Here is a 62,996-nt window from a genome sequence, read left to right as displayed (position 1 = left end):
TAGAAATGCACAGACCGATTGCTCATTTATAATGAAGGGACATTACAGCGGGGTGCGCGAGAGGCGGAGCATTTCTTATGCAAAGCAGGAGGCCGGGAATGCAGAGGCCCCATGGTTGTGAGGTCAGGGAAGCTGCAGTATACTTATGCTGTGCCCGGGAATATGTAATTCAGTAATCCTTGAAAGGGTCCAGCACTTCCAAAGATGCAAAGGGTACAATAAATTCATACATTATTTATTTATTTATTTATAGCAGGGATGGGAAACCTTTGACCCTTCAGCTCTTGAACTGCACATCCCAGCATGCCCTGCAACAGTTTTAGCATGGCCAAATAACAAAACTGTAGCAAGACATGATGGGATGTGTAGTTCAACAACAGCTGCAGAGCCAAAGGTTCCCCATCCCTGCTTTAGGACAATATATTTGAATAAGTATAACCGATAACTGCCCTGAGGATATACTCCGGAGCAAATCTACAATAAGCCACCAAACTGAAGTGTTCATGTAAATATATAGGTCCTGATTTTCTTAGACTTTGACAGCATGCTCACAGACATGTAGTGTCAGCTGTGCCGCACATCCAATGCACAATATATCATAGCATACAGTGTATCTGTGCATCTAGCTGTCCAGCGGACGAATTAAGAAAAACACCACCTCCTACTAAGGAGCTGCTGCACAGACTGCACTGTTTCGGGTAGAGAAGCACCACCACCCTACTGTGGCATCCTGCTGCACTGGCTCGTGTTGAGTAGCACCACCCTCCTAGTGTGGCAGCCTGCTGCACAGACTGTACTGTTTTGGATAGACAAGCCCCACCCCCCTACTGTGGCAGCCTTCTGCGCTGGCTCTGGTAGAGAAGCACCACCCTTCTACTATGGCAACCTGCTGCACTGGCTCTGATAGAGAAGCACCACCCTTCTACTATGGCAACCTGCTGCACTGGCTCTGATAGAGAAGCACCACCCTTCTACTATGGCAACCTGCTGCACTGGCTCTGATAGAGAAGCACCACCCTTCTACTATGGCAACCTGCTGCACTGGCTCTGGTAGAGAAGCACCACCCTTCTACTGTGGCAGCATGCTAAACAGATTGTACTGGTTCAGATAGAGAAGCACCACCCTTCTATTTAATAACTGTATATAAATGGGAAGAATGTTCTACAATAGAGTGCCCCCTATTCACATGTTACGCTAAACTCATCTAGTGTAAGTGCCATGCAGTAGGATTGCAGTCAGGAAGTGCGGCATGCACAGGAGGACATAGTAACCTACCGTCACATACATTCCATACAGAGATCCCATACTGTGACCCCCTATGTGGATGACTAGAATGATTCTACAGTAAAGTCTGTGCATTTCTACCAGTCTCACATAAATGCGTAATCCCAGTGTTTGTGCAGCTGCTTTCTATGTCTTCCATAAGTACTTTCCTGTGCTCTTTTTAATGCGTTATTTGTATTGTATCCAGGTGACAAATATGGTAAGTTCCTGACTCCAGCTCACGGCTTGTGACTCTAGTTTGGCTTGGCACAGTGTTTGGCGCTTTGAATTGTATTTCCAGCTTGTGTTACCATACCCCTACACATACATGTCCAGTAGCACATGGGAGGAAGTCACGGCTCAGTCCCTGACCAGCCTTGTTGAGCAGTGAATTGGCCTGTAAAAGCATGAACGCCTTGCTGCCGGCATGTGTACGGCCTGCCTGAAAGCTGCTAAGGGCTGCTTTATGTACCAGTGCTAGAGACCGGCCTCATTGGCTGAATGCCCTTCTGTGCAGTGCAGGGTAGTGAGGAGCAGATTTGCTCATTCTGGAACACCCTTTGGGTTCGGTCTGGGGGTCTTCATTCTGTCGCCCTGTCGGAGAAGCTGCAATGTGGGGCAACTATAGTGTCTCCTAAACACTGATTGATTGGGTTTTCATTTCATTATTCCCAGTTGCCAATGATACAAAATGTGTCACTAATTCTTCTGACATGTTCCTGAATTCCTATATAGGGATATTGGGTACCCAACTCTTTTAGCTGGAGCTGCCTTTTTAATTTGTACCTGTTGCCTCTTTGTATCCAGCCAGCAGACTAGTGGGATGAGCCAGATCATTTAGCCAATGAAATCGCCATAAACTATTGAATGTCACTGGGGCCTGAGGCACTAAGGCTGCATACAATGGCTGCTTGCATTGTGAACAGGCGATAAGAACACTTGTACTGTATGTATTGTACATGTACAGCCATGTAGATGTCTGTAGCATAGCCTATGGGATTGGGGGGGGGGGGGGGAGGGAGTGACTGCTCTGGCCCAGCCCATTAAGCAGAGAGCAGGATCGGTCCCGCATAGCTGCATGTCCGTAGTACAACATCTGTAATGCTTCTTATGTTTAATATACACGCTTGTAGCTGCATATAACCTGACTGTCTGCACAGAGTACAATAACCGCATGCAAACTGTTATATTAAAGGATCAAAACGCCAAGGACAAAGCACTGCAACACATGGCAGCCATGTCCTCTGCCCAGATTGTGTCCGCTACCGCCATTCACAACAAGCTGGGCCTCCCAGGGATTCCGCGCCCAGCCTTTCCTGCTGCACCCGGGGTAAGTGTCTGCTGTGTACTCGCCTTAGCTATGCTTACCATATAGGGGATCGCAAGTCACACCGCGCAGTGCTGTAGAGGTGAGGGGGGGGGGGGGGGGGGGGACCACCAGGGCTATTTTTCAGCAGGCTCCAGCAGGAACTGAGGCCCTTATTCTAGTTCACTCTTTCTGACAAAATATTTCTTAAATGGACAAAACCATGTGCACTGCAGGTGAGGCAGGTATTACCTGTGCAGAGATAATTAGATTTGGGTGGGGTTTTTCACCTGCCTTACCTGCAGTGCACATGGTTTTGTCCATCTAAGAAATATTTTGCCAGAGTGAACTAGAATAAGGGCCTCAGATCCTGCTGGAGCCTGCAGAAAAATAGCCCTGTGGGGGCCAAGGTCGACATGGGGAAGGCCTGCAGTCAAAAGGTTGGCATGGGTTTTTCTTTTCTTTGGGGTGGGGGGGGGGGCTGACAAGTGGTATTTCATGCCCTACCATCCACTAGGGCATAGTGGGAGAATAAAATAGTGTGCCCAAAGCCATGCGAGGGGACGTGGTGCTACGTTTCATTGTCCATGTCGACTGTGTCGATATTCGGGACAAAGAGTGAAAAACCCCATGTCGACATTTTGACGGTCGATCTTCCCCATGTCCACCTAATGCTTGTGTCAACCTAATGACCTGTCGGCCTAGCCCATGTCGACCTCCCTGCATGTCGACCTTGAGTCATGTCTACCTTAATACATGTCGACCTAGTGGTCTCAACCTAATGCTTGTCGACCTAGTTGCTGTCTATCCAATAATCCATAACCCACACAAGTGGGATTAATCCTTATAAAATAGTTTAACCTTTGTACAATATACAAAATAGACATAAACCCTATACATTGTGCTCGCCCATGCACCAGAAAGGGCGTTGTGTGGAGGACATGGGTATAGCAATTTCCAATTCCCTTTACCAAGTACTTTTATACAGTGATTTATATCTGCCCATCACACAGTGCACCTTGTACAGATGGCACATGATATCAATTAGCACCAAACCCAATAATCAGGCAACAGTTTATGGTTAAATGAGGCAAGTACCTGATTTTCTGGTAGTCAGAACAATTACAGTATAATAACAAGGACTGATTCCACTGTTCTCCTGTCTCCGCTACCCTATATTATAACTAGCACTACCTATAACATGGCTGCGTTTGTGTGATTAATATTGTTACGATTAGTCTGTCACTTATTTTTTGTAATGCTGTTGTAGAGAAGCTGTGCTGTATAACTGATGCAGAGAAGGGGCGCTGTACTACAAATGCTGATGTAGAGAAGCTTTGCTGTATAACAGATGCAGAGAAGGGGCGCTGTATAACAGATGCTGATGCAGAGAAGGGGCGCTGTGTAACAGATGCTGATGCAGAGAAGGGGCGCTGTGTAACAGATGCTGATGCAGAGAAGGGGCGCTGTATAACAGATGCTGATGTAGAGAAGGGGCGCTGTGTAACAGAAGCTGATGCAGAGAAGGGGCGCTGTGTAACAGATGCTGATGCAGAGAAGGGGCGCTGTGTAACAGATGCTGATGTAGAGAAGGGGCGCTGTGTAACAGATGCTGATGCAGAGAAGGGGCGCTGTGTAACAGATGCTGATGCAGAGAAGGGGCGCTGTGTAACAGATGCTGATGCAGAGAAGGGGCGCTGTATAACAGATGCTGATGCAGAGAAGGGGCGCTGTGTAACAGATGCTGATGCAGAGAAGGGGCGCTGTATAACAGATGCTGATGTAGAGAAGGGGCGCTGTGTAACAGATGCTGATTATTATTATTATTATTATTATTATTATTTTATTTATAAGGCGCCACAAGTGTTTCGCAGCGCCGTACAAAGGAACAATACAGGGAGACAAAACTTGGCATAACATTGAATAAATAACAAAAATACAGTACAAATAAAAGAGCACCACAGTTCAATACATATTACAGCTTAAATGTAAGTAGTGAGGACCCAATCAACATACAACTAGAGGCTTGAGGCCAATGATGGAGATGAGTATGAAGATGGTCACTGGGTGTTGGAGTAAAGGAGAGCAGTGAGTGAAATGTGAAGAGAAGTGGGCTTTGACAACAGGAGGGAAGAGGGCCCTACTCGGAGGAGCTTACAATCTAGTAGGAAGGGGAGACAGACAGATTACAAGAGGTGCAAGCGAGGGGGTGGTGGTTATATAGCAGGATGTAAACAGGCAAGGGGTCGGAGAACCAGCTGGTTTATGCAGTGGAAGGGTACGCTTTGATGAAAAGGTGAGTTTTCAGTGCTCGTTTGAAGCTTTGCAAGGTCGGGGAGAGTCTAATGGAGCGAGGGAGTGCGTTCCACTGAAGGGGTGCAGCACGGGCAAAGTCCTGTACTCTAGCATGGGAAGCAGTGATCAGGGTGGAGGAGAGACGACAGTCGTCAGCTGACCGTAGAGGGCGGGAGGGTGTATGAATGGAGATGAGGTTAGAGATATATGGAGCAATGGAATTAGAGATGGCCCTGTATGTGAGTGTGAGGTGTTTGAAGAGGATTCTGTAGGGGAATGGAAGCCAGTGCAGATTTTGTTGAAGGGGAGTAGCAGAATTAGAGCGGCGGGAGAGGAAGATAAGCCTGGCTGCAGCATTGAGGACAGATTGGAGAGGAGCTAGTTGGGATTGAGCGAGGCCGGTGAGAAGAGCATTACAGTAGTCAAGCCGTGAGATGACTAATGAGTGGATGATCAGCTTAGTTGCACTCTGTGAGAGAAAGGGCCTGATGCGAGCAATGTTGCGTAACTGGAACCGGCAAGAATGGGCCAGGGCTTGGATGTGGGGTGCAAAGGAGAGGGAGGAGTCAAGAGTGACACCCAGGCAGCGGAGTTGGGGAACAGGGGAGATGATGGTGGTGTTAACAGTGATAGAGATATTAGTAGGGGGCATAGCTTTGGGTGGGGGAAAGATAATAAGTTCGGTTTTGTCCATATTCAGCTTCAGAAATCGCTCTGACATCCAGGTAGAGATGGCAGCGAGGCAGTTGGAAACTTGAGAGAAAACAGTGGGGGACAGATCAGGAGAGGAGAGGTAGATTTGGGTGTCATCTGCATAGAGGTGATATTGGAAGCCAAATGCTGATGCTGATGCAGAGAAGGGGCGCTGTGTAACAGAAGCTGATGCAGAGAAGGGGCGCTGTGTAACAGATGCTGATGCAGAGAAGGGGCGCTGTGTAACAGATGCTGATGCAGAGAAGGGGCGCTGTATAACAGATGCTGATGCAGAGAAGGGGCGCTGTGTAACAGATGCTGATGCAGAGAAGGGGCGCTGTGTAACAGATGCTGATGCAGAGAAGGAGCGCTGTGTAACAGATGCTGATGCAGAGAAGGAGCGCTGTGTAACAGATGCTGATGCAGAGAAGGGGCGCTGTATAGCTGATGCAGAGAAGGGGCACTGTATAACAGATGCTGATGCAGAGAAGGGGCGCTGTATAACAGATGCTGTAGATTGTCAGCTCTTATTGCCACCATTTCCTTCTGGAGTGCATCCAGGTGGGAAAGTAATCCTCATTGTATTAACAGATAAAGCAATTGGATTAGGAAGTATTAAAATCAGATGACGTCCACTTTTGAGCGTTTACTTTTTTATATATAAACAAGTGTCCAACCTGCGTCTGTTATAAGCCAGCGTATATATAATGTTCTCTTTCTATCCGCAGTACTGGCCGGGGATGCTGCAGACAGGGCAGCCCGGATCTTCACAAGAGTAAGTCTGCGCTGTAGTGAGAATATAACCTGCTCCTCCGTATGAACCCTATATAATCCACGCCAGGGACCACTTTGCCTTAATCCTCCTTGTTTTGCCCAGCATATGCCCATGTCACAGTACCTTTGTGTTTAACCTGTTGCTGTGATAAAGTCAGAGGAGGTTTTAGACCTCATGGGGCCCCAGGCAAGATACTAGTTTGGGGCCCTCCTCCCCCAAACAATCCATAGAACTAAATGTTTGCTGCTAATTGCAGGCGGCTTCGATAGCGTACCTTGGCATGTGCACAGTCTACTGGTAAATGCTCAGCTGCGTGACCATCAGCATTGCGTACAAATCTGAATTAGGCTCTAGGTGTTTTGGAAGAGGGCGTAATACCTGTATACCTGACTGGCCACATACAGGGGATGAGACCATTCTGTGTAACCTGACTGCCCACATACATTCTGTGTAACATGTACAGTACAGTAACCTGACTGCTCACATACATTCTGTGTAACATGTACAGTACAGTAACCTGGCTGCTCACATACATTCTGTGTAACATGTACAGTACAGTAACCTGACTGCCCACATACATTCTGTGTAACATGTACAGTACAGTAACCTGACTGCCCACATACAGCGGATGAGACCATTCTGTGTGACAAGTACATTAACCTGACTGCCCACATACAGCAGATGAGACGATTCTGTGTGACATATGCAGTAACCTGACTGAGACGATTCTGTGTGACCTGTACAGTACAGTAACCTGACTGCCCACATATAGGGATGAGACTATTCTGTGTGACATGTACAGTAACCTGACTTCCCACATACAGGGGATGAGACCATTCTGTGTGACATATGCAGTAACCTGACTGCCCACATACAGCAGATGAGACCATTCTGTGTGGCATTTACAGTACAGTAACCTAACTGCCCACATACAGCGGATGAGAGGATTCTGTGTGACATGTACAGTACAGTACCTGACTGCCCACATTCAGCAGATGAGACCATTCTGTGTGACATGTACAGTAACCTGACTGCCCACATACAGCGGATGAGACAATTCGGTGTGACATGTACAGTACAGTAACCTGACTGCCCACATACAGGGGATGAGAGGATTCTGTGTGACATGTACAGTACAGTAACCTGACTGCCCACATACAGCGGATGAGAGGATTCTGTGTGACATGTACAGTACAGTAACCTGACTGCCCACATACAGCGGCTGAGACCATTCTGTGTGACATGTACAGTACAGTAACCTGACTGCCCACATACAGGGGATGAGAGGATTCTGTGTGACATGTACAGTACAGTAACCTGACTGCCCACATACAGGGGATGAGAGGATTCTGTGTGACATGTACAGTACAGTAACCTGACTGCCCACATACAGCGGATGAGAGGATTCTGTGTGACATGTACAGTACAGTAACCTGACTGCCCACATACAGGGGATGAGAGGATTCTGTGTGACATGTACAGTACAGTAACCTGACTGCCCACATACAGCGGATGAGAGGATTCTGTGTGACATGTACAGTACAGTAACCTGACTGCCCACATACAGCGGATGAGACCATTCTGTGTGACATGTACAGTACAGTAACCTGACTGCCCACATACAGGGGATGAGACCATTCTGTGTGACATGTACAGTACAGTAACCTGACTGCCCACATACAGGGGATGAGACCATTCTGTGTGACATGTACAGTACAGTAACCTGACTGCCCACATACAGCGGATGAGAGGATTCTGTGTGACATGTACAGTACAGTAACCTGACTGCCCACATACAGGGGATGAGACTGCTTTTTGTGTAAAAATATTGTTTATCCTATCAAAGACCATCAAAGGGTCTTTGGGCGTGTGGGCAGGTTCATGTGATGTCATGACTTCTTGTGGTACTTGCACAAATCTCCTCTGGGAAAGTTTTGGATGGCCATGATATCTTTATGGGGCCCCTTGGGACCTGCTGGGCCCTAGGCATGTGCCTAGGTTGAATATTGTGGAAAATCGTCCTCTGGATCAAGCCACAAAAGGGGGTGAAGCCAGGTGACTCTTGTATGCATAAGAAAAGTGATGGGAAGACATTGTAGTCAAGTTTGTTTCTGTCTTTTATTTGCAGCGTCAAGCCATTTGTCCAGCAAGCATATCCCATCCAGCCAGCAGTCACAGCGCCTCTTACAGGTAACGTGTGCGCTCACATGTGTAGTAAGTCTATACATACCACTCCTCTCCCATTACTCCCACCCACATTCCCTACCTTCTAGTCTCACACCCATCCCAATACATTATGGTTGGGGAAACAGATGCACTAGTTTATGGGATAATAGCCCAACATACACGGTCTCTGTGTACGCCATCCTGTCTCTTCCTTCTGCCTGTGAGTGTGGCCAGCCCCCCGTGAGATTTCTTGATGAAATATTTTCCTTCGAGTGTAGTCATTTCAAGAAATGTTTGAATTCCTCCTGATTTCCTCGGGGGACACGGAACACAGGTGCGCCTCTTAGAAAGTTTAATTAAACCACTGGGGCAAAGCATCATGTGGCAGGAGGAGAGATTGCGACACAATGAATTGGCCCCCGTGAGAGTCAGATTTGTGTAGCGGCGTCGCAACATCCATTCCATCTTGTTCTACAGCTGAGTCGCCTATCGATCCTTTGTGAATTGTATCACTACATGCCTTCATCTTTACTAATGGGAACGGGATACGGTCACTGGGTCACCAAGCATTAGGTCGACATGATTAAAGTCAACATGGGGAAGGTCGACAGGGTCATAAGGTGGACATGGGGTTTTTCACTGTTTTTTGAGCCGACATGTGCCGACAGGCGGTATTTCATGCCCTACCATCCACTAGGGCGTGGTGGGAGAATAGAATAGTGTGCCGAGCGTAGCGTGGCACTGTGCCCGAAACATGGCGAGTGCAGCAGTGCTATGTTTCAGTGTCCATGTCGACTGTGTCAACATTTGGGTAAAAAACTGTGAAAAACCCCATGTCGACCTTATGACCTTCAGTCATGTCGACCTTCAGTCATGTCGCCCTAATGCTTGTCTGTTAAATGAACCCATTCCATGGGAACTGACCTATACGTAGTCATGTTCTGGGAAAAGGAAATGCACAGACTACGGTTCACACCCCTCTTCCATATATTTATTAGTTTTGAGGGTCAGTTCCACTTCCGCCCCCTAAGGGCAGTTACTGATGGGTCTGTATGGACAGCATCTCCCATCCCTGATGTGATCCATACCGATGTCATCACCTACTGATATTTGGTGTTCATCTATTTCATCTCCAGGATTTGAACCTTCTGCTCCCCCTGCCTCCTCGGTGCCTGCCTGGCAAGGCCGTTCCATTGGCACAACCAAGCTCCGTCTGGTAGAATTTTCCGCATTTCTAGAACAGCAGAGGGACCCAGATGCAGTAAGTGGAAATGAGGAACTATGAATCATGACTGGAGTGTGTAACATGTATGAATTATAGAACGAGTGGTCATAATCTCTCCACCTTCATTGTTACTGTGATAAATACAAGTTTAGTATTATAATGGATAATCTAAGCCTATGCTGTATGCTGACAATGTAGTTTGGCATAGTGGTTAGCATTGGTGCCTCAATCCATTTCTGACCAATGCCCCTCCCTTGTTTGTGTGGCTTTCCTTAGGCTCCTCCTTACTCCCATTAACATACTGGTACGCGCTCTGTAATGTGTGTGTGCATGTGATCGGGAATGTAGGACCTTATTCAGGTTCAATCTCAAGCCCATATGCGGTCGCACGGGGATGATGTTTTTGGATTGCGCATTTTTGCGCATTGGGCATGCACTGGTTGCGTGTGCCCGCAGCGAAAAACTGTTCACTGGGTGCACCCGTTTTTGTGGGGGGCAGCGGGCTTATCTATTAGCATATGGGAACTCCCAGCGTTTCATGGACCTTCTCATGCTAATGCGGCCATGACGGGCATGCCGGGGGGCGGGCAGCTGACCTCACCGGATGTCACTTGCTAACCTACTTCCCCCGCCCCCCCCCCGAGCGCCCACGCATATGTAAGGTTGCTCAGAGCAACCATCGAAAGATGTGGGAGGGTCCAAGTGGCATGCAAATTGATCTTTATGTGAAACATCCATACAGGGGCTGATGTGACTGATGCGCTCTCTGTAATGTGTGTAAATGTGATAGGGAATATACAGTGTAAGCACCACTGGGGCAGGGGCTGATGTGACTGATACGCTCTCTGTAATGTGTGTGCACATGTGATAGGGAATATACAGTGTAAGCACCACTGGGGCAGGGGCCGATGTGACTGATACGCTCTCTCTAATGTGTGTGTACATGTGATAGGGAATATAGAGTGTAAGCAGCACTGGGGCAGGGGCTGATGTGACTGATACGCTCTCTGTAATGTGTGTGTACGTGTGATAGGGAATATAGAGTGTAAGCAGCACTGGGGCAGGGACTGATGTGACTGGTACGCTCTCTGTAATGTGTGTGTACATGTGATAGGGAATCTAGAGTGTAAGCACCACTGGGGCAGGGGCTGATGTGACGAATACGCTCTCTGTAATGTGTGTGTACATGTGATAGGGAATATAGAGTGTAAGCACCACTGGGGCAGGGGCTGATGTGACTGGTACGCTCTCTGTAATGTGTGTAAATGTGATAGGGAATATACAGTGTAAGCACCACTGGGGCAGGGGCTGATGTGACTGATACGCTCTCTGTAATGTGTGTGCACATGTGATAGGGAATATACAGTGTAAGCACCACTGGGGCAGGGGCTGATGTGACTGGTACGCTCTCTGTAATGTGTGTACATGTGATAGGGAATATACAGTGTAAGCACCACTGGGGCAGGGGCTGATGTGACTGATACGCTCTCTGTAATGTGTGTACATGTGGTAGGGAATATAGAGTGTGAGCACTACTGGGGCAGGGACTGATGTGACTGATACGCTCTCTGTAATGTGTGTGTACATGTGATAGGGAATATAGAGTGTAAGCACCACTGGGGCAGGGGCTGATGTGACTGGTACGCTCTCTGTAATGTGTGTGTACATGTGATAGGGAATATAGGGTGTAAGCACCACTGGGGCAGGGGCTCATGTGACTGATACGCTCTCTGTAATGTGTGTGTGTGTGTACATGTAATAGGGAATATAGAGTGTGAGCACTACTGGGGCAGGGACTGATGTGACTGATACGCTCTCTGTAATGTGTGTGTACATGTGATAGGGAATATAGAGTGTAAGCACCACTGGGGCAGGGGCTGATGTGACTGGTACGCTCTCTGTAATGTGTGTGTACATGTGATAGGGAATATAGGGTGTAAGCACCACTGGGGCAGGGGCTCATGTGACTGGTACGCTCTCTGTAATGTGTGTGTACATGTGATAGGGAATATAGAGTGTGAGCACCACTGGGGCAGGGGCTGATGTGACTGGTACGCTCTCTGTAATGTGTGTACATGTGGTAGGGAATATAGAGTGTAAGCACCACTGGGGAAGGGGCTGATGTGACTGATACGCTCTCTGTAATGTGTGTACATGTGGTAGGGAATATAGAGTGTGAGCACCACTGGGGCAGGGGCTGATGTGACTGGTACGCTCTCTGTAATGTGTGTGTACATGTGATAGGGAATATAGGGTGTAAGCACCACTGGGGCAGGGGCTCATGTGACTGATACGCTCTCTGTAATGTGTGTGTGTACATGTAATAGGGAATATACAGTGTAAGCACCACCGGGGCAGGGACTGATGTGACTGATACACTCTCTGTAATGTGTGTGCACATGTGATAGGGAATATACAGTGTGAGCACCACTGGGGCAGGGGCTGATGTGACTGGTACGCTCTCTGTAATGTGTGTACATGTGATAGGGAATATACAGTGTAAGCACCACTGGGGCAGGGGCTGATGTGACTGATACGCTCTCTGTAATGTGTGTGTACATGTGATAGGGAATATAGAGTGTAAGCACCACTGGGGCAGGGGCTGATGTGACTGGTACGCTCTCTGTAATGTGTGTGTACATGTGATAGGGAATATAGAGTGTGAGCACCACTGGGGCAGGGGCTGATGTGACTGGTACGCTCTCTGTAATGTGTGTGTACATGTGATAGGGAATATAGAGTGTGAGCACCACTGGGGCAGGGGCTGATGTGACTGGTACGCTCTCTGTAATGTGTGTACATGTGATAGGGAATATACAGTGTAAGCACCACTGGGGCAGGGGCTGATGTGACTGATACGCTCTCTGTAATGTGTGTACATGTGGTAGGGAATATAGAGTGTAAGCACCACTGGGGCAGGGGCTGATGTGACTGATACGCTCTCTGTAATGTGTGTACATGTGGAAGGAATATAGAGTGTGAGCACCACTGGGGCAGGGACTGATGTGACTGATACGCTCTCTGTAATGTGTGTGTACATGTGATAGGGAATATAGAGTGTAAGCACCACTGGGGCAGGGGCTGATGTGACTGGTACGCTCTCTGTAATGTGTGTGTACATGTGATAGGGAATATAGGGTGTAAGCACCACCGGGGCAGGGACTGATGTGACTGATACACTCTCTGTAATGTGTGTGCACATGTGATAGGGAATATACAGTGTGAGCACCACTGGGGCAGGGGCTGATGTGACTGGTACGCTCTCTGTAATGTGTGTACATGTGATAGGGAATATACAGTGTAAGCACCACTGGGGCAGGGGCTGATGTGACTGATACGCTCTCTGTAATGTGTGTGTACATGTGATAGGGAATATAGAGTGTAAGCAGCACTGGGGCAGGGGCTGATGTGACTGGTACGCTCTCTGTAATGTGTGTGTACATGTGATAGGGAATATAGAGTGTGAGCACCACTGGGGCAGGGGCTGATGTGACTGGTATGCTCTCTGTAATGTGTGTGTACATGTGATAGGGAATATAGAGTGTGAGCACCACTGGGGCAGGGGCTGATGTGACTGGTACGCTCTCTGTAATGTGTGTGTACATGTGATAGGGAATATAGAGTGTGAGCACCACCGGGGCAGGGGCTGATGTGACTGGTACGCTCTCTGTAATGTGTGTGTACATGTGATAGGGAATATAGAGTGTGAGCACCACCGGGGCAGGGGCTGATGTGACTGGTATGCTCTCTGTAATGTGTGTGTGTGTGTGTGTGTGAGATAGGGAATATAGAGTGTGAGCACCACTGGGGCAGGGGCTGATGTGACTGGTACGCTCTCTGTAATGTGTGTGTACATGTGATAGGGAATATAGAGTGTGAGCACCACCGGGGCAGGGGCTGATGTGACTGGTACGCTCTCTGTAATGTGTGTGTACATGTGATAGGGAATATAGAGTGTGAGCACCACCGGGGCAGGGGCTGATGTGACTGGTACGCTCTCTGTAATGTGTGTGTACATGTGATAGGGAATATAGAGTGTAAGCACCACTGGGGCAGGGGCTGATGTGACTGATACGCTCTCTGCAATGTGTGTGTACATGTGGTAGGGAATATAGAGTGTGAGCACCACCGGGGCAGGGGCTGATGTGACTGGTACGCTCTCTGTAATGTGTGTGTACATGTGATAGGGAATATAGTGTGTAAGCACCACTGGGGCAGGGACTGATGTGACTGGTACGCTCTCTGTAATGTGTGTGTACATGTGATAGGGAATATAGTGTGTAAGCACCACTGGGGCAGGGACTGATGTGACTGGTACGCTCTCTGTAATGTGTGTGTACATGTGATAGGGAATATACAGTGTGAGCACCACTGGGGCAGGGGCTGATGTGACTGATACACTCTCTATAATGTGTGTGTACATGTGATAGGGAATATAGTGTTTAAGCACCACTGGGGCAGGGACTGAAGTGACTGATACACTCTCTATAATGTGTGTGTGTGTGTGTGTGTGTGAGATAGGGAATATAGAGTGTAAGCACCACTGGGGCAGGGGCTGATGTGACTGATACACTGTCTGTAATGTGTGTGTACATGTGATAGGGAATATACAGTGTGAGCACCACTGGGGCAGGGGCTGATGTGACTGATACACTGTCTGTAATGTGTGTGTTCATGTGATAGGGAATATAGGGGTAGATTTATTAAGCTCGGTGAAGTGATAAAGTGTCTGGTTTTTATCACCAGCCAATCAGCTCCTACCTGTCCTTTTTCAAACCAAGCCTGTAACTTCACAGTTAGGAGCTGATTGGCTGGTGATAAAAAAACAGACACTTTATCACTTCACTGAGCTTAATAAATCTGCTCCATAGAGTGTAAGCACCACTGGGGCAGGGACTGATGTGACTGATACGCTCTCTGTAATGTGTGTGTACATGTGATAGGGAATATAGAGTGTAAGCACCACTGGGGCAGTGACTGATGTGACTGATACGCTCTCTGTAATGTGTGTACATGTGATGGGGAATATAGAGTGTAAGCATCACTGGGGCAGGGACTGATGTGACTGATACGCTCTCTGTAATGTGTGTACATGTGATAGGGAATATAGTGTGTAAGCACCACTGGGGCAAGGACTGATGTGACTGATACGCTCTCTGTAATGTGTGTGTACATGTGATAGGGAATATAGTGTGTAAGCACCACTGGGGCTGATGTGACTGATACGCTCTCTGTAATGTGTGTGTACATGTGATAGGGAATATAGTGTGTAAGCACCACTGGGGCAAGGACTGATGTGACCGATACGCTCTCTGTAATGTGTGTGTACATGTGATAGGGAATATAGTGTGTAAGCACCACTGGGGCAGGGACTGATGTGACTGATACGCTCTCTGTAATGTGTGTGATTGGGAATATACAGTGTAAGCACCACCGGGGCAGGGACTGATGTGACTGATACGCTCTCTGTAATGTGTGTGATTGGGAATATACAGTGTAAGCACCACCGGGGCAGGGACTGATGTGACTGATACGCTCTCTCTAATGTGTGTGTGTGTGTACATGTGATAGGGAATATAGTGTGTAAGCACCACTGGGGCAAGGACTGATGTGACCGATACGCTCTCTGTAATGTGTGTGTACATGTGATAGGGAATATAGTGTGCAAGCACCACTGGGGCAGGGACTGATGTGACTGATACGCTCTCTGTAATGTGTGTGATTGGGAATATACAGTGTAAGCACCACCGGGGCAGGGACTGATGTGACTGATATGCTCTCTGTAATGTGTGTGATTGGGAATATACAGTGTAAGCACCACCGGGGCAGGGACTGATGTGACTGATACGCTCTCTGTAATGTGTGTTTACATGTGATAGGGAATATAGTGTGTAAGCACCACTGGGGCAGGAACTGATGTGACTGGTACGCTCTCTGTAATGTGTGTGTACATGTGATAGGGAATATAGAGTGTAAGCACCACTGGGGCAAGGACTGATGTGACCGATACGCTCTCTGTAATGTGTGTGTACATATGATAGGGAATATAGTGTGTAAGCACCACTGGGGCAGGGGCTGATGTGACTGATACGCTCACTGTAATGTGTGTGATAGGGAATATACAGTGTAAGCACCACCGGGGCAGGGGCTGATGTCACTGATACGCTCTCTGTAATGTGTGTGATAGGGAATATACAGTGTAAGCACCACCGGGGCAGGGACTGATGTGACTGATACGCTCTCTGTAATGTGACAGGGAATATAGAATGTATACTTCTTTCTTGAAAATGTGTAATGAATAATATACTCTCCTTTCACAGTGGGTCACGTGACACAAACGGGAGGGTTTCCCTAAATATAAGTGGGCCAAATGGAAGAGGTGCTTTTCCTATTTGAGAAAAGGCATTCTTGCCAGCTGTTACAAAAGAGGCACAATATAAAAAATTTCTAGGTTCCTCCTTAAGTTCTAGGTTATTCTATCAGCCAACAATCCTTGGTTCCAGGCCGTGTTCTCTTCTGTCTGTATGTGCATTGCAGCTTGTGTTCGGCCATTGCTGAGTGATGTCCTGCTCTGAGGGGCCACAATGTGTGTGTGCCTGGGCACCTGTCCCTCTGGCAGTCGCAGCCAGCAGCTGCAGTGTGATCTCAGAGCTGTCTTTAGTGTACATGGCATATTGGATATCTGATTCCAGTCACATTCCTGAGCGCTCTGTCCATCACCTCCTGACACGTTCCTTCTTGTTGCTGCAGCCCTGATGAATTTCACAAATTGGCGTTTTAATGATGGTGCTAAAAATGAGTATAAAGAGATGTCTGACACCAGGAGGCTCTTTTGCGTCTTAATTCTTTTTGTTTCACGTTCGTGGTTATAAATAGAGCTTTAATGGATACATGCAGCGGAGTGAGCACAGGCATTCCATCCCTGCAGACGGGAATCCCTGCTCTGAGAGGACACAGTTACTATAGTGCTGAGGGGTTGCCTGGCACTCATGAGTCTTGTAGTGCTCAGTTGGAACTGTTGCCAGCCCCCCGGTTTGTAACCTGTAGCAGACTGGAAAGACTTTGCTGACCTGATGGACACAGGGAACTTCCTGGTAGATGTATCAGTTTCCCCCTAGCAGTAAGGGCGTCAGGACAGATGTCAGGAGAACTTTCCTTGTCTTTGCTAGAGAGATTTGCCATCTTGTCTCCTCTCAAGAATCCTTTCTGTCGTTCCATAAGGTTTGATTCTAGACTGATGCATTAACAACGGTTACCCATGGATAAGAAATCTGTACAGTAGGGACTGACAAAGAGGGATAGGGAGTATTCGCCACTGGCTGGTTGGGGCTTATGTACATGGATGTCCTTGGAAAGCCTTGCTCTGCCGTAACATTACGAGAGTCTGTACTCAGCACGTCCTAGTGTTCTCTGCCAGCCAGCGCAGGTAGGTCACCATTATGTGATTCCCCTCCCTCAGAATTCAGTGCGCGCTGCTGGTGCCACTCTCTGCCGCATTCCTCGGCACAGCAGTCCCGGCAGCCTTTGGCAACCATGGTGTAAAATGATCCCTCATTACTCCCTCAGACAGTGGATGGGGGGGTGAGGCTGCGGACCCTCATAGGGCCATAGTAGGGCAAGTCTGCTTTTTTATAACAACTATTTTAAATGTCTTGCACTCGGGCACAGCTATTTTGAGCACGGTGGGATTAGTCACATGCAGGGCTGGGATATGTGACACTCTGTAGTCGCCCTGTCTGTCAGGGTCATGGATCTGTTGTCTCATTTTGGAATCATACAGAGGGCACAGGGCTGGTCTGCTGGATTCCGTCCCACTGGTCTTTAAGACAGCAGCGTCCAATCATTCCTGATTATTATTCACTGTTCTTTATAACCGTCTACAGTTGCAAAAAAATACATTTTGTCTTCTTTTTTTTTTGTTAAGATCTATATGTGTGTGTAATAGACAAAGGGTTCTATTTTCAATACAACACCTGCTTTGACCATTGGTTACATACTCCATAGCAGAGTGTAGGTAACGTTACCATTTGGTGAGTTGATGCCATGGGGTCGGCAAATGTTTGAAAGCCTCCACCAAAAGGAACTTGTTACGTGGATTTTACAAGAGTATATGGGCCGTTACATTACCTTTTTTGTTTTTTTTTATACGACTCATGTTACAACAGAATGGACATAGGAACGGAGCGGTTAGTTATTTAAACCTCTTCTCCTAATGGGTGTGGTATGGGGCCCCGACAGTCAGTATCCCATCGTCGGGATCCAGGCTGTCGCTGCTTCGAAAGAGGGGTGAGCGCAAAGAAGCCCCTTGCGGCACCCCTCCTAATTATTGTACAATGTAATTGTTATACTATACGCTTATAAACCGTAAACTTATTATTGACACACAAACCTAAAACTGAATGATAACTAAACTATACTAATAAAATGCGCTTTGACGTGTGACTCATGTTACATATAAATGTTACATTTTTGTGCCCAATCACAGGGCTTCTATACACAATCAGTGTAGGCCTCTGTTCCTGAGTAACTGTTACAATGTATAACACATGTCACCTGCATGCAGTCAGAATCCAGTCATTGCCCGTGTTCCCTCATTTGAGAACATAGGCAGTGTGGCGGCGCTGTGTGCTAGGCGATCTGTGGTTCACTAGAATGCTCCGCACACTGCTCCCGTGGCCCCGTGTGTACAGATCTTTAGTTCGGCAATCCATGCTAAATGACTGCAGTAATAACTTTATCTATGGAGAATAAGCGATGTCTGTAGAGAATATTACAGAGCAGAATAAGGACATTGTAGCGCACTCTGTTACTGACAGTGCGCGGGGTTCTTATCCTGCTGTAATTAGCCTGTTATAGCTTGCACACAGGAAGTGCGGTATTTCCTAGTGACAGAACATGTTAAGTAAGTGGAATTGATTTTCTGACTGTACAACTGGAGTGATAGATAGAGGAGGAGCTGTGAAAATTGTTCCACACAGCGGATAATCTATAGATTCCCATGATTTGTACTGGATTCCTGGCTAGTTCAGTGGGTGGCGTCGCTGATCGGACCTCCCTTGGTGATGGCTAAGCCCTTGGGTCTTGTTTGGATAAAGCAGATGTACTGTATCTAAAAGCTAGGATCCAGCAGTATCTTAAAAATCATTTTAAAACAAATGAGGGTTGTTAAAGGTCACATGACAGCCTGCCCAATGTCCTATTATATAATCTATGCTACTGACCAAATGATTGATATACTGTACCGCGGCCCTGTCACTTTGTAATGATGATCAGAGGGGGCTAAATGCTGCAGCCTCTGATTGGACTGAGCAAGGCCATGGACAACCAATCAGCAGACATTCCGGGTAATCCCATTCTATAGCAGACTGCTGTACAAATGGCGGCATCTATGTATGTAACACAGATGAAAGTAATTCTGATTGAATAGCAATGAGGATTATCCCATAAAATCCATGTTCCGTGAGTTACAGGGCTGGATTAAGGTCTGGGGGGGCCCTGGACAGCAAAAATTGTGGGGCCCGCCTCCTCTCACCACCACCACCCTGTCCTTATATACTAGAACCAGGTGCTAACACTTCCCTCATTACCAAACCAGATATACTGTTTGTTTACCCTTATCAGTTTCCCCAAATGGCATATAAATCACCACTACACCTTATTTAAACCCCACACGGCTACCTTATGCCCAGGGGATCCACTGTCAACTCAAGTAGCAAGTAGACCTCACCAACCCGGCGGCAGACGACTGTGATAAAACACACGCCGACGAACGCCTCCGCAGTGGAACGCATAGACCTCACTTCTGCGTTCCAAGCCTCTATTCTGTTTACTCTACTCATCCTCCAATTGGGCGCGCACACAAATAGCTTCTGCGTTCCAAGCCTCTCCAATAGTGTGCGTTTCACTTCATTGTAGTGGAATGCTGAAATAACCAGCGAACCACTGTCCAGCCGCCGCAGGGAACTCCTGCCCAGACCCTGCTGTCTGCCACCCACCCGCTGCCGACACTGCAGATTGGAGTGTGGGGGGCCCTTATGTGTGGGAGCCCCATGGCGACCGCCCCTGTCGCCTCGTGGTGGATCTGCCACTGGTGAGGTAGTGGCTCATCGTCCCAGGTGGACAGTACTGCACTGGTCTTCTCTGTGTATGACAACTCTGTACATCCCTGATTGCCTAGCAGGATTGATTAGTGCAAGTCTGCGGAGCTGTGCTGTACCCAGATTGTGCTTTAGTGGCTGGCACTGCAATGGCACAATGTCCTCAGTGCATGGAAATGGCGCTGTTTGTTATCTGCTGATCCAACATATGAAAGTAATCCCAGATAGACGCCAGACTGCATCCATTAGACAGTTCTCCCACAGGTGTTGCTGGCAGTTAGGGAAGCCAATCCCAGGGCATTTTTTCAATCCCGGGATTCGGGATTGAAAAATGCTCAATCCCGGGATTCCCGGGATCCCGGGATTGGTTTTCCGAATAAAAAAACTGCCCCACAATTACTGCCCCAGTCAGTAATTACAATGTAATTACTTACATTTGATGGTTGCCTGGTGGGGGGATGGGTCGTCCATGCTGCTGGCATGCTGGCTTCGCGCTGGCTGGGTGAGCGGGTGGGCGCGCTGGCTGGCTGGGCGCTTGGGCTGGGCATGCTGGCTGGGCGCTTGGGCTGGGCACACTGGCTGGGCGAGCGGGCGGCTGGGCACGCTGGCTGGGCGGGCAGGCGGCTGGGCACGCTGGCAGGGCGGGCACGCTGGCTGGACGGGAGGGCGCGCTGGCTGGGCGGGTGGCGCGGCATTACAATGCCGGGCGCGACCTCTGCCTGCGCAGCGTGACCTCATCTCACGCTGAGAGGTCATGCAGCTCACGCTGCACACAGTGCTGCCGGGAGAAGTCGGGCAGCATTTGAGCGATGCTCAGACGCTGCCCGGCATTAGACTGCGCGCAAGCGCAGTCTAATCCCGAAATCCCGGGATTGGAAACTCCAATCCCGGGATTGAAATCCCGGCGTTTTGGGGGCCAAATCCCGGGATCCCGCCGATCCCGATCCCGGGATTGGCCACCCTACTGGCAGTGTCATATACCTGCTTTCACATGTAACGGTCTGCCCCATTATTGGAGGAAGGAACATTAAGGAGGTATATGTTAGTGGCCCCTTGTAGAATTTGTTTGATAGGAGACACCACTACTTTGAAGACTTTGCAGAAAACGTCTATATACTTCTCAGTTTGTGTTCTATATCTTCTCAAATCCTTATAGCAGTGTTGCCGTTGCCCCTGTTTGCTGATACCACAATCGATCCAATAAAGCCAGCAATATCTCTATCCAGGCCATATGAAGGGTTTCATAGACGTGATCCTGAGAACTCGCTCAGACCGGCCCTATCTTTTTGTAAGAGAATGGTCAGAAAGCTGCCTGTGCAATCTGGTCAATTAACTTAGGTGCGAGCTGGTCGTCCTGTTCTCATGGTGAATTTAAACCGCAAATTGTGGTTTTAAATTAAACTCCAAACGCCCATTGCTTTTTGCATGGAAATCTGTGGGCCTCTTTTAGGTGCCCCCCTCTGAGCAAAAGAAAAGGTGAGGAAAATCCAGGTAACATGTTGGAACACAGTACAGAAGCTGATCACACCTTGGGTGGTTAAATAGCATAATATGGCCAATCTAAACATGTCAAGTGAATTTTTCTAAAATTCAATAATTGGTTAAATGATGGTGGACAGGTAGTTGGGGGAGAAAATGATGGTGGACAGGTAGTTGGAGGGGGAAATTATGGTGGACAGGTAGTTGGAGAGGGATATGATGGTGGACAGGTAGTTGGGGGAGAAAATGATGGTGGACAGGTAGTTGGAGGAGGAAATGATGGGGGACAGGTAGTTGGGGGAGAAAATGATGGTGGACAGGTAGTTGGAGGGGGAAATTATGGGGGGCAGGTAGTTGGAGAGGGAAATGATGGGGGACAGGTAGTTGGAGGAGGAAATGATGGGGGACAGGTAGTTGGAGGAGGAAATGATGGGGGACAGGTAGTTGGAGGAGGAAATGATGGGGACAGGTAGTTGACAGTAATTATTGTAATAGAATATCAGGTAGGTGTTCTGTGTCTAACCAGTAGTCTCTTCTCTTCCAGTACAACAAACACCTATTTGTGCATATTGGACAGGCCAATCACTCGTACAGTGATCCACTGCTGGAATCCGTAGACATCCGCCAAATTTATGACAAATTTCCAGAAAAGAAAGGGGGCTTAAAGGAACTCTTTGGAAAAGGGCCGCAGAATGCATTCTTCTTAGTGAAGTTCTGGGTGAGTGACCTGTATTTTCTTTTCATATAACTTTTTTTATAGCATGTAATTAAAGTAATCCTCCTGTATTGCTGTGTAAGTGTTCAGCTAATTGTAAATGACACAACCATTATCAGTGCAAAACTTAGTATTATGCCATCGGCTTAAAGTATCTGGTCCAGTCTACGTGCATATTAAAGACTGCAGACCATCCAGAAAGTTAGGGACCGATAACTATCATGGCGATCCGTGCAGCCTCAGCGGTAGCCAAGACAAATGATATACTACCAGTAAATCGCGAGTTGTTGAGCTATATGAAATGTCTATTAGAACGTTTTATTGCTATGCATACATTTTAGGTACAGTATGTAGAATGTTTGATTTAAAAAAATTACATTTTTCCCAATTACTTTATTTAAAAAATACCATAATTTATGGGGGGAAAAAAAGATCTAAAATAAATGTTATGTACGGTCGCTAGTACTTACAAAAATTTAAATTGACATAAGCTGCTTTATAATACTCCTTTCATACAGAAAAGCAAATTACCGGATGCTCATTTGCCATTTAACACTGGTCCTTTTCTTGTGTGAAAGGGTCAACCTGGGTCGACATTTCCAGATCTTGGAGATTTTGACCTAGGTTGACCTCTTCACGCAGCAGAAATACCTCGACCGGGTAATTTTCTTTTCTGCGTGAAACGGTGGTCCACATGGGACCGGCAAAACAACCCACTGTTCAGATCCCGGTAAGAGATGGAATCTACACACAATTCTGTGTATCACTAGTCTTTTCCCACCATCATTTTTTTGTTTGCATATCTTCCTTTAAAACCTTCCCCATCATCCCCCTTGTCTTCTCTCTCTTTTCTCATCCAGTACACTCCCATCCCTGCCTTTATTGCCATCCTGTATCTTTCCCACTCGTTATGCCTCTATTAACTTGTCTCTTGTCTTATCCTCTTTGTTCACCCACTTTTTCTATGTCTATTTTTGCTCTCTTCCTCTCCCCCTTTTTTCCCCCCTTCTATCTCTCTAATCGCTACAGTAAGCAGAGCAGGTGGCTGGGCAGTTATGGGGTATGTGGTAAAGCAGAGCAGGTGGCTGGGCGGTGGTAGGGCATGTGGTAAGCAGAGCAGGTGGCTGAGTAGTGATAGGGCATGTGGTAAGCAGAGCAGGTGGCTGAGTAGTGATAGGGCTTGTGGTAAGCAGAGCAGGTGGCTGGGCAGTGGTAGGGCTTGTGGTAAGCAGAGCAGGTGGCTGGGCGGTGGTAGGGCATGTGGTAAGCAGAGCAGGTGGCTGGGCGGTGATGGGGCATGTGGTAAGCAGAGCAGGTGGCTGGGCAGTGATAGGGCATGTGGTAAGCAGAGCAGGTGGCTGGGCGGTGATAGGGCATGTGGTAAACAGAGCAGGTGGCTGGGCAGTTATGGGGCATGTGGTAAAGCAGAGCAGGTCGCTGGGCGGTGTTGGGGCATGTGGTAAGCAGAGCAGGTGGCTGAGTGGTGATAGGGCATGTGGTAAACAGAGCAGGTGGCTGGGCAGTTATGGGGCATGTGGTAAAGCAGAGCAGGTCGCTGGGCGGTGTTGGGGCATGTGGTAAGCAGAGCAGGTGGCTGGGCAGTTATGGGGTATGTGGTAAAGCAGAGCAGGTGGCCGGGAAGTGGTAGGGCGCATGTGGTAAGCAGAGCAGGTGGCTGGGCAGTTATGGGGTATGTGGTAAAGCAGAGCAGGTGGCTGGGCGGTGGTAGGGCATGTGGTAAGCAGAGCAGATGCCTGAGTAGTGATAGGGCATGTGGTAAGCAGAGCAGATGCCTGAGTAGTGATAGGGCATGTGGTAAGCAGAGCAGGTGGCTGAGTAGTGATAGGGCATGTGGTAAGCAGAGCAGGTGGCTGGGCGGTGATAGGGCATGTGGTAAGCAGAGCAGGTGGCTGGGGGGGTGTTGGGGCATGTGGTAAGCAGAGAAGGTGGCTGAGCGGTGATAGGGTATGTGGTAAACAGAGCAGGTGGCTTGGCAGTGTTGGGGCATGTGGTAAGCAGAGCAAGTGGCTGGGCAGTAATGGGGCATGTGGTAAAGCAGAGCAGGTGGCTAAGCGGTGGTAGGGCATGTGGTAAGCAGAGCAGGTGGCTGAGTAGTGATAGGGCATATGGTGAGCAGGTGGACAGGTGGAGTTGGGGCATGTGGTAAGCAGAGCAAGTGGCTGGGCGGTGTTAGAGCAGGTGGCTTGGCAGTGATAGGGCATGTGCTAAGCAGAGCAGGTGTCTTGGCAGTTATGGGGCATGTGTTAAAGCAGAGCATGTGGCTGGGCAGTGATAGGGCATGTGGTAAGCAGAGCAGATGGCTGGGCAGTTATGGGGCATGTGGTAAGCAGAGCAGGTGGCTGAGTAGTGATAGGGCATGTGGCTTGGCAGTGATAGGGCATGTGGTAATCAGCATAGGCGAATCTAGAATTATGGTAATGGGTGGTCCCAGATGCAGACATAATAGCAGGGGGACCTTTGCGCGGCAAAAAGTGGGCATGGTCTCATGGGAAGGAGGCGTGGCATCACAAAAAGGGGTGTGGTATTACACTTTAGACCATACACAGTAATGCCCATTACACATTTTAGCAAACTCCGTAATACCCATTACAGATAAAGCCACACACCATAATGCCCATTACAAATTGTGCCACACATCATGATGCCCATTACATACTATATAAGAAACCGTAATGCCCATTACATATTTGCCACATAAGTGCTGCTTACCTAAGTGCTCATTGCTAGGGAGTTCTTGCTTGATGGCACGATAGTACCCATTACACATGATGCCGCACACCATAGTACCCATTACACATGATGCCGCACACCATAGTACCCATTACACATGATGCCGCACACCATAGTACCCATTACACATAATGCCGCGCACTATAGTACCCATTACACATGATGCTGCACACATAATGTCCCTTACACATGATGCTGCACACATAATGCCCCTTACACATGATGCTGCACACAGTGGCAGATTCAGGGGGGGGGGGGGCACTCGGGCACGATGTAGATGAAGACCAGAGCTTTCCAACGAGCCCAGCCCCATGTCTCTAGCCCCCCGGGAACCGGAGATATCGCATGGCAAAGCTGTAACATTTTTTCCCCATAGGATAATATGGGACCCGTCAATTCCGACCCCTACCCGGTTCTGATGGCTGCCAGTCTCCCCCCCCCCCAGGCATCACAGGAGCTTGTGGTTGATGTCATTCAATTCCAAATCGCTGGGCCTTCAATATGATATCAGGTCCATATCGGTCAATCAGTTCCAGAGATATAGCGTGTAAATCGATTTTTTTTTTTTTTAATGTAATTGCATGGCTGTTCATGTTCTTTGAGGGCAGATTACTCTGGAACCAAACGTTTCAGTTTCACTGGACCAAAATCATTCAAAGCCCACTCAAGAGTTCTTCAATATGATATTTGTCTCATGTAAATGGGTCAGTTAGTTCCGAAGATATAGCCGGTTAAATGAGATAACTGGTTAAAGGGGGGGAGGGGTGGTTTTCTCTCCCCCTCACACCAGAAAATGCAGGGACTAGGCTGGTGTAAAAGGGGCCAACCTGGGAATGCATTTTCTGGTGTGAAATGAGGATTATTTCAAATAGCCTGGACCTGCAGTGCTCTGAATACAGCCAGGCTCTGCCACTGTCAGTGGCTATCACTTCTGCCTGGTGGCGGCTGTCCCCCATTTACCACGAGCATGTATTCCCCGTTGGCAATGAGCATGTAATCCCACATGGCAACGAGCATGGAACCTCTGGCAATGAGCATGTAATCCCACATGGCAACGAGCATGGAACCTCTGGCAATGAGCATGGAACCCTTGGCAATGAGCATGTAGATAAGCAGCACTTACTGTATGTAGCATAATTAGGTACTTGTGTAGTTTCACGGCGCCAGTATGGCACCATGCGTCTGAGGCCCCTTGCAGGGCTCGCTTCGCTTGCCCACGCTGCGGGCTCGGTGGCTCGCTATGCTCGCCACTCTATTTAAAATCAACTCCATGCCAACATGGATAGTGGGGGTATGAACTATCCATTTTGGCATGGAGTTAAGTTACTCTTACCATGCTGGCGCCGTGAAACTACACAAGTACCCATAATTTTTAATAGGCATTATGGTGTTTGGCATAATACATAATGGACATCATGCCGTGTAACTTAACGTGCAATGGACATTATGGTGTAAATGTTTAATGCGCGCCTTTGGTGGACAATGTCCCTGTTTATGAAGCGTATTGTGAATTTTGACTTAATCTGTGTAGCATTATGTGAATTCTGGCTGAATCCGTGTGGCATTATGTGAATTTTGTCTCAATCCGTGTGGCATTATGTGAATTTTGGCTCAATCCATGTGGCATTATGTGAATTTTGGCTCAATCCATATGGCATCTTATGAATTTGGCTCAATCCGTGTGGCATTATGTGAATTCTGGCTCAATCCGTGTGGCATTATGTGAATTTTGACACAATCCATGTGGCATTATGTGAATTTTGGCTCAATTCATTTGGCATTATGCGAATTTTGGCTCAATTCATTTGGCATTGTGTGAATTTTGGCTCCATCCGTGTCTTATTATGTGACTTTTGACACAATCCATGTGGCATTATGTGAATTTTGGCTAATTCCATCTGGCATCATGTGTAAGGGGCAAGTATAATGGGGTCTAGTATTTTGTTGCATAATGTGTAGAAGTTGATATGGTGTTGTACACTACACTCAAGGACACGCCCCCTGTTCCGGAGCGCGCCTTCGGTGCACGCACAACTACATCCTTCACTTTTGTTGGCTTGGTGGGCCTGCGTACTTTAAATGCCAGGGCCTATTTTTAATCCCATTGCCACCCTCTCTCTGCCACTCTCTTAGCATGTACACTGGCACCACTAACACTGGCCCTCCCCCACCTAAATCCTCTTTTATCATGGTGCCCCCCCTGTCATTTTATCCTGGATCCGCCCCTGGCTGCACACATAATGCCTCTTACACATGATGCTGCACACCGTAATGCCCCTTACACATTAAGCCACACATTATGCGTAATGCCCCCAAATACCGCCACTTGTAGCGTCCCTTAAGCAATGCCCCCAAAAGTGCCACTTACTGTACATTTTTATATGAGCCTACGCTGCTGCTGCAGGGAGAGATGGAGAGCGGTGCAGCTCTTTCTATGGGGAGAGGAGTAAAGTGCAGTGCAGAGCATGCTCCCACTCCCCTCCTGGTGTCCCCTCTAGCCGAGAGGACATTTGAAATATTGTGCGCGCTGTTGTTGTGCGTGACGTCGGGGGGCACGCAGGGCGCCGGCACCACATGATTAAAGGGGGGGGGCGAACTGAGGTGAAAGCGGGGAGAAGAATTGGAGCGGAAGCTGCAGGGGTGACAGTCATTGACAGCTGGGCAGAGAGCAGGGGGCTGCCCGGCTGTATTCAAAGCACTGCAGGTCACGGCTGTTTGAAATAATACCCCTTTCACAACAGAAAATGCAGGGATTTATCCGAGAATATGGTCCCAGGATAATGCAGGGACATTCCCAAGCTGACCCCTTATACACCAGCCTAGTCCCTGCATTTTCTGGTGTGAGGGGGAGAGACAACCACTCCCCTCTCCCTACCCCCCTTTAACCAACCAGCTATATCTTCGGAAACCAACTGATCCATTTAAATGAGACCAGGATCATATTGAAGAACTTTTGAGTTGGCTTCGAATGATTTTGGTCCCGTGAAACTGGGCTGTTTGGTTCCAGAGAAATCTCCCCTCAAAGAACATAAACAGTCATAAAATGTAAGAAATGAAAAAAAAAAAAAAAAAACGGTTTAAATATCCCTGGAACCAATTAACCCATATGGGTACAGCCTGGTATCAGATTGAAGGCCCAGCGATTTGGGTTAGACTGAGATCAACCTCAAGCTTCAGTGATGCCGAAGGGGGAACTGGCAGCCGTTGAACTGGGTGGGGGTTGGAATTAGCGGGTCCCATGTTATCCTATAGGGAAAACGTTCCAGCTTTGCCTGGCAGTATCTCCGGTTCCCAGGGGGCTAGAGACACGAGGCTGGGCTCGTTGGAAAGCTCCATCCCTCAGCTACAAAATGGGTGGTCCTGTGCACCCCCGGACCACTCCCTAGATTCGCCTATGGTAATCAGAGCAGGTGGCTTGGCAGTGATAGGGCATGTGGTAAGCAGAGCAGGTGGCTTGGCAATGATAGGGCATGTGGTAAGCAGAGCAGGTGGCTGGGCGGTTATGGGGCATTTGGTAAGCAGAGCAGGTGGCTTGGTGGAGTTGGGGCATGTGGTAAGCAGAGCAGGTGGCTGGGCGGTTATGGGGCATTTGGTAAGCAGAGCAGGTGGCTTGGTGGAGTTGGGGCATGTGGTAAGCAGAGCAGGTGGCTTGGCAGTTATGGGGCATGTGTTAAAGCAGAGCATGTGGCTGGACAGTGATAGGGCATGTGGTAAGCCGAGCAGGTGGCTGGGCAGTTATGGGGCATTTGGTAAGCAGAGCAGGTGGCTAGGTGGAGTTGGGGCATGTGGTAAGGAGAGCAGGTGGCTGGGCAGTGATAGGGCATTTGGTAAGCAGAGCAGGTGGCTGGGCAGTGATAGGGCATGTGATATGGTACAGGCAGGGACTTGACTGGTGTAACGGTAACTCAAGTCTTGCTGGTTGTGCCCCTGTTGCTCCAGTGGTTGTGATGTAATTCTCTTTCTACTTGGATGCCGCCACGGCTCATCCTGGCAGGTGTCTTGGCTATGTCTTGGTCTGTACAGCAATCGCAGCATTTTCATTGTGCTTAATCTGTGGCTTTGTACAGTAATTGCTGTGCGGGTAACGTTGCAGCCCCGCGTCTCTGGTACAGACTGAGTGATGTTTCCCTGCATCCGCTCATTGTGACTCATTCGCACCAGGCATCGCACGCTTATTGAGGCTTGGTGTATGAGGACACGTGTATAATGGAGCTGTTACTACTGTCTCTACAGGATGCTGATTATACTTGACCCATATTCTTAGGCGTATGTGTTACCAGGATCTGCTGATGACTTGTGTGTTTCTAACATGCTACATGACCTAATATCACTGAGTACTGGCCTGGTATCTCTGTAGTATTATCGGGCATCTAGTGGCTGGAGATTGTTGGGCAGCCGATTAACATGTTAAATATTATATTGAAGAAAAAATAAATATATATATGTTTGTGTGTGTGTTAACTGGTACTGGGTTGTAGACATTCAACACCCGCTACAACAGCATTTTTTTTTTTTTTTGTGGTCTGCTATTTATCCATTGCGTTGTACAGTGCCACTAATCAATAGAACACGACAGATGTAGCTGATAATTTGGGAGCTCTCGCTCACAGTGCAATCATTTCTTCCTATCCTACAATAATACTAGATGTTCATTCAAGTGCTGACCGTGTAATTGCTGGCTATTTGCTGCCCCCTTGTGGAGTGTTTGTGTCACACCGGATCAGCAAGTGCCATAAACATACTCTTGCTCCTTATTATCTCCAACTGGGATACGGTCACTAGGTTGACACATGAAATAGGTCTACAGCCCTAAGGTTGACAGGGTCAGGAGGTCGACACAAGCATTGGGTTGACATGAGTTTTTCACATATTTTTCAGTCTGTATTCCATACCCTACCATCCACTAAGGCAGAGGTTCCCAATCCTTTTTTGATTCACGGCACCCTAGAGCAGGGCTCGACAAAACCCAGGGGCCAGGTCGCCATGGCGACCAGGTTCTGCTTCCTGGCGACCAGATTTGCCAGGAAGCAGAACCCCCGGGCAGAGTGGGGACTTGAATTATTGACGGCAGCGGGTCCCACTGTGGGTTATCTGGTTACAATTAACAGCCAGTGCGGTGTCAGCAGCCGGCACAGTGGTGCACATACGGCAGCCGCTGTATCAGAGCAGGACAGCAGCGCGCCTATTTCAAACAAGAGCAGAAAGAGAGCTGACTTAAGCTGGGTACACATATGTACAATCGTCGGGCCGTTCTTCCGATCTGCGGACGAACGGCCGTTCGATTGTATATATGTGTACGCTGTCCCGATCCCTTCGTTGCGATCGATAAACGGCCAAAAACGCTTTTGGCCGTCCACGGTCGGTCGGTCGCAGGTTCTTTGCTGCTTAATATTCTTCCGACAGGACGGCTCCATATCGAAAGAAAAGTGACATGTGTACGCACGTTCGATCGATATGCAGCCCGTTCCTGCGATCATTCCTCCCAAACGCAGCACGCCCATGTGGGTGTTGACTAGCTGCGTCATCCCTCCATCAGCGCAGCAAGTAAACAACAGGAAGTCTTCTCCCCCGTACTTTCCGCCCCATGCTGTTAAAGAATATTCGTTGTGTGTGCATTCGTTTTGAAATAAATAATCGTTGTGTGTGCATTCCTGAAGTTATAGAAGATAGATAGATAGAGATAGATAGATAGATAGATATGTGATGTTCATTGTTCTGCATAAACACTTAACATTTATTAAGAAATACTGACAAAAATTACTGTGAACACATTGTTTATTTGGGTGGTCGGACCTGAACAGAGTATCACATACAGGTGCTTGCGTGAAGGTGTAGCAGGAACGGACACCCACCCACCCAAAAAACATAAAACCACATTTGAACATGGTGGTGTATGTAGTGGGAAGCGGTCCCACGGCAGCAACGCATCACATGGGAACATCCCGGCCTGCTCACATGTGATGCATTGCTGCCGTGGGACTGCTTGCCATGACATAAGTGCCACGTGTGAAGGTTTAGCAGGAAAGCCCACCCACCCAAAAAAACATGAAAACACATTTGAACATGGTGGTGTATGTAGTGGCAAGCGGTCCCACGGCAGCAACGCATCACATGGGAACATCCCGGCCTGCTCACATGTGATGCATTGCTGCCGTGGGACTGCTTGCCATGACATAAGTGCCACGTGTGAAGGTTTAGCAGGAAAGCCCACCCACCCAAAAAAACATGAAAACACATTTGAACATGGTGGTGTATGTAGTGGCAAGCGGTCCCACGGCAGCAACGCATCACATGGGAACATCCCGGCCTGCTCACATGTGATGCATTGCTGCCGTGGGACTGCTTGCCATGACATAAGTGCCACGTGTGAAGGTTTAGCAGGAAAGCCCACCCACCCAAAAAAACATGAAAACACATTTGAACATGGTGGTGTATGTAGTGGCAAGCGGTCCCACGGCAGCAACGCATCACATGGGAACATCCCGGCCTGCTCACATGTGATGCATTGCTGCCGTGGGACTGCTTGCCATGACATGCACCATTTTAAGGTGCATGCTGCTGGCCTCCAAATAAACAAGAAGGAGAACCAAGTAAAATAAAGTACACAAACTATTTTTTGACTTTATAATGCAAACCGTTATAAATTTTTTCGTATAAAGAGTGTACTACTGCTACGCCTTTTTGGATTTTTGTAATTTTTTGGGCTACGGTATGGACTTTCCCGCTTAGTTCTTGTAGACATTTATGGACTTGTGTCATGTTTTCTTGCATTGTGCTTTCGTCGCTGGACGTGTCAGGTGATGGTGTGTTCTTCTCCCCCTCTGCACTGACATCTGAAATCTCGATGATATCTATAATAAGTACAGATAAAGAAATGTTTACCTTTCCACAAATGATACGTCACTATCCCATAAAGATGATTTGCAGTATACACTCACCATCTACACTGCTGGTGATCGCAATCACTTGGTGGCCCTCTGTGGTCCCTTCCATCGGCTGCGCAGCCTGGATATCATCTATAGTGACAAGGTAAAGTGACATATTACTACCCCTTGTTGTGTGTATAAAACATGTGTTGTTCTGTTGGTGTGCTGGTACAAAACCTTACCTGTTGTACTCTCCTTCTTTATTTTTAGGTTGGAGGCCCTGTCTCTGCCTTCCTCATGCCTTCTCCTGGATTGGATTTCCTCTGAGTAAATAAAAACAAGCAACATGTCAGCAAAACACTCAAAATGTAATGGATCATGACAGTATATTAATAAAGCCACCTAGGGCATTGGACTCACTTCTTTTAATAATTCCACGAATTTTCTTCAGCTTGGCCTGCTCCTTGTGCTTCAGGTCCGACCACCGTTTTTGGAGCTGGTATTTGGACCTTCTTTTCCCAAACTTCTCCTTTATCTCCTTGCATACACGCTGCATAATAATTTCTTTTCTGTAATTTGTCTTGGGGTATGTTTTTCTCGAACAATCGTAGTCCCTTCTATCCAGCATTTTGACCATCAGTTCCACCTCTGCAGATGACATGGCGGATGCGCGCGTCACTTTTTTCTCCTTGTTGTCCTGTCTGTCAGCGATTTCTTTATCTGTGGTTATCACTGATTTGGAAATCAAAGGTTCTGTACTGGCCTCCCCCATATGCGGTGGCGCCAGACCCTCCGACATGGCTCCTCGATGTCCCGTGTCTGTGTGACGCGAAGCACGTGAGTGGGGCGGAGATTCCTGTGCTCATCCAATCACTGTGTTTCAAGCCACGTTCTGCACGAAAGAATATTCCGTCGTTGCTGTTGGATTGATCGGAGCAGCGCAGCGAATTTTCCGGACTGTATCGACATTTATTTCGGTGAGTATTAAAACAAAATGTGTAGTTTTCTATGACAGGGACTTCAATCTGTGGGCCAGGGGTATGCTGGGGCTTGTAGTGACCGTGTATCCTATGTTCCACAGACTTTCAACTCCTGTACTATAGCTACAGTATATCTAGTGGCCCACAGACTGAACACCTGTACATTAAATGGTTTATGGTGTGCTTTTTGTATCAAGAAAATAATATGCCTTTTTATTTTATTTTTTGGCACAGAAATTCAACCATGGCAGAAAAAAATGTCGAATTTATGAAGGATTTCATTGAGGCCTACAGGGATCAGAATTGTTTATGGAACACCAAATCCAGAGACCATTCGAATAGGCAGAAGAGGCTATCTGCTCTGGAGGAGCTGGTGAGGGTGAGCCAGACATACTACCCCATAGCAAATGTGGAGTGGGTCCGGACTCGCATTGCTAATATGAGGACCGTATTTAAAAAGGAATTAAATAAGGTTGAGTCCTCAAAGCGGTCTGGGGCAGGGGCAGACCAAGTGTATGTGCCCAGGCTGTGGTACTATGACCTGCTGGCCTTCACGGTGGACCAGGAGCTGCCCAGGGATTCGGTCGGCAACACTTCAAGGAACCAGCCTGCACCCTCCACCTCCGCGTGCACCCAAGAGGTTTCAGATGACACCATTTGCGGCACAGTAAGTAGACGGATTTTTTTTGAAAATTTTTTTGCACACAAGATAAATATAACAGCAAGTACAGTATAAAAATTGTGAACATGTAAAATTAAAAGGGGGGGGTATCGCCCCCTGCAACTGACCTCTCTGTTGGGCACAACAGAGAGGTCAGTTGCAGGGGGCGATACCCCACCCTTTTGGTTCTACATCGTCAATTTGACCTTCTCTGTGGCCCTAATTCTGGTTCTTCTCAGTGGTGGAGCTATACTCTTATCCGCCTGGGAAGACAGTGATCAATATTCAGACATCGCAAGTGCATTTCCCACATTTTTTGTATTTGGAAGTTTTGGTTGCCATTGGTAATCCCTGGTATCTACACTGTTGTAGTCTTTCTGGCGCGGATTATTGTAATATTTTTTTGTGGTGTAAAATTAACGAAATAATATCATTCTGCCAATCCACAGCGCCAACACCAATAAAATACTGCATGTATTCATACCTGGTTAATTTAGCACGCATAGATGCATTTCTGGTGTTTAAATTAGTATTTGTTATGTCTGGTATCTAAATAATTAGTTTCCAGAGATGCCAATCATAACGCCTCTTCAACTAGCTCACTTTCATCCATGGCAGCAACATGGTGGTGTGTGGGCTGCGTTCTTCTGCGTAGATATAAAAATATATGGAAGTCTTAAAAATCTATAGTGATACATCATCTTGTTTTGTTACAGCCATCGCTATTTGAGGAGGAGTCTTCGGCATCGCTGGAGGTGGCATCACAGCTGCCTTCACCGACCCTCTGCTCCACCCCCACACCAACCGCCACGACCAGCGGTGAACCTCCATCAAGCGCTCAAAGTGCAGCAGAAGCACCATCAAGAAGAGGGCGCAAAAGACCGAGGCAGACTCCAGATGCTGCGGACGTGGCAACCACCAAGATCCTGGAGTCTGCCAACAGATTGATGAGCATGGATGAGGATGATGCGGACCGGGTGGGGAGCGTATTAGCGGACAATTTGAGAAAGTTGGACCCGGCTACAAGGGTGGAGGTAGAGCGCATATTTTATGAGACGCTGTACCGGGCCCGTGTGGGGACTCTGACCCGGCACACACGTCTCACCGATGAGACCCCTCTGCCTAGGGTTGAATTTCAACCCATCAGCCCAGCTCCTATACCCCAACAAGCTGTATTTCACCCGGTGCAATATCCCCAGTATCACCATTTACAGCCACCAACTGGGCAAAGGCAGCACCAACCGGCAACGGCGGCTAATACGCTCCCACCAGGTCCACCTGGTGGCCCCTTCCAAACTCCATCTCCCTCCCAACCACCGATGGATACAGGGGATTATGGGGTGGGCCAAGTTTACCACCAGATGTAAATATTTTATATAGTTGATTTAATTGCATTTTTGTTTTAATAATATAGTTTAAATATTTTTATGTTTAAGTATTTCTTTATTATTTATTTCCTTGTTATTTATGTTATATTTTTTATAAGTTTATAAGTTAATAATTTATACAAAAATTAAAAATTCTGTAATCTAGTTGGTGTCCGTGTGAAAATATCATTTACCATGCAGGGTGACTATAGGGCACAGATATACATATGGGGTACATGCATGTTGTTTCAATATTTACCTTCATGTATTGCTCCTGGAGACTGTACAAAAGTACCAGGAGAAATTGGCATAGAAATAGGTGTGGTGGAGCAACTACTTGCTAGTACATAAACACCAGTACTGGGTACAGTCTGCACTCCAGGTGCCGTGGCATTGTGCCCTCCAGGAATGCCTGGCACCTGAGTACTACCACTCACTTGCCGTGATTCGGCCTCCACCTCCCCCTCCTTGCTGCAATAAGACGCAGAGGACAACTTGTGCGGAACTGTGAGTATACAAATTTTATTGGCAAAATATTGATTAGTACACACCAAAAAACAATATATTTACAATGACAAAAACGTACATTTTTAAGCAATCATGTCATTCTGCCACTCCACAGCCCCAACACCATTGAAATAATCCAAGTACTCGTCTCTTGACAACTTTGCTTGCGTTGATGCATTTCTGGTGTTTAAATTATTTGCCAAAGCTGTCAGACCAATAGGCTCGTCAACAACTTGGCTGTCGTCCACTGTAGCCCCCAGTTGTTGTGTGTGCACCGCTTTTCTGCGCATGTAGTTGTGCAGCACACAGCAGGCCTGCACCACTTTGTCAATCTTATCTAGGCGCAGATTGATGGCACTGTGAAAAATTCTGAATTTATTACTCAGAATCCCAAACGCATTTTCAACCACTCGCCTGGCACGTGACAGGCGATAGTTAAAAATGCGCCGTTCCCTGTTCAGTGCCCTTTGTGGGTAGGGTTTAAGGACATTAGGGTGCAATGCAAAGGCCTCATCCGCCACAAAAACAAAGTTCAAACCGTGCTCATTTTCAGTCCGCTCTGGCAGATTCAGTAGATTTTTTTTCAGTTGGTCGTGGAAAAAGGTATACTCCAGGGCTCCTCCATCTGAAACTCTACCATTTTTCCCAATGTCCACAAATACAAACTCGTATCGAGCATTAGCGATGGCCATTAGAACAATGCTGAAGAACCCCTTATAGTTATAATAAAAAGAGCCACTCTTTGCAGGGGGCATGATTCTGACGTGTTTGCCATCGATAGCTCCACCACAATTAGGGAAATTCCAAAGATCACGGAAATCACGTGCAATATTTTGCCACTCCTCCTTGGTCGATGGAAACTGCAATATAAAAGTATACGCGTATTATTAATCTGTTGGGTTGATTTTAGACACATCAGCCCTCCCCCATTGCAGCCTCAAAGCTATTACCCGCCTTATCAAAATGACCCCCCACCCACTGGTGTAAAAGATTACATTAACAGGCATTGTAATGATATACATATAGGGTACAGGTATGTGCACAGCTATACATATGGGGGACATGTATGTAATTTCTATATTTACCTTCATGTATTTCTCCTGTAGAACTTGGACGATGGCATCACAGGTGTCTGGTATTATCAACCCCAGCGCTTGAGATGATATTGCGGTTGTGAATCTCAGGTCGGCAAGGGTCCTGCCTGTTGCCAGATAACGCAGCGTTGCCACCAGTCTCTGCTCTGCAGAAATAGGCCTCCTGAAATAGGTGTCCTCTCTCTCTATTAAAGGGGTAACCAGTGTCAGCAGCTCCATGAAGGTAGCGTCATCCATACGGAGATAATTCCTGAAATCATCAGGATTGTTCTCCCGTATCTCCTGTAGCAATGGCATGTGGGAGAAGGTGTCTCTCCTCAGAAGCCAGTCTCTGGTCCAGCAGCTCCGATTCTTGGTCCTTTTTCTTTTTTTAATAGCCCGCAATCTGATGGCCATAGCAGCCAAAATGCACGCACGAGCCTTCCTTCTCCTCAAGCTCATGATTAAAAAGGCCCAAATGCACCGATAGACGAACGTACGTACGTATATCCAGTACAGCTAGCAATGGATATGAATAGTCACGGCTCTATTCACTGTACTACACGAACGATTCTTTGTTCCGTGATCACGCCTCGTTTTGCTATGCTCTTTTAATCCAGCCCATTATGATAATGTTGTGTACATTTTTATCGTTCGAATAGCCAGAACGGGAGAGTGTGTACGGTGGTACAATCTTTTTCTTGCGATTGTTTGGACGGGAGTACATCGGACGTCGCCAGTAAAATTGTACATATGTGTACGCGCAGATCGGTCGTATGTTTCGGACGGCCGAACGTGTATTCGGTCGATCGAACGGTCGCAAGAAAAATGAAATTGTACATATGTGTACCCAGCTTTACACTGAGCACATGTACCGGGCAATCAGACGCCACACAGCAGCAGCCTGCGCCACCCGGTGGGACACCCGCCGCCACTGACACCTGCAGCCAGCGCCACGCTGCGTACATGAGTGTCCTGTCCATGAGCCTAGAGCCCCGCTGCGCGTCTCCCTATGCTGCCGCCTGGTACCTAGAACCCACCAGAGACACGGCGGCTCCCCGGGACCCTGCAAGCCACGGGCTGTGTGAGGAGAGCAATCCATCCCCCGCCCCCCCCACGCAACATCTCATCCTCCCTGCCCGATCACCACCTGCGCCCAGACCAGCATGTGCCAGCACCTCCCCGGAGCCCTACAGCTCCAGCGTCGCCAGCTCCGTCTGCATGTACCCCTATAGCAGCACCGCGGGCACCTCCTGCGGCAAGGACCACAGCGGCAAGAAGAACGTGGACTGCTTCAACAGAGATGCCTGTGCCTCTCTCACACTGCCACTCACTTTCACCCATTTTCCATCGGTCTCCGTCAAGCACTGCTTATCATCCTCTCTATGTCACCCTCTATTTTTTACCCACTTTTGGCCACCCTTGCCTCTCCATATTACCCCCTGCCTCTCCCTGTCCATCACTGCCTCCATCATCCACTATGGTGCCCCCCCTCATCTTTATACTCTATCTGTTCCTGCCTGGCATCAAGCAAGAAACCCATAGCAATGAGATAATATAGGTAAGCGGCACTGATGTGGCATAATATGTAATGGGCATTAGAGTTTGTGGCATAATATGTAATGGGCATTACGGTGTTTGGTTTGCTGTGTAATAGGCATTACGGTGTGTGGTATGTGTAATGGGCATTACAGTGTGTTTCATAATGTGTAATGGGCATTACGGTGTTTGGTTTACCCGGTAATGGGCATTATAGTGTGTGGTATAGTATGCAATAGGTTTTACAGCCTGTGGCATAAACATAATGTGTAATGGGCATTGTTGCAAGTGGTGTAATAGGTAATGGGTGTGTGACATGTGTAATATGCATTATGTTTTTACTTTTTGGCGCGCACTGTCCCTATTTTTTGTATTTCTGGCTCCTACACTTTTATCCTGGCTCCTAAATTTTTTTTAAATTTGTCAAGCCCTGCCCTAGAGTATCAGAATTTTTTCACGGCACCCCTAGGCCAACAAAAACTTAGATTGGGTTTATATGCGATTCTTAGGGTCAGTTATGTGGTAAAGGGCAGGATATGCTTCTGTTTGTACACATTTTATTATTAGCAGCCACCAGCATTGCTTTTGCCCATAAATAACTAACCATTAACCCCTTGCGTGGTATGCCCGGAAATTTCCGGGCATACCACTAATATAGAATAGGTGTGCGCCAGTGGTGTCCTGGTGTGCACCACTGGCGCAGCACCTCTGGAGACCCCCAAAATCCCTCCAGTCTCCACCTCGTTTCTCTGGCGATCGGTGCGCTGGAGGTCCCTTGCCCTGACCCCGCCAGCCGACCCGTCACTCATTTTACAGTGACGTCGGCGGCAGGCTCGGGTATGGTCGGCGTGGCTCTGGAGCGCTCAGGCACCCGAGTCCTCCCGAGCCGCCGCGAACATGCCCCAGCCTGCTGCCGACGTCACTGAAGTGCTGAATGTGACAGGCGGCTTAGGCAGGGGGAAGAGCGGCAGCAGGGAAGCTAGAGTAGAGGTGAGGGGGGGGGGGGGCTTCCAGCTTTCTGTGGTGGGTTTTGCTGGGGCAGGACAAACCTGCCCTGGTAGGTTTGTCCTGCCCCAGCAAAACCCACCACTCAAGGGATTAATAATTTGAGTTGGTCCGGGACTACCAACCCAGGGCACCCCTGCATGTGTCCAAAGGCACCCCAGGGAGCCACGGCACACAGTTTGGGAACCACTGCACTAAGGTGTGGAGGGAGAACATAGTAGTGTGCCATGCGGGGGGACGCGGTGCACTGATAAGAGGTCGATGCTGACTTGTAGGGTGCAGTACGCAGCAATAATCCACACTCCCTATATGTATGTAAATGGCATGGCATGATGAGGGTTGTAGTACACAAGTGTCCAGCTACAGCAGAGCTCAGGGACTCTCTGCTAGAACAGTTATTATCACCTGATTCCTCCCTGCTCTGCCGCACACTACAGGTTACCAGATGTCTGTTTTCTTCGCACCATAGGCAGCCCCAGCAATCAATATGTCTTAAGCATGGAAGAATCTGACACATTGTTAATGGTGTTCCATTTCTTCCTGTATAAATTGGCCAGCACCAACCCTTGTGTTAAGTGTCTTGGAATCAAAAGAAATGGGAGATTAGCCAGCAGGCAGAGTGAGGTGTAATTGGGCCATAGGTGAGAAATCCAGTATCAGCCCTGGGCTCCGGTACATTCACATTCTCCCCACCACTGGCTACAGTGTGCGCAGACTGCTTATCTGCAGGACCACTGCGGCTTCTGTATCTGCTAAGAGCAGGATACATATCCCAATCAGTGATCCATCCTTAGCATTACATCCTGATCGTTACACGCTATGTCACATCTATTCCCCAGTGCACAGACATGGTCCGTCTTATGGATGCGTTATGGGAGTGTCCCTGAAAGCAGCCAATCTGCAGTGTCTGGAGCCAGACAACACGGTTATTCTGTGTATGTATAGGCTCTAAGAATGGGCATCTACCAATAGATACAGGCCCATGGCACAACCCCCATTAGTCCTTGTGAAATGTATGCCTGTTGTTGGCCCTTCACACATCATGCAGCCCCTGTGCTGCATGTTATTGCCCCCCCCCCCACATCATGCAGCCTCTGTACTGCCTGCTTTTGGCCCCTCCCACATCATGCAGCCTCTGCGCTGCCTGTTATTGGCCCCTCTCACATCATGCAGCCTCTGCACTGCCTGTTATTGGCCCCTCACATCATGCAGCCCCTGTGCTGCCTGCTGTTGGCCCCTCCCACATCATGCAGCCTCTGCGCTGCCTGTTATTGGCCCCTCTCACATCATGCAGCCCCTGCGCTGCCTGCTGTTGGCCCCTCCAACATCATGCAGCCCCTGCGCTGCCTGCTGTTGGCCCCTCCCACATCATGCAGCCCCTGCGCTGCCTGCTGTTGGCCCCTCCCACATTATGCAGCCCCTGCGCTGCATGCTATTGTCCCTCCAACATTATGCAGCACAGGGGCTGCATGCTATTGTCCCTCCATCATCATGCAGCCCCTGTGCTGCCTCTTATTGGCCCCTCCCACATTATGCAGCCCCTGTGTTAGTGGTTATTGGCCCCTCCCACATCAATTGTAATATAGCCCCGGCAGTGCAGGCTTCAGCTTACCTGAATAAAGGGTAATATTATAAGAGGAGACAGAACTTGGCTACTATAGTAGTAAGTGAGACCTACTACCTGTAGTTCCACTATAGATGATGCCAAACCTTTATCCCTCCTCTTATTTTCCTCCCATCTACTTTATTCCAGTGTGTGAGTTGTGTATATTTTAGGCTGATTGTTATGCTTAATGTAGATATTGTGTTTGTTGTTGTTTTTTCCAGGTAATTTTACTTGTCTCATTATATCCGAATAACCAAGTTATTGAAAAGCTATGAACATGATACACTAGCTGACACTGATATCTGTCTCTCTACAGGCGGACCTCAACTGCAATATACAGGATGATGCAGGCGCATTTTATGGTGTAACTAGTCAGTATGAAAGCTCGGAGAATATGACCATCACCTGCTCCACTAAAGTCTGTTCATTCGGCAAACAAGTGGTGGAGAAAGTGGAGGTATGACACACAGAACATGCGCTGGTCTTTGCGGTACTCTCCTCTATCTAACGCCTAAAGCAGAATTGTATAACACAGCCAACATTAATCACAATGCTAAATCTTAAAACATGCAGTGAAAGCCAATTTATGATGACTCTAAAGCCCCCCATACACGGTCCGTTCATCGGATCCGTTCTGTACTTAAACAGCACACATCGGATCGCACCCCTAGTGCATGCACTGCGATCCGATACGATGTGTACCTAGTACAAAAAGTATGTGCAGCACATACTTTTTGTACCGTACTATGTGATACACGGGAGCGCGCATCGCATAGTACAGAACGGATGCCGGCGAACGGCTTCGTGTATGGGCAGCTTTACATAGACAATGACTTTGTTTCTCTATTCTGTTTCTCTGGGGGTAGATGTATTGAAGCAGTGATCAGGGAGGAGAAGTGGCCCATGGCAACCAATCAGCCGCTCTGTATCGTTTTATATTATGCAAATTATTGTTGTTACGTCAGTGCTGATTGGTTGCCATGGGCCACTTCTCCTCCCTTATCACTGCTTCATACATCTACCCCACTATTAATATTATGATAATTTTACGAAATGTATTAACTGTATTCGGTATCCCTGACATTTGCCTATGACCAGCGGTAGTAATTTGTTTCACCTTAATTGCATTACACTACCGTCAAGACTGCGATCGTACAGATATTCTATCTTTTCGGCCACCACTTGTGGGAAATGGAGTGACCCTAACATTCTCTCACTAGTACACTGGCTCAGCGACCACACAGCTGGTATCCCCTAGCGACAAATAATATAGGGTGATCTAACGTTTCCACGTATATGACGTACTGTAGACGGATAAAGAATATTTAGTTCTAGAATTGTTATCAAGACAAAATGTTACAAATGACATAAATGGGTTGCACGAATCTGTATGGGAGGGACAACAGAAAATGCAGGTATAGGATTCTACAGTCGGAACCTAAACCGGAAATTACCCATACGTTCTATCAGTTGATCACTCCACTAACAACCTAGTCTGTAATGAGTAGCTGACAAGGTAATTTAATGTGAGACTATACCAGAACATGCCCCCGTACACTTCCCCTGTGTAATGGTCCGAACCCTGTCATCTGTATTATATAAACTATGGTTTGAGTTGGATCATTACTGCAATGTGATGTCAGATTGGTTACATCTAATCTCTGTGAAATCATTCATACCAATGATTTCCAAATCGCACGTAACCTGCACATCGCTTTAAGATATGGTAATAGGATTTTGGACGCTCCTGGTTGTTATAGAAATATTATTTTTTCAATAAAAAACAGATCACTTATGGTTGTTTGATCTGTTATGTAAAATCAAATGTGGTGCCTAGGATGCCCGCAGAGATGCATTCTAATGAACTACCCTTAATCTCCTCCTCCTCCTCCTCCTCCTCCTCCTCCTCCTCCTCCTCCTCCTCTCTCATCAGTGCAATTAATATGCTAAATACAAACCTTTCATGGGCCTGATCATTATTCATTTTACTATTATGAAAAGGAAACCCTATACATATACAATATGACCCATATACCTATAATCTCTGCAAACATTATATACCAAAGGCCTGATTCCTGTTCTTAGTAACTTCTTTATATTAAATGAATCGTCTTTTTGTGCGTATTTATAACTTCATAACATTTAATGGCGTTTTTTTAGGCAGTTTAAGAATTGAAGGTTTTTGAAATTCCTTCTGTAAAGATGAAACTACAAAACTGAGCTGGTCATTAGCAAATGGCAAACTGTCTGCTGAATGAAACTCTGGGAACCATGCAGTCGGATCGGATGAAGGATTTGGAAGTAGAAGTAAAAGTTTATGGATAAAAATGATCACAAGTCACAAAAAGTGTCTAATGATCCAGCGCTGTATTATTATTATGAAGTAGATTTTTGGAGCGGTACATGTCCCATGTCCAGAGCCTCCAACAAGTGTGCTGGAACCAGGTACTGGGAAGGGGCGTGGTCAGTTCAGAAAGTTGTGACCAGCCCCCCTCCTTAAGAAGCACTAGAATCATAAGTGTCTGTGTGACAGTGAAGAAAGCACATGCTCTGTACAGGAGGGTGAAGGTATGTGGACCAATGTGTGGCCAAGGGGGGTGGCAGGTGCGAAAGCTCCCCCCCCCCCTCCCTCCCCCTCTGTACTTAATGCAGTGAGAGAGAGGACTGTCTTACTCCGAAATTGCCTCTGTCCCTAGCACAGCATATAGCAGCAGGTGTGCTGGGCTCAGGAGAGAGGCAGCTGCAGAAGGAGTCAGTCCTGTCTCTCTGGCTCAAGTTCTGCCGTCTGTAGGGAAGGGGTGGCCGTGAAATCAGCGCCCCCTACAGGCAACTCCAACAGCCCCTGGCAAAGAGTACCACCTTGCCCCCTTCTCTAGGTGCCACCAACTAGGTTATCACTTGGATATAGCTAGTGAATTACTTTCACTTGTATTATTTGCATTACTGTGTTACTTTGTGTCTTGGCAATTAGCAGTTTTGAAACGTTCACTTGTAGGATGAATAATGGGTGTTAGGGCAAGATGTACTAAGCCTTGAAAAGTGATAAAATAGAGAGTGATAAACCACCAACCAATCAGCTCCTACTTGTCATTTTTTAAACACAGCCTGTGTGACATGGTAGTTAGGAGCTGATTGGCTGGTGGTTTATCTCTCTCCATTTTATCACTTTTCTAGCTTAGTACATCTGGCCCTCAGTGTTAATTCACCATGAAATAATCGTTCACATTTTCCTCTACAGACTGAATATGCAAGATTTGAAAATGGCCGATTTGTGTATAGGATAAACCGCTCTCCAATGTGTGAATATATGATCAACTTTATCCACAAGCTGAAACACTTACCAGAGAAGTACATGATGAACAGTGTATTGGAAAACTTCACTATTTTGTTGGTAGGTATCTTAGAATAAATCATAGAGGCCAAATCAAAGCATCAGATAAAGAAGAAATTCCCACTGGGTTTATGCACATATATTGTGTATATATTCATCTTACAGCATACAAAGGAGTACAGAGGGTTTAACAAGGTGTGACACTTATGCCCCTTTCAGACCGCACTTTAAAAACGGTATATTGCCGTTTTTTTACCGTTTTAAAACGGTAATGTGTGCGGTCTGAAAGGTGCAGGACCACTTAACCGGTTAGAAAAAAACGTTTTTTCTAACCGGTTAAAATGCAGGGTCCTACCCGTTTCAGAACCGGTATTTTAGGCTCAAAATCGGTTCTGAAACGGTATTTAGGACCCAGCCAATGAGCTGGGTCCTAAATTCAGCACAGTGAATACTTAATGAGCGTTCATTAAGTATTCACAGCACTGGAGCCCCCCCCCCGCGCCCGTCGACACCCCCCCGCGCGCGCGTCGACGCCGCCCCCCCCCCCCGGCGTGTCGGGCCCCCCCCCCGTGTCGACTTACCCCGTGCCGGTATCTCCGTTGTGGTTCCCGGCACTGCAGCTCAGTATGCTCGGAAAGCACTTATGAAAAAAGTGTCTTTCAGAAAATGGCTGCCCCCATACGAAAGACAGTTTTTTTAAACAGGGTTTCCTATGGGGCAGCCATTTTCTGGAAGACACTTTTTTCATAAGTGCTTTCCGAGCATACTGAGCTGCAGTGCCGGGATCCACAACGGAGGTACCGGCACGGGGTAAGTCGACACGGGGGGGGGGGGGGGGGGGGGCGTCGGCACGCTCTCGGTCGACACGCGAGAGGAGGGGGGAGCTGCTCGGAGAGGAGGGCTGAAGGCTGCACTGGCTTTGACCCTGTATTTGGAAAGTTTCCAAAAACGGGTCTGCCAGTGTCAAAAAATCGGCACTTAAACGGTAATATACCGTTTAAGTGCTGCGGTGTGAAAGGGGTTTTATCTGGCAGACCCGTTTTTGGAAACGTTTCCAAATACAGGGTCAAAGCCAGAGATGCGGTCTGAAAGCAGCATTAGTCTGCAATACCTTCCCTAAGATGGTACCTTCTCCTCCACCAGCCCCCTACCTATGCATGGCCGCTTCCAGGGGCATAATCACAGTACATAGTGCCCTGCATTGCTATGCACCACAGGCATTCAGACAAGTGCTCTCCAGCTATACTCCCTATCAGCTGAGCACCTCCTGGGCTTGTCACCCATACAACCAGACAGAGCACCCTTCCAGGCTTGTCACCCATACAACCAGACAGAGCACCCTTCCAGGCTTGTCACCCATACAACCAGACAGAGCACCTCCTGGGCTTGTCACCCATACAACCAGACTGAGCACCTCCTGGGCTTGTCACCCATACAACCAGACAGAGCACCCTTCCAGGCTTGTCACCCATACAACCAGACAGAGCACCCTTCCGGGCTTGTCCCCCATACAACCAGACAGAGCACCTTCTGGGCTTGTCCCCCATACAACCAGACAGAGCACCTTCTGGGCTTGTCCCCCATACAACCAGACAGAGCACCCTTCCAGGCTTGTCACGCATACACCCAGACAGAGCACCTCCTGGGCTTGTCACGCATACACCCAGACAGAGCACCTCCTGGGCTTGTCACGCATACACCCAGACAGAGCACCTCCTGGGCTTGTCACGCATACACCCAGACAGAGCACCCTTCCGGGCTTGTCACCCATACAACCAGACAGAGCACCCTTCCGGGCTTGACACGCATACACCCAGACAGAGCACCTCCTGGGCTTGTCACGCATACACCCAGACAGAGCACCTTCTGGGCTTGTCACGCATACACCATGACAGAGCACCTTCTGGGCTTGTCACGCATACACCCAGACAGAGCACCTCCTGGGCTTGTCACTCATACACCCAGACAGAGCACCTCCTGGGCTTGTCACGCATACACCCAGACAGAGCACCTCCTGGGCTTGTCACGCATACACCCAGACAGAACGACCTGTAGCTCTGTCTCTCCAGTTCACCTATTTCTTTGCACTGCAATGGAAACTTTTGCCATCCTCTCAGCATTTGAAGGGAGATTGGGATCTGTGCAGCAAGTTGTCGCCCCCATACCTATTCTCAGTGCCACCACTGTTGTGGTTAAATATTCAGAAAGATGACGCATACTAATGCCCAGACAGGCACAATCTTTACAAACATATTGGCAGAAAGATAGTAGCATCAGACTCTCCAGCACAGTAGCGTTGCGCTATGCTTGGCCATAGGTACTTCAGAGCTACCTAATGAACAATTGGGTGCCCCACATGATGTATAGTGGTCAAGGCGGCAGCACATGAGCCCTACAGGCACTGCCGTGGATCTAGCATAATCAGTCCATTAGATCTTTGGACCAACTTATTTCTGTGCTAACCCACTCACTATAAGTATTCAAGGGATGGGAGATATGAACCTGGAGTGCGTCAGGGGCCTTGTGTTCTGTGTTGGTTGCTTAGGAGGAGCCACGTTCATGCAAAAGCCTAATAATAACGAAGGGTTCTTCTATCATAGAATGTTGCAAGCTCTGGTCACAGCTTGTGTCTGTTTTGTCTGCTTTTTTGCTACGGTTTCCTTTCAACCAATATTTCAGGTTCTTATGTATCCTTGTTTGGGATACCGTGTAACAAATTGTTCCTAGGTGGACCTCTCAGACCGAAAGGGAAATCCCTTTTTAAAGAGCGCTATCTGTACGAAAATAACGAAACCTATGAAGATGCTCCGATCTAGTTATAATTATGTCAGGATGTCTTAGAGCGGTTCATTAATATACTTTAGCATAGTAAAAAAGAGTACGAGCTTGTCCTAGTGCAAAGTGACTGACTTTGGCGGGTGAAAAAATCCCTAATAATTGACCCATTTTCATGGTCACAGTTGTGAATATTGTGTGTTTTCTCCTGAATGTGTTTATAATAGAAGAAGCACAAATACTCTAAATGGAATTTAAGTGACACTGTGTGAAATATAACACTGCATAATGGCCCTTAATCAGACCTGATCACAGTACAAATTTGTTCTCAAAATGGGCAAAAAAAAATGCTGCATTGCAGGTGGGGCAGATGTAACGTGCTGAGAGAGTTAAATTTGGGTGGGGTGTGTTGAAACTGAAATCTAAATTGCAGTGTAAAAATAATGCATCTAGTATTTACCCTGCACAGAAACAAAATAACTCGCACAAATCTAAAGGTGGCCATACATGTAGTAGTAGTAGTAGTAGTAGTAGTAGCAGTAGGTTTATTTATAAGGCGCCGATAAGTGTCCGCAGCGCCGTACATAGCAAACAAAAAACAAATTACAAGGTAATGTACAGGGTGTGTTAATAAAATGCAGCATAAATAGGGGTATAGCTGGTAGAACTAAAATCAGCATCAGTTCGGAAGTAGGTGTGGAAATTGTCGAGGAGACTGAAGATGAAGTAGAGGCAGGGAAGAACCGGGCAGGAGCACTGGTGAGGTAAAGAGGCAGGGTGAGTACGTGAGGAAGGAGGGCCCTACTCATAAGAGTTAACAGACTAAAAGGAGGTGGGTGGACGAACGAAAAACAATAGGATAAGTAGGAACGGATGGAGGGGTAGGGTAGGCAGGTTAGGAGGAGCAAAAGAGGTTAGGAGGAGGAGGGATAGGCTAAACGGAAGATGTGTGTTTTGAGGGAGCGCTTGAAGGAGGTAAGGGAATCAGAAAGCCTGATGGGTGGCGAGAGGTTGTTCCAGTACAGGGGGGCAATGCAAGAGAAATCTTGGACACGGGAGTGGGAGGAGGTGATTAGGTGAGAGGTCAGTCGGCGGCGGAGCGAAGAGTATGGGAGGGAGTGTGGATAGAGATCACTGAAGAGAGGTAAGGAGCAGTGGAGGAGAGAGCCTTGTAGGTGGTGGTGAGGAGTTTAAAGAGAACCCGGAAAGGAATGGGGAGCCAGTGAAGAGATAGACAGAGGGGGGAGGCGGAGGTAGAGCGGCGGGAGAGGAAGATGAGCCTAGCAGCAGCGTTAAGAATGGATTGGAGAGGGGCGAGGCGGGCGAGAGGTAGCCCAGAGAGAAGGATGTTGCAGTAGTCAAGGTGGGAGATGACATGAGAGTGAATGAGAATTTTGGTCGCGTCAGTGTAGAGGAATGGTCTGATGCGCGAGATGTTGCGGAGGTGAAAGCAGCAAGACTGTGAGAGCACGAATGTGGGGGGTGAAAGAGAGGGAGGAGTAAATGATGACACTGAGGCAGCGCGTTTGGTCGGTTGAGGTGATCTGTTTCACCAATGCTGATGGAGATAGTGGGAGAAGAGGGGATGTTCGGGGGATGGAAGATTAGAAGTTCAGTTTTAGCCATGTTTAGTTTCAGGAAGCGTTGGGTCATCCAGGCTGAGATGGCCGTGAGGCATTCGGAGACCTTGGACAGGAGTGATGGGGATAGGTCGTGGGAGGAGAGATCGATTAGGGTATCATCAGCATAAAGGTGGTAATGGAAGCCATAGGAGCTAATGAGGGTGCCCAGAGAGGTGGTGTAGAGGGCCAGTGACTGACCCTTGGGGAACACCGACTGGCTGTGGGGAAGTAGGAGAGGAGGAGCTCGGAGTGGAGACTGAGCGATCGGAGAGGTAGGAGGTGAACCAGGAGAAGACCGTGCAAGTGATGCCAAAGGAGCGGAGGGTGTTGAGCAGGATAGGGTGGTCAACCGTGTCAAAGGCAGCCGACAGATCAAGCTGGATGAGGATAGAGAAGAGGCCTTTGGATTTAGCCGATATTAGATCATTAGTGACTTTGGTCAGGGCAGTTTCAGTGGAATGTAAAGGGCGGAACCCGGATTGGAGGGGGTCTAGAATGGAGTGATCAGTAAGGTGGCTTGGGAGACTATTATAGGCCAGACGTTCTAGAAGCTTGGAGGAAAAAGGGAGGAGGGAGACGGGCCTGTCGTTGGACGGAGAGTTGGGGTCCAGATTTTAATTTTTTGAGAATTGGGGAGACAAAAGCGTGTTTGAAGGAGGAGGGGAAGATCCCAAAGGATAGGGAAAGATTAAAGAGGTGAGCCAGATGAGAACTGACTGACTGAGACAACGGATAATATTGGAGGGCAGGTGGAGGGAGAAGCGGATTAAAGGATAGAATGGACTTCATCGGCAGTGGTGTGGTAAAATGAGGACAGGGGTGGGGAAGGAGGGGAGTGGAGATGTAGGAGGGAGTGGTGAGGTCATGGCAGCAGTGATGGCAGTCCTGAGAGAGGAGATTTTGGTTGAAAAGTAGGTAGCAAAATCAGCGGCTACGATGGAGGACGGAAGAGCTGGAGGAGGGGGGCAGAGCAAGGAGTTGAAGGTGGCGAAGAGCCTGCGGGGGTTGGATGATTGGGAAAGGATGAGGGACTTAAAGTAGGATTCCTTGGCCAGAGCAAGGGCAGAGCTGAAGGAGGAAAGAATGAATTTGAAATGGAGATAATCCGTGAGGGAGCATGATTTCTTCCAGAAGCCCCCAGCAGTGCGAGAGCACTTTTTAAGGAATCGGTTGATAGGCGAGTGCCACGGCTGGCGGTTGGAGCATCGAAGGAGGATAGAGGAGGGAGGGCAGGCAGAGTCCAATGCCGATGACAGGGTGTCGTTATAGAGGGAGGCGGCGAGGTTTGGGCATGACATCGGGGCGATAAGAGGACACAGCGTGTTTGAGAAGGCAGCAATATCAAGTATGTTGACGTTATACCGTGAGACAATGCGCTTGGGGGTGGGAGAGGGGGAAACAGTGAGTGAGAAAGAGATGAGGTGATGGTCAGAAAGAGGAAAAGCCGAGATAGTGTAGTCAGTAAGGGAACAAGAGCGGGAGAAGACTAGATCGAGGGAGTGTCCTTGGATGTGGGTGGGAGAAGTGGTCCACTGAGATAGGCCAAGAGAGGAGTTTGTAGGTGCCAGGATCAGCGGGGTTTCCAAGGTGATATTAAAGACACCAAGAATGACAGAAGGAAGGTCAGAGGAGACTAAGTGTGGAAGCCAGGCGGCGAAGTTGTCAAGAAATTGGGAGATAGGGCCAGGGGGACGGTAAATTGCAGCGACACGGAGGTGGTAGGGGTAGTACAGACGGATGGAGTGAGATTCAAATCGATCTACAGATCGATTGTCAGATTGGGCCGGTTGGAACAAACACCTGGTAATATCTGAATGAGTTTTTCAGCATTTTAAAGCAAATGGTCAACTGTCATTTGCTCTCATCCTTTACCAGGATTTTGTTCCAACCAGACAGATCGGACAATAAATCTGTAGATGTATGGCCACCTTAACTCTCTCTGCACTTGTTACATCTGCCCCACCTGCAGTGCAGCATTTCTTTGCCCATTTTGAGAACAAATTTGTACTGCGATCAGGGCTGATTAAGGGCCATTATGCAGTGTTATATTTCACACCGTGTCACTGAAATACATGAAATTGGATTTATGCTGCTCTCTTTGCAGTGCATATACACAGATAGACAATCCTGTGTACATAAATAAGAAATAACTGTTGCAGTCTGTTATTGAAAAACAGTATCTGTTACAATAAGTATTACAAGTAACAGTGTAAACTGTCTAATGTATCATTTTACATATAACTTCTGTTTATTGACAGAAAAACTGTTGCATCCCCTATACTGGGAACATGATTGGGCTACATTACAGCATATAATTATGCCAAAGATAAGCCAATATATTAACAGTTAAATACATTGAAGTGTCTTATGATGTAATAAACAAATACATCTAATGTTTTTAGAAAAAATAAAATCAAGAATATTCATTCAAAAATAACAGATTAATCATTCTATGAGTGGTGTCCAGCAGTACATATATGCCAATCACTGTGTTCATTTCTAGGCAGGATTGATCAGCAATACTTATTACACTTATTACAGCATAATGCACTTTAACGTATTCAACTGTTAATATATTGGCTTATCTTTGGCATAATTATATGCTGTAATGCAGCTGCAGGTGGGCAGATGTAACATGTGAAGAGGGAGTTAAGGTGGCCATACATCTACAGATTTATTGTCAGATCTGTCTGGTTGGAACAAAATCCTGGTAATGGATAAGAGAAAATGACAGTTGACCATTTGCTTTGAAATGCTGGAAAACTGCCAAAAACTGTAATTTAGATATTACCAGGTGTTTGTTCCAACCGGCCCAATCTGACAATCGATCTGTAGATGTATGGCCACCTTTAGATTTGTGTGAGTTATTTTGTTTCTGTGCAGGGTAAATACTGGCTGCATTATTTTTATACTGCAATTGAGATTTCAGTTTCAACACACCCCACCCAAATTTAACTCTATCAGCACGTTACATCTGCCCCACCTGCAATGCAGCATTTTTTTTGCCCATTTTGAGAACAAATTTGTACTGCGATCAGGCCCATTTAAGGGCCATTATGCTGTGTTATATTTCACACAGTGTAACTGAAATTCCATTTAGAGTATTTGTGCTTTTTCTATTATAAACACATTCAGGAGAAAACACACAATATTCACAATTGTGACCATGAAAATGGGTCAATTATTAGGGATTTTTTCTCCCGCCAAAGTCAGTCACTTTGCACTAGGACAAGCTCGTACAGTTTTTTACTATGCTAAAGTATATTAATGAACCACTCTAAGACATCCTGACAATTTCAACTAGATCGGAGCATCTTCATAGGTTTTGTTATTTTCACCTAAAAAGTGAAACTTTAGGCCTATTCCCAGAACCGACAGAAGATGATGGTCCGGCACTCCACTTGTTGCAGGGTATGTGCTCCAGTGCCTGCAGCCAGTATTAGGTAATGGCTGTGTGGGGTTTGCTGCGGCACAAAGTCGAGACAGCTATGCAAAAAAAAGTAAGTTTAATGTGTAACAACACATGTCTCTGTGCCCGACGTTTCGGGGTCCCGTGTGCCCCGTTTTCAAGGAGAGGACTGTCAGTGACCATTGAATGATGGGGGAGGTTCACACAGATGGAGGAGGTGTTCACATGAAAAATCCACTCGCGGTCTGTTCGGTCGGCGTCTTACCGCATTCGGACAGTGTGAACGATCCGTACAGAAGGCGGAGCTAAGAACTCAGTTCCTGTCGGAAAATATGCATCTGACCGATTCAACTAGAATAAGGGCCTTTGTGACCACTCCCATCTTAAGGCGTCCTGATCCAGACAAACCTTTTTTCCTAGAGGTAGATGCTTCCGCAGTTGGAGTCGGGGCAGTTCTTTCCCAGGATACTGCTAACAAGTGGTATGCAAGTGGACAGCACATTGTCTAAACTATCGACAAGCGAGATGGTCATTGTTCTTTGATTGTTTCAATCTGATCCTAACGTATCGGCCAGGTGACAAGAATATTAAAGCGGACGCACTTTCAAGGGTGTTCCGGTTATCATCTTCAGAAGAATTGAATGAACAAAAGCCCATCTTAAAATCCTCCTGTTTTATTGCATCCTCCAGGAGAGTTAGGATTCCGGCTGGGAAAACATTTGTGTCTCCAAGATTACAAACTAAATTTATACAATGGTTTCATTCATCTCTTTTCAATGGCCATACTGGGGTCAACTAAACTTTAGAATTAATATGTTGCGATCACCGGTGGCCCCCAGTGAGAGCGGATGTCAAGAACTTTGTGGCAGCCTGTGACATCTGTGCTCAACATAGAATTGGAAGAGGTGGAAGTAACCCTGCCGTGACTTGCGTAATCGTTTTGAGCCGGCCATGGACTGACATTTCCATGGATTTTCTGAAATTCCTACCAGTGACGGTTGCAACACAATCTGGGTGGTGGTGGACTGGTTCTCTAAAGCAGCTCACTTCATCCTGTTGAGAGGCTTTCCCTCTGCTCCCAAGTTAGCCGGTCTTCAATAAGGAGGTCTTCTGACTCCATGGCTTTCCACAAAGTATCGTGTCCTATAGAGGAGTCCAGTTTACATCCAGGTTCTGGTGAGCGTTATGCGCTTCTTTCGACATTAAACTTAACTTTTCCTAAGCTTATCATCCTCAGAGTAACAGACAAACTGAAAGGGTTAATCAAGACCTAGAGAAATTCGTAAGGATTTGTTTCAGCCAACCAAGATAATTGGGTAGCCCTAATTTCTCGGGCAGAATTCGCCCATAATAATTTGTTCCATGAATCCGCTGGTCATTCTCCATTCTTTGTCCAAAATGGGCGGGTTTCATCCCATCCTTCCAGAATTTATTCCCAATCCTTTAGGCTCACTACCACCAGCAGTTCAGCATACGGTTAAAAAATTTCTGAACATCTGGTCAAAAGTAAAAGGAAATTTAGAAAAATCCTCGGATCGCTATAGAAGCTGTTCCAATTACAAAATGAGAGGTCCACAGTTTAGTCCTGGAGACAAAGTTTGGCTCTCCACTAAACATCTACGTCTTAAGGTGCCATCAGTGAAGTTGGCTCAAAGATTCATTGGTCCTTTCCGCATACTTCAGATAATTAGTTCGGCTCCTGAGTCTTTGAAAATCCCCAATGTCTTTCATGTGTCAAGCCACTCATCTTCAATTGGTTCTCTGTTCCCAAGCATTCTCCTTCATCCATTCCGATAGGAGGTCAGGAAGAGTATGTAATAGGCAAAATCTTGGATTCCAGAGTGTCTAGAGGAGTAGTTTAATTCTTGATTGTCTGGAAAGGGTTTGGTCCAGAGGAATGTTGTTGGGTTAGGGCTCCAGATGTTCACACTCCACAGTTACTTCAGAGATTTCATCGAAAATTTCCTGACAAACCATTCATAGGGTGTTCGGTGCCTACCCCTAGGGGAGGGGGTAATGTCACAGCCTCCCGGACCACGGGGGGTTCTTTCTAGGGGTGTGGAGTGTGCAGGGGTCCAGGCAGCGGACCTTCCACTCGGTGGCAGGCTATGGGCAGGGCTGGGCGGCATGGTCCTCTGGTGGCTGCAGGAATCTCCGAGCAGTGCCTGGAGAGGGGGGGGTGCAGCTTCCCGGTTGGCGGGTGCTTCACTAGGGGCACGCACAACGCACTGTTAGGAGTTTTAAAGGAAAATTGCAGGAAATGACAGTCAGCCTGCAGGTATAAAAGAAAGTCTCTTGTGCCAGAGTATAGGGTCACATTCCTAGTTGTTACATGGTGTATTTACTGTTGCCGACCTTTGCCTGTTCCTGACTACTCTTTTATGTTTAACCCATTCTGTACCACTACCATGCTTCCCTGTGTATTGACCTGGCCTGACCTCTGAATCTTTCTGTTTGCTTTGTCCTTTTGGTACCTCATTTGCCCGATTTGTTGCTGACCTGGCTAGATGACAATGCTCCCATATTCTATCCTGCTACTTCCAACTCATACGGGAAACCTGACCAGGGGGCCGCGACCAACGTGTCGGGCACTGCAGAAGCTCAAATCCCAATTGGAGGGGTCACCGGCAGAAAACCCCCGGCACGGTTAGACTCCGCGCCCCTGCATCAGGTCGAGCCAATGTCCGAGTTAGTAGAACCGCACTTCAGTTCGTGACACCAGCTACCTTGATTCTAGATCCTTGGAGGGATTACCTCTGAATACAACTCCCACAAGTATGGGAACAGGATTGAGAATTAAAAAAATGGAGGATTTCTTCCATCTCTAAGGAAACCACTGGTAGGCATGGATGATTTAGTTTACAGCGAGAAAGAAGAGATGGTGGATTTTCTTCCTTTTTTTACCCTTCATTTGAGTTATTACTATATGGACAAAACCTAAATGTAAGTTTCAGGTAACAAGCGGTTTGCAGACTTTTTACCTTCTCAAGGGGGATATCAATGAATGGCATTCCCCACCAAAATTTAATTCACAAAAGGTGACGTTGTCCAAGTTTAATACTGTTTCAGATCCAAATGCAGTAATCCATATCGATGGCACAGATGGAAAACTTGAGATCCTCTGAGACGCATTTTAGTCTTTGTAATGTTTAGGTGGTAGAGCAGTTTTAAGATAGTAATCATGCATAAGCTCTGTTATAGTTTTTTGTTTTAGGATCAGTTCCAATTCAGATACGTGGTTGACAGGAGGTCATTCTTAGATGCTTTTATTCAACCGTTGTACTTGAATGAAGATAAAATGTGGCTAGCCACTCTTGGGCCTTCCTTCAGTCCTTAATAACCTTATTCCAGTTCCAGAAGTACAGTGGAAGTTAGCATTTAATGACTAAAAATTAATAATATCCTACAGTATTTTGGCTTATTTTTGAGCCTAAACAACCAGCTTTGGTGGAACAGGTTTAAATTAGATTGAGATCCTCCTCTTAATGAATGCACACTCATGCCTTCACCTGGGAGGGTATTTATAGACAGGATTCATGAAACAAGGGGATGAAATTAAAAATAATAAGCTGTTCTGAGGTCAAGATAGTTGATCATTTTTCATGGGGTCCTCAACCTTGGTTTGGGCCTATATATTAAAGATAGATCCAAATATTAGTGTCCCATGGATAGACCATCCATTCTTTCTCTAGGGTTACCATTTGACACTCAACAGCAGACTGTGTTCTTGACTAAAGACAAAATACATTAATTACAAGAACTAATAATTATCTGCCTGATCTCCGGTAGACCTCTGTTCTGTTTGCACAAAAGTATTGGGAACGATGGTCTTTATCTTTGAGATGGTACAATTTGTGGTGGTTTTCAGATTGAAAAGATCGTTCATCATACGATGTGTAAAGTTGCATCAGTTTCTGCCCTGTCAAAAAACTATAATGTCATAAGTGAATTCTCCAGGATAATTTGGGTAGTGATGTCCATACCAGGGGTGTAAAACTGGGATGCAGGTATGCTTTACACCTTGGAGAACACAGTCTCTTCATCTGGAAATTTCTCAGCAAATTGTGGAAAAGTTGGCCAAGCCAGATGTCAACATGACAATATTACAGTTGAGCACAAGGTGGAGCAAGTCTTCACAAAGACCAGGGATCTGCAGGTGATTGTTTCCTCCAGTAGCGATGCTTCTGCATGTGTTGCAGAAAGTAAGAGGAGAATATTTTCACACTGGGCAGGAAGTTTGAGGTACGTAGATGGGCATTTTCAGGTTAATAGCCCATAGTGGTTTCTTCCATCTCTGCTGATTTTTCATTTTCTCGGTGTAATGAGCTTGACTTTAATAGCTTTGCAGCTAAATCCATGATCCTAAGGCAAAATGGGCTTTTCAAGAAGTGTTATAAGGACCTATTTCCTGGTGGGGAAATAGTTGTTTCCTTCATCTTTCTTCTAGTAAGCACATATACTACTTTTTCGCATTGGAGGGTTTAATAAGATTGAGTATGTTCACTGAAGGTTCCAATATCGGCTCTTAATTTTTTGTGGGAAAGGTGACCCTTTTACTGTAAGTACGTAATATTTTCTGCAGGTGGAGAGGCACTTGCAGTCTCCATTCCACCCTCCTATATCTTCTTAGAACGTGTACTGTTTGTGGGGTTGAGATTCCACTTTTTCGCCTGTCTTAACAGCCCTACATCTTTTTCATATAGAGCAGAGAGAGATTTTTTTTCTTTCGATGTGGGGTCCACATCGCACCCATTTATTGTATTTACGTATATGCCCGTCCGACTGCACTAAGACTCTGATGATGTGCCAGTATACTATGCATGCCTTGTATTGACACGAGGCGCCAGTGCCTCCGGTAATTATTTGCAAAATGTAACACTGGCGCTATGTATGTAGATAGATAGATAGATAGATGTGTATGGGGAGTATTCAGTCTTTGGTTAAACAGTACAGTATAATGTTATGAAGCTTGAATAATGTGGACATAGTCCATGTTCCCCAACACATCTATATTAAAATGTAAAGAAATAACTAAAGCCTACATTGCAGACTGTTAACCTGCTTTTTAAAGCCCTTCTGTCACCTACACACAGCACAGTGATGTCACTAGTTCCTCTTCATATGCTGCCCTCACACATTGGCTACCTTTACCCATAGGCACATGTAGAGTGCCATTAGACTGGTGTGTGTGTGTGTGTGTGTGTGTGTGTGTGTGCTCCAGCATTATGATATTGATTTTTTTTTTTTTTTTTAGGTGGTAACAAACAGGGATACACAAGAAACGCTATTATGCATGGCTTGTGTATTTGAAGTGTCAAACAGTGAACACGGAGCACAGCATCACATCTACAGGCTGGTCAAAGAATGAATGTCAACTTCAACGCTCGCTCTGTACCCTACGTCTGCACACACTAAAAACTTCACAGTGGACACTGACTAAACCTCAACACTAGTGGCAGCGCCTACAACCCACCCAGCGTTTCTCTGCTCTGTTTATTTCAGTGACGTCATTTCTAATATGTTTATAAATTAATTGTAGCTGTGAAACATTACAGTTTGTAAAGATTTCTTAAGAAAACAAAAACAAAAAAAAATTGTGGGAGGGGGGGGGGGGGAGAGGGGGCATAGTTGAGCTCCAGTGCAGGGGAAACTGGCTGCTGCCTTGCAGAGCGAACGCACAGTGCGGTTATCCGGCAATGACGTGGTTAACGGTGCCACAGCTACTTTAAGTAGACTTTTCTAGGTGGTGATATCTAAACTTAAAGGAATTTTACAAGAAAACCATTGTGGATTTTTTCTTCTCATTTTTAATATAAAAAGCCTTTAAAAGATTTTACATAGAAATGCTTGGAAATGCAAGCACGTTACATTAAATGTGTGAATGTAAACAGACGTTTTCAAATGTTAATGTTTTCAACTACCTGAGGGGGAAACACTGATGGACGAATGTAACAATCTAAATTATTTTAAGATTTTTTTTTATTATTATTATTTTTTTTTCCAGTTTAAAACCAAATGATCTATTCTTCAGATGTGCCTGAACTGAGTCGGGAGGTTCTGTTTAACCTTTTTTTAGCTAATCTTTTAGTCCAGAACACTATTTTGGAAAGCGGTACTTGCAGTCTAAACCAGCCCTTGTAATTAAAATAACTAATGTATTTAAGATAAAAATAATGTACTGTACTAATTCAAAGATTTAGTTTAGTAACACAAAGAGGCTTATTTTGCAATAAATCTACTTTTTTAATTTTTTATGTTAACTTACAAAAAAAATGTCTTTTTAAGAATGTTTTTATAATGAACATCTTATATATATCTATATTTTTCTTTTTAAGAATGGAATGAAATCAGATCTGCTGTTCTGGGATATTGCTAAAATATCTAGAAACTTTTCATGTCTGCCCTGAGTTTCATGGCTATAGGGGGGAGATTGGCTGGCCTGCTGTATTTCAGTGTCTGGCCTCCGTAACGGATCATGTTCTGTAGGCGGCTTGTCGGGGTCGTTAGGACAAAAAACTTGTGTTGATGAAATTCTTAGGGCCAGACAAAACAGCGCTATCCGTACATCTCACAGTGATACTATGCTGCCTGTATTTTATCTCTCCAGCAAGGTCTAGAGGAGTCTCTGTAACTAACACTGATGACAGGGGGCTCTTTGCTCATGTGCATAGTGCGTGAACCAAGTGGGGATTTAGCAAAGCTGGAAAAGCTCAAGGTTGACACATGAAAATGTCAACATGCGGTTTTCACTTTTTTTTTGTCCAATGTCAAAACGTGGACACCCAATTAGTGTAACATCGCATGATTCGCCATGCTTTGGGACCGGTACCTCGCTCTGCTACAGATACGATCGGCATACTTTACCCTTCCAACATTAAGCTGGCTTGTAAAGTATGAAAGTCCAAAAAATGAAACCTTTTAAGAAAATCTCATGTCGACCTTTGTAATGTGTACATCTTTTGTCGACTTGTGCATGTTGATCTTTTGTGAGTATCAACCTATTGACTATCTAGACACTGTAGATATATCAACTAGATACCTTGGTGAGATATATACAGAGGTAAATAAAAAGACCATCCATCCCATACTAGAAAAAATAAACATCTAGAGCACATTTGCAAATTAATTGTAAAAATCTTATTATTTTTCAATTTATACTGAAATTATACAATATTAATTCTCTTTTGGAGTTTTGGAATATATATATATATTAGTGATTTGCACTTTATCTCTGCCTTGTTTTCATATACAAACCTATGAAGCGCAAGGGAAAGATTGTCACATGTGTCATTAATTGGTATCACTGGGTGAAAACTGCAGCAAATTACAGAGTAACACAATGTTGAATGTCAACATATGTATGACATGTTGACAATTCCTTTTAAGTGTAGCCAGTTTTATATTAGATCTGAAATTATTATTCCTCTATCTGCAATCTTTTGGCCTCCTTGGATTATTTGCACGTATTGCATAGTCCTGGTAAACGCACTTTATCAAATAAAGCCACCTCTAAATTGCTGTCAGGTGGCATCTACTGGTAGCAACAGGGAAAAACAATTAAATCTCCCATTTGAGTTAGGCATATCGTGGCAGTGTCACGATTATTAATACATAAGCCTCTTAAAGGTCATTTACAGGTCCTATACTAGGACCTGTAAATGACCTTTAAGAGGTTTATGTATTAATAATCGTGACACTGCCACGATAATTAACTTTCTGTATCTTTTGAGTTGGAAAAGTGGCTGAAGATCGCTATCCTCCAACTCTGCTTCCCATAGGCTTAAGCTGGGTACACACTGAATGATTTTATTGACCAGGCTGAATGGATGGTGTAATGGTTAGCATCACTGCCTCACATCGCCGAGGTCATGGGTCCGATTCCCACCATGGCCCTAACTGTGCGGAGTTTGTATATTCTCCCCGTGCTTACGTGGGTTTTCTCCCACTATCCTCTTGTTTCCTGCCTTTGGCCGTCCTGAGATCAGACATACTCTGAGAAGGGCTTCCTGACGCGCAGAACTCACCTACCAGCCATTTATGTACAGCAGACTGATTTCACTCCGGTTCTTTGACCACCTGTTGCTGAGGTCTAACAGTAACCACCTAATCGTGAGACAGCTATGTGAGCCTTTGTAGATAAAATATGTTTTGGGGTTTGTTTCTGATTGTTAAAAGCACTTGTATTTTGAGTCAAACACTACTTTTTAAAGGTTTCTATGTTATGTAATGGTGAAATGTTTTAGTGATAACTTAAGATATATTCGTCGATCTTCAAAAAGCAAGAGGAGCGACCCGATTTGGCGTATTGAGTGTTTTGTCTTTGTTCTCTGCACACACTTTGAAGTGAAGGGCAAAATGTTTTGTTACACTTCTCAAGGTAAAGTAAAATGTCCTGCATAGCATTCAGTCAGTTCTGGATAGCCTTAAGAGTCTTATCGTTCCTAAAAGTGTCCTGTAACTGTAAGCGCTTTTATAAGCTGGAAGAAATTCATCTATCAACACGAAGTTAGATTATTATTCATCGCTGCCAAAGCATTTCCAAATGCAGTGCCTTAGAAGTTAGGTGACTTATGCAGAGTAGTAGCTGCTTCTAATATTTAGAACTCCTTGGCGTTAGCTCCCCTCCAAAAGATAAAACCCTGTTTTCTTTTTGTATTAAAGTCCCTCTCAAAAAAGCATGTTTGTAATTTACAGTCGCTACACGCAAGAGCTGAGTACTTTCAAAAGTGACATCACAATTGCTTTGTCGTGTGCCCATAGTCCAAAGGCCCAATTATAACAATGTAAAGCGGGAGGGCAGAACCACGGTGTAAGGCTGGTTTCACACACTCCGGCTCCTGCCGGACGGCGAAAACCCGCACGGCCAGTGAGCCGTGCCACACACAGTAGGTTATCATGGAGGGGATGGCCACAGCCCGGCAGCCGTCCCTTCCAGTGGCGGGATCCGGCTGCAGCCAGGCCGTGGCCGCCCCGTGTGAATGGACACAATAGTGTCCATTTACAACTAATGTGTGCGGCACGGCTCCCTAGCCGTGCGGGATTTCACCGTCCGGCAGGAGCCGGAGTGTGTGAAACCAGCCTTAGGCTGGTTTCACACATTCCTGGTTTCACACACTCCGGCTCCTGCCAGACGGTGAAATCCCGCACGGCCAGGGAGCCGTGCCCACTCATTAGTTGTGAATGGACACTATTGTGTCCATTCACACGGGACGGCCACGGCCCGGCCGCAGCCGAATCCCGCCACTGGAAGGGACGGCTGCCGGGCTGTGGCCATCCCCTCCATGATAAACTAGTGTGTGCGGCACGGCTCCCTGGCCGTGCGGGATTTCACCGTCCGGCAGGAGCCGGAGTGTGTGAAACCAGCCTAACGGTTCAGTGCAAACTGCTACTTTACAGGGAAAGGGGGTATCCGGGTCATCAGTGAGACTTGTCCGGGCTTTTACTGGTCTAGGAGTGTTACCTGAGCTTAGGAAGTCTCCTGGATCTACCAGATGTATTCACTACTAATTAATCATCAGCCTTTGAAGGCAGCACTTTGGGTTGATGGGAATCTGTGTTGCATTTTTTTATTTAACCCATTCTTCTATAGTGAAAATTTTCTGTAGATAATTGCAGAATGTGTCTCTCATTTAAGGCAAGTCATTGACCTTTGTAGTAAATAAACTTTTGGAGGGGAGGATATTGATTCTACTTTCAGTCCTATGCCTTGCCTGCATCGGGCGTGCTATACTTAACACCACCCCCCCCCCCCCTTCCTTACATGTACAGAGAACTTGTATGCCTGTAGCTGCTTTCTGACCAAAAGCTTTTGCAACCTAGTCTGAATGTGCCTTTGATGGTGAATATTCCAGCTTATAAAAGTGCTATGGAAATTTGTAAACACCAAAACTTCTCACAGATCACCATAATGCCTTCTGGTTGGATGGATTAAGACCAAGCCATGGGTGCTTTAATAGCGAGCACTAGAGAAACACTACACTCGGAGTACTCACTGTGGCTGTAGGATCACATTCCACCAAGTAGCATACACCTGTAGTCATGGCTCGGATTTCTAAAAGGACATAAGTTACCTTCTTTATATGGCTAGAATTAATTTGTAACACTGTCTATAATCTAGAAATAATTCTCCATGCTTTAAGAATGCATTACATTATCAGTGTCTTGTACAGTAGCACCCCCTTTGGAGGTACAGTATGTGTGGGGTAAGGGGGCATTTTATGGCCTAACTAGTCTCACATTTTGCTGCATGTAACAGTGAGTACTGGCGATGACAGGTATTATTCCTTCATTAAATTGATGCCTTTCAATCAATAACTAGTTGCCTTTACTGTATGTGGGAATAGTCAGAATAGTTACGCTAAAACATAACAATCACAGTAAAAAGATAAATATTTACTGATTTTACTATCCAAATTGTGTAAACGCCAAGTAATTACACCTGTTGTACCCATACGGTGTCCTGACCTGTCCCACGCGCATTCCTATGTACTGCGGAACTGCCTGGCGAAAACATTTTTTTCTTTTTTTTTTCTAACCTCTTTTGCTTTTATTTTACTATTGCTGAAAACATTTCATGACGATGTGATTGCAGCCACGTTATCCATACGGTCATGCTCCTAGGATAAAGGTTTACATTGTCAGTACAAGTCCAGAACTAGGACTATGCGTACATACTGTGATGTAAAAAGAAAAAGTTTTAATAAAAAAAAAAATTATATATATATAGAAGTTGAGATTCTTCCTATGGAAGTAATTTCTATTGTATGACTTTGCGTAGATACAGGTTATTACGTATGCCCTGTGATCATGGACTATTTGTACACGTATTTATACCAGGGTATTGTTTCTCTTTACTCGAATAACCGTATTCTCTTGGTCAAATGTCCAACGGGAATGATTCAGTTGCCTATAGAGACCTGATGGGGTCAATTTACTAAAATCGAAATGTGGGGATATTGTCTATTGTTTTCTAGGACGCAATGGATAAAAGACAGCTAGAATATGGTTGCTATGGGAAACATCCCTACTGTTCATTTTTGGAAGCTTTAGTAAATTGACCTTGATTAGTTACAAAATACATCGGTAATCTGTATTTCATTTGTTTTTAGCTCTGTGTACCCTTCATGGGTCCTTACAAATAAACACTAACTGTTCTCGTACTAGCCAAAGGTGATCCCCAAATCGCTAGGGGTCCTTGGCCGACTCTTATGTATTTATGGCTGCATTGATTCCCTAGCCTGCCCTAGCTCCGCTAGGCGAAATAAACACAAAAATTCAGAATGTGCCTGATAAAAACAGAATTTTATAACCGTCAAACCCGATAGCCTTTACTGCTTAAATATTACTATGTTTGTAAACTGTTTTGCCATAAGAATATGTTCACTTTGTAAATTACTTCTAAACTACTCTCACCTCCTGTTTTATGTATTGTAAAAAAAAAAGAAAGAAAAAAAAAAAACGGTGTGATTTCCGCATATTCATGTACGGTC

General features: G+C 46.5%; 2 protein-coding genes across 3 annotated transcripts; both read left to right on the top strand.

Moving 5' to 3' along the window:
• Nucleotides 1-2,289: 2,289 nt before the first annotated feature.
• TEAD1 (TEA domain transcription factor 1) lies at nucleotides 2,290-57,059 on the top strand. Its single transcript, XM_083164096.1, has 8 exons — nucleotides 2,290-2,594; nucleotides 6,287-6,333; nucleotides 8,462-8,523; nucleotides 9,636-9,760; nucleotides 21,845-22,018; nucleotides 40,687-40,827; nucleotides 43,609-43,761; nucleotides 56,762-57,059. Exons 1-8 carry the CDS (start codon nucleotides 2,439-2,441, stop codon nucleotides 56,873-56,875), a joined length of 972 nt encoding a protein of 323 aa, XP_083020222.1. The 5' UTR covers nucleotides 2,290-2,438; the 3' UTR covers nucleotides 56,876-57,059.
• LOC146045328 (uncharacterized) lies at nucleotides 31,227-38,223 on the top strand. Of its 2 annotated transcripts, XM_083164095.1 has the most exons (3): nucleotides 31,227-31,795; nucleotides 31,903-33,279; nucleotides 33,990-38,223. In XM_083164095.1, exons 2-3 carry the CDS (start codon nucleotides 32,788-32,790, stop codon nucleotides 34,638-34,640), a joined length of 1,143 nt encoding a protein of 380 aa, XP_083020221.1. In that variant the 5' UTR covers nucleotides 31,227-31,795; nucleotides 31,903-32,787; the 3' UTR covers nucleotides 34,641-38,223. The 2 variants fall into 2 exon arrangements, with proteins under 2 accessions (XP_083020221.1, XP_083020220.1); XM_083164094.1 differs by having other exon boundaries at nucleotides 31,227-33,279.
• Nucleotides 57,060-62,996: the final 5,937 nt, after the last annotated feature.

The sequence above is a fragment of the Crinia signifera genome, chromosome 11, assembly GCF_055691185.1.
Source record: "Crinia signifera chromosome 11, ASM5569118v1, whole genome shotgun sequence".
Classification (NCBI taxonomy): domain Eukaryota; kingdom Metazoa; phylum Chordata; class Amphibia; order Anura; family Myobatrachidae; genus Crinia; species Crinia signifera.
The sequence above is the reverse complement of the archived record's forward strand: the minus strand, read 5'-3'. Positions and strand labels throughout refer to the sequence as shown.

Coding starts and splice junctions, on each gene's coding strand:
- LOC146045328 (XM_083164095.1), top strand. CDS start 32,788: ATGGTGTGCTTTTTGTATCAAGAAAATAATATGCCTTTTTATTTTATT. Junction 33,280..33,989: donor ATGACACCATTTGCGGCACA/GTAAGTAGACGG, acceptor GTTTTGTTACAG/CCATCGCTATTTGAGGAGGA.
- TEAD1 (XM_083164096.1), top strand. CDS start 2,439: ATGCAAACTGTTATATTAAAGGATCAAAACGCCAAGGACAAAGCACTG. Junction 6,334..8,461: donor CAGCCCGGATCTTCACAAGA/GTAAGTCTGCGC, acceptor TTTTATTTGCAG/CGTCAAGCCATTTGTCCAGC. Junction 40,828..43,608: donor AAGTGGTGGAGAAAGTGGAG/GTATGACACACA, acceptor TTTCCTCTACAG/ACTGAATATGCAAGATTTGA.